Source organism: Engystomops pustulosus, chromosome 7 (genome assembly GCF_040894005.1).
Source record: "Engystomops pustulosus chromosome 7, aEngPut4.maternal, whole genome shotgun sequence".
In the NCBI taxonomy this organism is placed as follows: domain Eukaryota; kingdom Metazoa; phylum Chordata; class Amphibia; order Anura; family Leptodactylidae; genus Engystomops; species Engystomops pustulosus.
Genome location: NC_092417.1, coordinates 99,680,551 through 99,741,498, shown reverse-complemented (window position 1 = coordinate 99,741,498; position 60,948 = coordinate 99,680,551). Strand labels below are relative to the sequence as shown.

The following is a 60,948-nucleotide window of genomic DNA, read 5'->3' as shown; positions in this document are numbered from 1 at the left end:
TCTCTAGAGCTTTGAAACTGTAACTATGTGATATCTTTTTACTTATATTGTTGTGGGAGGGGGCCCCGCATTGGCTAACGAGCTGGGGGGCCCCATCCTAAATGAGGTGCTCCATAGCACTGGGACCCTTAATCTGGCCCTGCCCGTGCCATAGGTTCGCCACCACTGCCATAGTGCAATGAAAAAACGTACCAAAAACGCCCAAAAAGTGTTCAAAGATTTTCCTATTGTGCCACGAGGTGGCGACATCCTTAGAGAGCCATCATTTGAACACGGAGTTCACCAACCCCACCTGGTGGCCAGAGATTGTATGACGCACAAAGTATCTTGCATGGCACTCACGCATGCGTATAGGCAACTCCTCCGTGCTCGTTCTTGAGCTTTAGTAACTTACGTGCTCGCCGCCCGCGGGTGTGAGCCGGAACTATGTCCCGCCGGGCCCTGAGGAGGCTACGAGGAGAACAGAGGGGACAAGAGGAACCCGGAGGCCCTGATGAGATAGAGGAAGAAGAGGAACCTCTACAGCCCGAGCCACGGAACCGGAAAATCAAGGGGAACCGCAAACTATTGGAGGAACGGGGCCTGAGCAACCCATTCCAGCTGGTGTGTACCGCCCTCTAGAGGCAGCTGTGGGGAGCAGCGCCTGGCAGGAGTGATGTGTCCATAGCTGTGTCCTGCCTGTAGCAGTGCTCGCTGTCACACCGCGCCTGTACTACATGTATAGCTGTCAGTGCCGGGAGATGGGCACACTGATCTCCAGGGCCACATTCACTGCTAGACTAATATTATTATTATGACCCACAAGTAACCCAGAGCCCATGGCCAGCGGAAACCAGACTTTACCTGGAAATTGATGTCATTATGATGAGTAAAGGAAATCTACAATCAAAATTCATCAACCAGGGACAGTTACTCATAGATCTGTGGTAATCTTCTCATATTTATTACCCACGGCCTCTTCCTCCTAATATCTACCTTTTATAATTACTGTATTCTGTTGAGCCTGAGGGGCTACCCTAGCCCCCATGTCATCTGACTTTAAAGAGAACCTACCACCACGATTCTACCTATAAAGGTAGATCGGGTGGTAGGTGGATGTAAGGGACGTGAGGATAGCTCTTTTTAGAGCTAATCCTCACCTCCCCGCTAACTTTTGGTACACTTTATTGAACTAATATGTAAATTTCGTTATGTGGCTACTGGGGCGTGGAGTAGCCAGGCATGAGGCTACACAGCGCGGCTACTCCACGCCCCAGTAGCCACATTACTCCTCCTACCCTGTTGGCGCGCAGCTCCTCGTAGCTGCGCGCCCTCGTCCATCATGATGAGGTTCTGCGCAAGCGCAAAAAGCAGGCCGGTGGCTGAGCAGCCCCAGCTCCGAGGCCGGAGCTACTGCGCATGCGCAGTAGCTGGCTTGTCGGACGAGGGCGCACAGCTACGAGGAGCTGCGCACCGCACGCAACAGGGTAGGAGGAGTAATGTGGCTACTGGGGCGTGGAGTAGCCGCGCTGTGTAGCCTCGTGCCGGCTACTCCACGCTCCAGTAGCCGCATAACGAAATTTACATATTAGTTCAATAAAGTGTACCAAAAGTTAGCGGGGACTTGAGGATTAGCTCTAAAAAGAGCTCTCCTCACGTCCCTTACATCCACCTACCACCCGATCTACCTTTATAGGTAGAATCGTGGTGGTAGGTTCCCTTTAAAGACTGTCAGGGCGCTTTCACATGATGCGTTGAGTCCCGTTTTTGATGCGTTTTTGACGCATTCCAAATGATTCAGCCCTGATCACATTCTGAGGTTACATTGCGTTTTAGCAGATGCAGTGGAAATGCAATGTAACCTTAGCATGTGATCAAGGCATCAAAAAATTCGATGCAACGCATCATGTGAATGCACCCTGACATTGTCTCATCCAGGTCTGTGGAGTCGGTAAGCCTAACTTCCAACTCTTCAATTTCCCTAACTTCAAATCCAGCTCCATCAAAATGGTCACCAACTCCACAGCCCTGTTTTCTTGGTACCCCAGCAGTGCTTGAGATAAATGTGGCCATTACTTCCCAGTGCCTCATTCCTCTGATCTGTTGCAGAGAAGCTTCACTACTGAGCATGTACATAAAGTGCAACACAATAGGCCACATTAGGCCTGGCATGGCATGAGCCTGCACCCTGCTGACAGTCCAATGAGCTCCTCCATAACTGATGGCCGTGTTCAATGGTGCAGTGAGTGCAGCTGTGAAATAATCACTGCTCCAGGGTCCTCTCTTGCCACTTAACTGTGTCCTGACACTGGTTGTATGCGTTGGGGCAAGTATATAGAGCAGGAGAGGACCCTAGAGTGGTAAGTACTTGTCAGCTGTATGGTACTGCTCCCTGGTTCTCTACCTTTCCTAGCGCAGCTCTGCTCTTGGTCCTGATGCCGGCACATACAACCACTGTGGGACACAGAGCAAATCTGAACATGGAAGAGAGAATAAGCTGCAGTGTTGTGCAGCGATATTGTTAGGCTGCTCTGAAGGTGGAGACTGTCTGGTATTGTTGGTCTGCTAAACTGGCCTAAACGCTTAGATCAGGAATAGAACAGACCTTTAAAGGAAATTTCATAAATTTTAAAATGCATTATGTGTTTGTGAAGTAAAAGTTGGTCCATTTTAACACAACTCTGACTCCACCAAAATACTTTTTCTGCACTTCTCTAACAGACTACCACCATTTTCTCGGTGGTAGACTGTCCTATAACACACCCTCATTACCTGCAGGGGATGACTGAGCCTTTTTTAGTTTCCTCCGGGACCTCCGTCAGAGCTAGAAAATAAGGTTATGACAATATTTAAATGAGCCGAAGGCGCTCAGGGTTGCATCGGCCGAGCGCCTCCTGGCTTCTCTGATGCCTAATTTATGCATGCCATCCGCTTCATGGTTTTGCACCCCCTCCCAGCCCTCTCTGTGGCCAGACAGCCGGGTGACGTCACCGGCTAATACAAATGTTGACTGATCACATGGCCGTGACTTAAGTAAAGGTCCTTTAGCTTACTAGTGGCCACAGTGTGTTGTGCTGTGCGTCAGCCGGTTGTCACCAGAGAGTGCTGGGAGGGGTGTTATGCTTATTATAAGCAATACCAGTGAAGATATATAGGACGACAGTATACTCTAACAAGTAATACTCATAACCACTTCAAATTGGAATGTATAATGCAGACTTTATTAATCAATATGGCCATCAAAAAGACATTAAAAACATAGAATAAAATCCACAGGAACAAGAGTGTGGCGATGGTCAACAATATCTAAATACATAACAAGCATTACCAAATGCACACAAATAAGTGAGGACACAGTATACTCAATTTTGGTTGTAATCCAGCACATTACCCACCCGGGTGTTGCATAGTACCAAAATTGCCAGCCTATAGGTAATGACCACCGCCATAGCACCCACAAGCATTTGGTAATGCTTGTTATGTATTTAGATATTGTTGACCATCGCCACACTCTTGTTCCTGTGGATTTTATTCTATGTTTTTAATGTCTTTTTGATGGCCATATTGATTAATAAAGTCTGCATTATACATTCCAATTTGAAGTGGTTATGAGTATTACTTGTTAGAGTATACTGTGGTCCTATATATCTTCATTGGTATTGCATGTTTTTGTATCGATAGTAGGAGTAGTTACCTAGTATTGGGTTTTCCTTTTGGTATTCATTCTATGCTTATAATAAGACATGAGAGGACGGCTGTACCTTCCAGCAGCACATAGGCAGAGGCTGCTGCACAGCAGAACACACTGTGGCCAATAGTAGGCTAAAGGACCTTTACTGACGTCACAGCCAGCGTTTCAGCTGGTGACGTCTCCTGGCTGTCTGACCGCAGAGAAGGGTACATAACCATGAAGCGGAGGACATGCATAAAGTAGATATCGGAGGATTACTGGCTATTTTTATAACCTTATTTACTGGTTCTGATGGAGGCCCCCTGGAGGAAGCTAAAAGAGGCTCGGCCATCCCCTGCAGGTGACCGTGGTGCGTTATAGGACAGTCTATCACCAAGAAAATGGCGCTAGATGTCCTGTAAAACCCGATTACAAAGGGCTTTGTTAGCTCCTCAGGCTCATTAGAATAATTATAAAACTTGATTTTAAAGGGAAGGAGTCCTCGGATAACAAATCTAAGATTACCACAGTCACAGTGCCTGAATTTATGAATTAGTGTCCCTGGTTTATTAAGATTGGTTTTTAGGCTAGATTTCCTTTAAAGCCAGTGCTGTACTGGCGTTCTGTATGATAACATATACTTTGGGAAGTATGCAGATATGTTTTCCTAAGTGTTAAATGGTAAACAATGCCTCCTTTTGCTACCTTGATAGGCAATCCCACATCATGTTATTAGATGTCTTGTATGTCATACTTGGCGTTAAGGGGGCTGCCTTAGTAGGCATTGTTTACCATTTAACTAGTAATATAAAGTCCAGCTCGCCTCCAACCGGTGTAGCGTGCCTGATATGGCGTGGATCACCCCTCTCCAAGGGCCATGGCAAACTGTGCAAAAAGATTCTGAATCCAACCGTGTCGGAGGCGACTCATACTCCTTTGATTGTGACAAACTCTGTGACTTCTTTCTAACAGATCACTGAGCCTGATGAAGACCTCCACAGTGATCCAGACACTGGCCAGATGGCTCAGTCCAGACTCACAGATGAAGAGGAGACCAATGGGCAAGATAAACCTGAAAATGAACCCATTGACACAGTTTTAACTAAGGTTTGGGTTACATTACATTGTATTACATGTGTATGACTTGTATGACTGGTTTTCATTACAACATAGATATTCTTTTTAGACCACTTCTAGCAACAAATCAAAGAAGAAGAAAAAGAAAAAAAAAGCAAAGAAGTCTGCCGATGGTCAGGTAAGATGTCCACTCAGGATAATGGTGGAGATTATATTTAGATTATATAGATTTGATAATTAATGTGCTCTCCACAGGTTCATAAAAGTGACCACCTGTAGGATGTCCTAGTAATAAATTGACAGGGCAAATGTTAAAGGAATTAGTCACTATCACAAAACCTGGTAAAGTTACTGTACAGCCACTGGGATGCAGGACTCCGACTTACTGTGATGTCCCTTGTCCTGCTGCCTTCTGGCTGGGATGGTATTACATGCTGGCATTACTGTATGCACACCCCACTCTGTAATAGGTGCTCCCAGATTATTGTTTGGTGCAGTGTGAGGATGTCCTTGGCACACCTCTCCAACCATTGCTATGGGAGTGGGTATAATGGGTGAGGGGCACGCAGCAATGTTTGCAGTGCCACCTCCATCCACCGGAAGGCAGAAGGACATGTCTCGGGGAGTTCGGAGTCCGGCTGCCAGTGGGTCATGTGACTGTCCTGGCAGCTTTATTTAAACTATACAAGGGTAAGTACTATATTGTACTTTCCCTGGTAAAGATGACCAACCCTTTAACACTCCTCTGCAGCTGATAGCCTACCGCTTAGTAAACCAACTGCAGCTAAAAGCAATGACTGTTCTCATACAAGGATCAGTATCTAGAAGTTAGGGAAAGCCATTTTATCTTTTTCAAAATACCGGTTTAATTTTTTTTTTTTCAGAAAGTACAAACTGAGAAGTATGTTGGATTTATCACTTAAATATGTTAAAGGGCTATTCCCACAAAGACAAGTTTTTTATTTTGTTTTTTTTTTGCACATGTACTCAGCACATCAAAATAACAAATTCTCTAATTCACTGTTATTAACTAAAATGCAGCATTTTACAGATATAAGTCCAACCTGTCTCTATCAGTCCTGCTTTACACAATTTTAGTTGCCCCTAGATCCGACCCTGTAACTTCAGACTTGGTGTCGGGCCCCATCTTGTGTGCGATCGTGCAGATGAAATTTCTGTGTCATGTGCCTGTAGATTGTGAGGAGAGACAAGCTGCAAACTAAAAGCTACAAGGAGATAAGTGATCTGGGAAAAGGGGAATGCAGATCTGTAATAGGCATCTAATGGATCTCATCGCTGATCTGTCTCATCTCTTTATGTGTCAGTGTGTTAGTACAATGTCAGAAGTCAGATGAAAGTGCATATACACCTTGTAACCTGATAATGTAACCACATTGTCTCCCCACAGAACTAGATGGGTCATAATGTGTCTGCTTAGAGAGTCCCTGCCCACACCCTGGGATTTTGCACTGAGCACCATAGAGAGTGAAAGGAGCTATAACAGCAATAACACTGAGTAACATTGTAAAGTAAGGGGATAAAATGATCTTTGTCTTCACATCACTAGGGGATTGAGATGTGAGAATGGAAAACTCCTTTAAGTGCTATGAAAAAGCTTGCAATTTTGTATTTGTATGTTGCTATTAGCAGAGCATAACTTGTCACCCTTTTGTTTTGCAGCTTGATGGCTCTGTAGAAGGTGGTGATGAGCTGGGAGACATTGACAGTATTTTAGAGAGAATAGAAAGCACCAATGGCCATGTGCATCAGATACAGAACAGCAGCAACGCAGACAACCGGGCTCTGCTTTATGTAGAGCACAGGTACATTACAGATTTTTCTAATAGTGATCACATTATCCAGGGTACTTTAACATCTATGTGGGCAATAATATATACTCAGGAGAAGCAGAAAAAGTGGGCATGGAGAAGGTCAAAGGGGAGCGTGGCTGGTGGCAGTGCATTGGGCTGGCGGTGGTCGTTCTTGCCTCCGTCTGCACACTACTTAAAGCTTTCATCTGCTCAGGCCTGAATGGGAGCAGGTTAAATCATAGTCGGCTACTGAATAAATCAGGGGACTGGAGCCTCATGATATATGCGGCAAATAATCATACTGTGGGGAAATCATACACTGGCGCACCATGCACCAATATTTGATAAATAACCCCCGAACTGCATATTAAAAAGAAATTTATACTCGCAAATGTGATAAAAGTCGTTTGAAAGGAAGAGATATATCTGCTGGAATATTGTACCTCCAGTATCTTCCTCCACTCTGCACTCGCATCCATATCAGGAAATATTGTAGGGTTTTTTACTGTGCTGCTATCATTTGAACTGAATTTTTTTCTATCTGTAGGAACCTGAACCCAGAGACCGAACTGAAGAAATTTTTTGGCTCTCGAGCAGTCATGGGAGATCAGAGGTGGGTTTTGGAAATGTATTGTCTTTTCTTAAAGCAAATCAGCCAGTTTAAAAACATTAAAAAAAACAGTATACATAACATTCCTTTTATACACTTGATACGCCATCCCTTTTTCGGCCTTTATGTAATGCACTTATTTTGGAACGTTTGTTAAATACTGTGTTTCTTGCTGCCATTTGTGTTAAGTGATCCAGCTATACATCCATGTAACATCAGGATCCTATAATGCTTGTGGTACTATGCACCCATCCGGACTGTTGTGGGTGGCGGGGCTCAGTTTGTCTCTGAGGAAGAGAGGGTGGGATAGGAATTTGTGTTTTTGTAAAAAAAAAATTAATTTATTATTCCTGAAATGATATTGGTCTTCACATTGCAGACCACGACAGAGGCAACGGCTACAGCATAGAAGCACATGGCTTACATCTCCAAAGAACACATGGCCAAGATACAGTAAGACAGGTGAGTGATACTAAAGATAAAATGGCAATAAACTGGAGGGTATTTAACCTCCTGTCGGATGTCCCTATATTGAACAAGCCCTGTTGTTTGGCTTTGTCTCCCACTTCACTCTATTTATTGTATTGTGTCCTCCTTAGGAATTTCTATGCGTCTTCTAGAGACCAAGCGCGGGGTACAGTATTTCACATTCGAACACCAGCGAGATTATCAGCAGGTTCAGTTTAAGTTTCTGGATGCTGTAGAGTCAATGGATCCAAACAATATTGTGGTAAGAGATGGTCCTTCTCACAATAGTTTTTGTTTTTTCACTGTTACATTTCCAAGTGTTATATTTCTGCTACAATTCGGGGAACTCTCCTTATGGACACTTTACCGGGCCTATTCACTAGCCTCTCAGTCAGGTTAACCAGTTCCCTTTTCTGCACTAATGAGATGCAAAGGCATTGAAACAGTGCTGTCTACAGTTGGTTTGGCTTTAATCCCAAAATGGATCATTAGGCTTTCATGTTAAGAGGGCTGCCTTACAAGTTAGTCTAGAGGCAATGTATTCCTTATCCTATCCTAGAAAATGTGTTAGCATATTTCTCAGAATTATTTTACTGGAGTATCAATGATATCTCCATCCGTTTGCGATCTAGGTGTTCAGGAGTAATGGGTCACAGGAGCAAAGTCTCCTCCTGGCAGCTATGAGACGACCAAAAACGTATTCCCAGGCACTACGGACATAATGCACAACATAAAACACATATCCAAATAATAACGCACATAAAATGTGTGTATTTGATGTGGATGTTCATGCAGGTTTTCCACATGACAATTGGTAATGTGTGCAGCCTAATATATTCTGCCATCACTCACTCTCAGTAGGGCTCTTTCACAAGAACACAGATATAACATTTAACCATGCATGTTACTCTGTGTCATTTGAATCTCATTGGTGAATAGCTACAGTGCAAACTACAAATCTGCCTTGGCCCATTGAATGGAGAAGGTGGAGCCCACCACATACTTTACCTTCTGCCTTACTCTCTTTATGATTTTGAAAAGGGAATGACTTTGCATCATTAGGAAAACTCTTTTTCAGATTAATTGCAGGGAATTAAGAGGTTATATGAAATAGTTTTTACTATTAGGCCCTGGTGGTTGAAAATAAAAACAAAGAACTAATACTTGCCTCAATCCTACCCTCTCGTCCAACGTGGCCCTTCCTGTCACTGGTAGCCTGTGTTAGCATACAGAGGATTACAAGGTGACACTGAGCCTCTGTATATCAATAGATGTGGGCTAGAGGCAATGGCAGAAGAAAGTATAGGTTCTTAATTGCTTTTACACCACCTGGATCCAGTGGTAAATACAAAAAAATCTTTGATCCTAAAAAAACCCAAGGAGCCCAAATCCTATTGTGATCATCCTAGCAAGTTGGCTGTATTTCTGCAGTATGACACCTCTAATCTATAGCGTGTTGTGGTTGATGAATCCATTTTATTTTTTTTTTCCCAATAACTCCGCAGTTACTCCTTCAGATGAACCCATATCATGTAGACTCCTTGCTGCAGCTCAGTGATGTATGCCGTTTACAGGAGGACCAGGAAATGGCCAGAGACTTGATTGGTAAATATCTTATCTTTAAAAGAAATCCTTTATCAAAATCCATCATAATAAACCATATACTCATAGATCCAGCCACTCTGTTTGTGGTAATGTAATTATATTTGTTAATGAGCTAGAAGTGCTCTTTGGGATGTTAGCAGAGTCAGCGCTGCAGCTTCACATACTGTTACACTGTTCAGGAGCACTTCCCCCTCACACTGTGTGCTAAAACTGAAGGGGCTCTAATAACATTCCAGGAACCTTTCTGGCTCATTCACATAATAAAATTTGATTTTAAAAGGAAGGAGGCCAAACATTACCAAGAGTCTGGATCTATGAGTAAGTGTGTTTTATCATGAAAAATTCTTAATTTTGTCTGTAATTTTTATGACTGGAGATCCCTCAAGTCACAATTTTGTCTTTATTTGCAGAGAGGGCCATCTACAGTCTGGAGTGTGCATTTCATCCAGTTTTTAGTCTTACCAGCGGTACCTGCAGGCTTGATTACTGCCGACAGGAAAACAGGTGTGATACCTCTGCTGCCTTCTCATATTTTATAGGAGGCAATTTCCCTTTTTAATTAAGTGGCTTTACCTGCTAATATGAAAATGAAAATCTGTATAGTAACTTATAATGTATCATTTTGGTGACTCTCTGCAAGGTACTTCATCTATCTTTACATTTATTTCCCTAAACCTCTGCACCAGATTTATCAATTCTAAATGTTAAAACCGAAGTGGGGGGGATTTATCAGAAGAGAGCAGAACTAATCTTGTTGCCCATGGCAACCAATCAGAGATCAACTTTAATTTTCCACAGCTGTTTATAACATTAAAGCTGAGCTCTGAATGATTTCCATGGGCAACTAGATCAGTTTTACCACCTTTTAATAAATCTCCCCCCATGAATGCAAGTGATTGTATATCTTTTTCTTTTTGTAGAGGGTTTTTCTTGGCTCTTTTCAAGCACATCATGTTCCTGGAGAAGAGAGGTTGCCTAAGGACCGCACTGGAATTCTGTAAACTAGTCCTCAGGTGAGTGAGAATATCTTACATGTTTAGTATCTCGCTTGCATAATTTAACCACCCGTTTCTAATTTAGTATATTCCTTCCCAACTTCCAGAAACTTTTTTAGTTTTTTTTGTTGATGGCATTGTATGAGGACTTAGGTTTTGTGGGGCAAATTGTAGTTCCTTATGGCATTACTGAATATGTCATGTAACATATAAGAAGTCTGAAAGAAAAATTCAGGATGACTTGGATTTTGATTAAAAAAGACAAAAAGCATTTTCAACTTTCTTACAGGTTTAGTTTTAATGACGTGCACATTTAAAAAGTTAAATAATACGTTTCTCAAAACAAATATTTTCTTTATATTACCATAACCTGGCAGCCATAACTTTTTTAATATTTTTTTTTCTGAAGCCTTGTAAGGTATAACTTTGTTTGGAAGACATTAGCAATTTGAGCATCTTGTTTTCCCTTTTTACCACTGCAGCATTGACTATTTTGAGATATGTTTTTTTATATTTTACTGGATGTGGCACATCAGACACCAGGTTTTTAATTTTTTTTTTTTATGTGGGAGAGGAAATGTTATATTTTTGTAATATTTTTTTACTGATCGCTCATACATTCCTGTTTAATTGAAGTTATATGATTATAGGCCAAGGAGCCTTTAATAGGCTTCCAGCTGCAACTAATCAATGCCTCCCCTGTGATGCCATGCAGCCAATGGTTTAAATGTCCAGATCACTGTTGACCGCGGTATCTAAGAGTTAAATGGCTGCAATCAATGCCTGCACAAAATATAGTTTTTAAGCAACCGACACCCGCAATGTATAGACAGAGCTCTGGATCCCTTTCTATACCCCTGCTCAACACTGTGACTCAATCAGGGGTCCAGGATGCTAAGATTTGGAGATGCATTTCTGCATTGTGAAGACCACACTAGAGTGTAACATTGGAGGAAGAATTCTGTTGGAGTTGACAGCATTGACACCTCACATATTTTCTGGCATTATGTTTTGCAGTCTTGATCCAGAGAATGATCCTCTATGTATGCTGTTACTAGTTGACTATCTGGCATTGCGTGCACGGGAATATCTATTTCTTATCCGGATATTTGACGAGTGGGAGGTACGTCAGCCATGTGTAAAAAAAAAAAAAAAAATTACCTGTTTAACCTCTAGCAGTCACATTAAAGGTCTCCCACGGCTACGATATTTTTTACCCCTTACCAACGGGTGCGGGTACATGGAGAGGGCTCTCCATAGCTGGTAAGTCTTTGCTGTTATCCCCGCGATCGCCACCGGCGGCTTCAAAAAGATGGCATTCCATGGTTGCTGGACTATGGGCCACTTGATAACGACATAGTCTGTGCGCAGCTAGCATGTGCGGATGTGGTGTTGGATTAAGAAGAAGACTTGTGGGGGCGTCAGAAAGGAGAGAGTTTATTATTTTATATACCTTGGTATAAGCCGAATGGTGCTTTTTAAGCACACAAATTTGTGCTGAAAAACCCGGCTTATACTTGAGTATATAAGGTAAGTTGGTGGTTGGCTCCATGCTTATGGTTGTCTTCTGTTGAAGCTACAATGTCCCATAAGTGTTGTTTATTTTCTAGTCCTGGAGTCATGTTTGACTGTAGTGGTTCCCAAGCTTTTGGAAGCTCCACTAACTATAGTGAACTAGTAATATCAAGTAGAATCACTGAATCTTTTCTCAAGTGTAAATTATTTGTTTTACTGCCAGTTTAATCTTAAAAGGGTTGTCTGGGCTTTTTACAAATTTTATGTTAGGTTTGTCAAAATTGTATTCTCTTCCTACTCCCCGCCTGTTACTGTCACCCTTTGTTTAGAGAGGCACGCTGTGGTGGGGACTGGGGTGCAGTGAAGAACTGGAAAGGAGTATAGGGTTTTTGTTTTTTTTTTTGTATAGCCCCCACAAGCCTTATATACATTTCTAAACAGCCCTAAACAGACAACAACTTTAATGTACCGTACATTTATTATATTTGTAATAACTTATTTTTTTCCATTTTCAGGCCCATCGGAATTTATCTCAACTGCCCAACTTTGCATTTTCTGTGCCATTGGCTCTATTCCACTACAGCCAGCAGGAAGAGGTGACAGAGCAGGAGCAAGTAACAACAGATGACAGAGCTTCACACCTCCTTCAGCAGGCTCTTATAATGTTCCCCGGAGGTATGTGCTCCATACATTACAAAGATGCCATTATATTCTCCCCTACAGTCTTGTGTAACACCAAATGCTTTCTTTCCATATTTGCTTGAAAACATTGAAACCATTTAACATCCCACAGCTCTGTTATATTTCTTGATTTTATCATAATGTTTTAGTTGATTTACTGTAAGTCATAGGAGGAGACTAGGATGGGGGTTCTCTGTAAGGCCTGCCTTCCCCTGCTTACTTGCTCTTTCCTACATAAAGCTGGTTCTTTTTTTTTTTTTAACAGTATTGTAGCTTGATCAAGACATCAGAACGGACATAGAAGTAGTGCAGGGGCAGTGTAGAGAGCAGTTCAGGCTGGAAGCAGGCTCAAGGTCAGCAGGTCTGTGCCCGCCCCTCAGGTCAGTGCCTGAGCAGCTAGAGCACCATAGTCCCCCCACCCCTGCTCAGGACTACTGTCACTGTATGGGTGTAACATTAATCAGGATATGGAGGTAATAATTATTATATAGCAAAAAATTAGTCACCGTATGGCGGTAGTGTTCCTCACCGTATGGCGGTAGTGTTCCTCACCGTATGGCGGTAGTGTGCCTCACCGTATGGCGGTAGTGTGCCTCACCGTATGACGGTAGTGTGCCTCACCATATGGCGGTAGTGTGCCTCACCGTATGGCGGTAGTGTGCCTCACCGTATGGCGGTAGTGTGCCTCACCGAATTTGCTCCTGCCTAGTGATATTATCGGTTATGTTGGTTTCTATGGTGGTCTGTTTATTATCAGTGATATTTATCTTGTTGTACTGGTAATGGTCATCATACTACAGTATTATATGTACCTTTTAGAGTGGTAATGTTGGTAATATTAGGTTAAATAGTCGTGTTGGCACTTTGTGATAATTACATGGACTTAGCTTTGCAGTTTGGGCACTTGGACTCTAAAAGATTCGCCACCACTGGTTTAGGGAATAGCCTTTGAACACTTGGTATTCCTCAGAATGGAGTTAAAGGGCCTGTACAGTGGTGGGGTAGAGTGGCACAGTGTAGGAAAAAACAACCTACGTCTGCAGTACACCGCACTTGGCAAGTGATCTTCCAGACTTCCAGCTTTTTATCCAAACTGCTGGAAAAATACATAAGTAAAATCCATGTCAGCCATATTTTGACATCTTTTCAGCTGTCTTCTATTGTAACCGGAATACTCTGCATACTTTTTTTTTTTTTTTTTTGCTATGTGATATTATTATTATTATTATTATTATTATTATTATTATTATTATTATTTATTTATTTTTTCATAGTTCTTATTCCACTTCTTGATGCATGTGGGGTTCAGCCAGACTCTGCTGTAGCTTCACACCCATTTTTTGGAGCTGTTGCACAATTAAGGTAAGTAGGGGTACATTCATGCTCTCATTTAATGTGTGCTGCTCTCCTCTGCAGGGGGATTTATATACTAATTTGGATCAATAATCACCTGCATCCCCATTACTCAAGCACAACTTTGTATTATTATAATTACCAGGTTCTATATTTTGCTTGGATTCATCTATTTCATTTAGTAGCTGGGGTATTTTTTAACTGTTTACATTCCTTCTTTCACACCTATCACGCCCCCTGATTTTAGCAGGGAACACAAATCTGCAACGTTTGCATTCCCTCTCCGATTAAATTTGTTGTTTGGTTTACTTAAATAGTTTTGTAATGTGTGTGTAGGTGTTATACCTTATGAGCTGCCATCCCTTTCCATTAGATAAAAGGAAATGGAGGCTCAAAGGGACAGAAGATAACTATCCATGACCAATCTACCTTCCAGTACCTTAAGCTTGTATTTATGAATACTGTTAAGGTCTTGGACAATGTGATCACATGACTCTCCATCTGCGGTCAGGAATGGCAGATCAATTTACATTTCAGGAAATCTGTGCAGAACATTTAATAGATGTATTGGTGGATTGTCTAATATTCTACCCCTAGGCTAATCAGTTTATAATAAAAAAAAATTGTGCAGAATTTAAAGCATGTCTCTAGATATTTTTTTGACTTTATAATCCCTATTAAATCTGAAGTGCCCTTCCATTATCCAAACTCCACTTTAACCACTCATACTCCATCAGACCTGTTGCAGTGGACATTTTAGCCAAGTAAAGTTCTTTATGCAATCTTGTACATTTATATCTGCATTCTCCACAGTCAGCCTGCTGCCCTTTCCCAGCTGACCTCCCTGTATATCGGAAGATGTCATGGTGTCTGGAAGGATCCTTCCGTCATGTCCTGGTTCGAGCAGAATGTTCGGAAAGTTTTGCACATGGTTGCCCAAAGTGATCCCTTAGTGAAGGAATGTGAGCTCAGGTGAGAGCATTACAGCTTTGCTAAATTGTGGGTGGTTTTGCTAAGAAAAATGTGGTTACCCATGTTCTTGAATGGAAGGGAGAGGGAGGTTTTCTATATAAAGCTGTATCCTAGCTGAGTTCGCAGAAACTATTAGCTGAGGTGCCAAAACTATTGCCCAGTCATTAACGTGACAAGCTGTCCCTCTACAGGACCACCCTAGAAACAAAACAGGAATGATGATGGTTTCATCTGTAAGTGTTCATATTTTTATGAAATGATGAGGTGACCAGCCTGAAATGGAACAGTTTGTAAGAGAATTAAGTTGTAGCTTCACTGCTGGTATCTTGAGAATATTGATAAAGCCGCAGAGCTGGAGTCCTGCCATACATATTCCGGGATTGTGCATTATTTTTTGGCAGTAACTGTCCGCTATAAAACCATATTATATTTTCTCTGCAGAATAGACCACAGGGACTCCCAATGATATTGAAGTCATATGAATTCTCTTTGTGAATCTTGTCATTATATCAGAACATCTTTAATGGTTACTGCCGTGTTCCCTGGCTGCCCGTAAACAATGCCTCTAGATGCCCAGTTACCAAAGTATTTAGGAAGTTGTAGTATAGTTACTAGCTGTAAGATTTATTAACTACTGCAACAAAGGCCTATTGATAACATGAAAGCATTATCTGTTGTTAGAAATATCTGGATCATCCTGTACTTGTGAGTTGTATGAACATTTCTTTTCCATCCCCAGGAGAAAGACCCGGTATCAGAGTGCCCCCAGGAACATACATCGTCATGTTATCTTGTCCGAGATCAAGGGAGCAAATGCTGCATTGCCTCTGGTAAGTATCCAGTCTCTCTGTATGCGATCTGAAGGGGAGGAGGGGGACATTCTCATGATTTTAATACTATTACGTATCTACTGGGATAAGTGCATAATGTTTAAAATTGTGGGTCCGGAGCTGGAAAAATGTCATTGCAAACATGTGGCTGTCTTCTCTTATAGTGGGAAGAAATACTAAGAATCTGCAGATGACTTATCCCTGGGCTGCTTTCTCAGTAATTACATATCAATGTTGAGTAAATAACACAGTTATATAAAGGAACCATGAAAAGCTTCATTTTTGTTATATTTTCCCTTTTATGTGGACATTAGAAGTTTCCACTATTACTTCAGTCTTCTCTAGTTCACTTCTAGAGCTCCTGCACATTTTAGACACACAATTCACCTACTTTACATTACAATTATCAGTTTCCCAAATGCTAATAAAAATAATTAGGCCCAGCTCACACTTCTAAGAAAACCAACTCGTCAAATTATATCACTTCTATTTAAAAAAAAAATATGTACCCTTACGTACTACATAAACTTGCAAAATAAAATGATACTATATTAATTGTATAACTACAAAAAGAGGATCAAGCAATGCAGATGGTGCAGCAAAATACTAGACACAAACACTCATTGGCTCCATCGTGGCCCCATCCTGAATATCCCTTATAGTTTACTGCAAGTTAAAAATATAAATCAACAAAGCTCTCATTTTGTGGTAACAAGCAAACTGTAATTTTCATATAAATCACAATAGTTAAAGGAGAATCCAGGGGTACCACCTTGGAGATATGGTAGGGGTTACCAAGAAAAAGAGGTCGCCTTCGTCATTTGTTATAATCTTTTTCGTGACTGAAGCTAACACAGGATGTTGCCTATACATGCCATATGTGCCATGGAAAATTTAATGATAAATGCCCTATTACAACATTGGAGTCTACCTCAGCTGAAGGACTACTTGAAGAGTAAGGAGCCTAGTGACGTATCTATGTACAAGGAATGGTCCAAAAATATTGATCACCTATCCATTGATGTAAGGATACAACACCGACCTATCAGCTGTCTTCAGACCATGGCATAGGAAGCAAACTACATTGTTTGTTTGGAGATTGTCAATATTCCAGTATTGGCTATCTTGTGAGTCGTGAAAGTGAACAAAACATTCTCTGTAAATATTGAAACCTCATTCAAAACATTTGTTTTTTTGTTTTTTTTGTTAATTTGTGGTTTTCTATAGGATGTAACATCGCAGCCTGTGCTCAGCTTTGATCCGTTACCTCCTCTGGACTCTGTGGTGTCTTATACAAGGCCTGAGAGGTAAGTCTAGTGGTCCGTACCACATCCTACCATGAGGATCGTGAGGTTTTATTTTTTTTTTCTCTTTTTCAGGACAAATCGACCAACAAATGAAGGGACCTTATCTCTGTTCTTTAGATCACTTTTGCCAAATTTTAATTTGCAGGTGAGTTAAAAATAAAAGTTACCTTTAGAGTCTGATTTATGCTGCTGTTTGTTGCTTATTGCTATTGACATTTAGGAGGTTACTGGTTTCAAAATAATTTTTTCTCCATACATTCAAAAGTGAATAAAATCTCACCATAAGCTAAAGGCCCACTAAAATATAAGTATTTTTAAAAGTGAATCTAAGCTTGCTTAAAATAAGCCCTTGTGTGTCCAAATTAAAAAAAAAAAAAAAAGATACCATACATATGTATATATATTATATAAGTATATTATGTATAGCCTTAAGAATGTGACAATGCAAATCTGCTTTGAATGGTGCACCTTCCTTTCAAGGCCATTGCATGTGCCCATACAGTAGGTTACAATCACATATTCATATTCTTCATCTCATTGTCATTTAGGGGTTACAATGAACCAGTAATACTTATGAAAAAATGTGACACTTTCACTACTGTGTAGAAGAAAGTAGATGTGGTACGTGTGGTACTGTACCGTCCTGAAGCCGGGAGAAAGATAGGACATGTCCTGTCTTTCCCCGGAATACGACGCCGTGCTCCATATATCGCTATGGAGAGGTGCGCTGCTAACCCCCTCCTCCTCTCCCCGGCGCCGCCATGTGCCCGCCATGATACGGTACGGGGGCACACATTGTGTGAATGTAGCCTTGGTTGCATTAGTACAGCATGATTTCTGTATGTATTCATGTCACACACCTATGGTTAGCATTATCAGCCAACAATACACAAGGTGCCTTGTTTCTCTCATTAGATTCCTTAGGGTTTTTCTTCTCTTGCTGTTCTATGATTATCACTTGTATGGATCCTTTCTGCAGAAAGGTAACTGGTACGCTCATGTGATAATAGTGAAGGCGAGTTGTATTCTGTTATTTTAGTGTGTATAGAATAGGGTAAAATAGGCACTGGAATAAGTGAGGCCACAAGCAGTACAGAGTATGTCGGAGGTGATCTTATCTTATGCGTAAGGAAGGGACCAATGTGTAACCTGACCTGATATTTATTCATCCTTAATTGGTAGTAGCTTCAACAGACTTTACATGTATAAGAAGTACAAGTGCCTACAAGAAACTTTGACATATCTTATCACAGGAAAGATCACTCACTTTGGTTCTCATCATCCTTCCTTCCTTCCTAGTTGGCTTCTTCTCTCTGAAGTGTCTACTGAATTTAGTCTTGCTAGCAAGATAGACAGCTTACCGAGATGTCAGATTTCTTGTAGCTCTATGGAGAGGGGAGGGGGGGGGGACAGGCAGGGAGTGTCCGCAACCAGCTGCTGTTAGAAAATGAAAATGACAAGTGATGTAGTAACTCAAAACACTGTTACTCTTCATGTACACACACTGGACTACTGCTTTCTACAAAGTTTTGTTGAAGGTAACGTACACTTTCAGCATCATGAGCTTGTTCTTTTTACAGGGTGAGGCTGCTGTTGAGGGAGAAGATGCTGGCGCTGCCCGGGACTTGAATCGAGGTGTGAATCGACTCATGGCAGCAATGAGAGACATGCTGGCTAATATCCAGTTTCAAGAACCTCCGCGGGAAGACAATCCCGATGGGGAAGGAGATGAAGAGTGGGACTAGTATTGGGAACAGCTCACTCGCCAATCCTTCCCCTATCCTCACCACACTTTTTACACAGACTGTACAGTGCAATAAATAGAAATGTGTGACATAACACCGGTTTCGGGGTATGATAATGCTACATATGATGGTTCCATCCCAAATCAATTGCAATTCATGGATGGGAATTATCACGGCTTGTACTGGTGTACTTCTCCCTCCCCTTATGCCTCTAAGTGGGCATGGGGAGACGATGTGTGGGCCGTGCAGTTCCTGGTGCAGGCTGTAGTGTAATTGTACACGATGCAGGACATGGAATTACTCCAGGCGTTTGTGCACCGAAAATACTGAGAGGCTGGAGGCTCTTTAATGTATCCCACATGACCTGTGGGGTGGGATTAACAGCAAGCTTGATAAATCCCCCCCCCCATGTATCCTATACAATTTTCAAAAATCATGTGTCTTCAGTCATTGAGAACATGTGAGTGTCCTGCAATTCTCAATCTCAAGTATGGAGCAAAGAGCAGATATATCCAGATTGGTAATACATCTCATGTGAAGTGCATCATTCCCTTCAGAATTAGACCAGTCACATGGGAAACATGAAATGAAATTGGTTCCAGCCATGAACTACTTTGACCTCACTTGGGACCTGTGATTGATATTATCGTTTTATTGCTGATTTTTTTTCCCCAGGACTGGGGAGTGATGCCTCTTTGCTGGACAGCCCTAGTCTCTGCCCGTAGAGAGGAATAATTTGCACATTTCTCTTTGGCATGCTTTTGAAAACCTAAAGATTTCACTTTTTAACTGATGGGGAAATCTAAGTACTTCAGTAACCCCAACCAAAATTTATATATAACATTCCAGTGTTCCCATTTTATTACCAAAGATGAAGCCTTGGAAAAGTAAATTCCCTTCCAGGAAAAAAAAAATACTTACAATATAACCTCAAAACAAATTGATCCCCTATTGTAAAAGGGACAGGCCTGGTTCTGTTTCCTTTGCAGGCCTTGAGCAGGTTTCAGGCAAAAAGGTGAGACTGCACTACTGTGCTTTTAAAAAAAAAACTCACAGGTCAATCTGTCCACGAGTGGTAAAATCCCCAGGTGGGAGATGTTCCTGGTCGGCTCTATCCCTACCTGTGAACATCCTTATAGTCCGCTTGCTGTGAAACCTGCACACCGTGCGACCAATGTCTCTCGTGGCCTCCAATGACGACTTTCATCTGTGACCAGAAGTAATTCTCCGAGTCCGCGGAGCATCCCTGGGATTAGAGACGCCATTGGGAGCCTCACCTGTAGGGTGGATTGGATCTCCGTAAAGGTAGTCTGTCAGAATGATTGGGGTCTCTGTGTATACTTTATATGTTTCTTTGCAATGGGCTGATCCAGGCAACCATGGCTGATGAGGCAGATCTGGCATCTGCCTTTCTCTGTAAGTGGATATCGGTGGTTATTTGCACTATTGATTATGCTGTGAGCACAAGATTTAGTATCCTTATTTCCTAGACCAGGGGTCTAAGGGGAAAGGCAAGCAGGATAAGGGGGAAAAGGCAGAGAAATCTGAAAAGAATAAAGCCGCAAAGAAAAGTAACGTGCTTCCGTTCAGTGCCTTGCTCGTATAAAAAAAAATAAGTTAAAAGAAAGGCTCTTTTATGGATGAGTTAAAATCCTTCATAGAAGAGAAAGTGGTTTATTCTGTAGCAGCTGCTACCATTAAAAACCCTCCATGTAAAAACCAAGACTTGATTTAGAATTGTCAGTCTTTGAAGACGAGGACAATGACGGAGACACCGTCTTGTTCAGTTGTGACTTAGGACCTAGACTGCTCTCAGAACTCTACTAGAACCCCAGACTCAAGACACATCTTCCAGATGGAAGACCTGGATAATTTACTTAAAAGGAACCTGTCATCAGAAATTGGACCAATAAACCACTGCCAGTATGTTGTCAAGCAGCTGAACAGCTTCTAGATCATGTTTCCTTCATGACCCAGTGAAGTTAGATGTATAAAGTCAGACAGGTGGAGAGTGTAACATTGAAGTCAAGCCCTCCCTGCCTCTGAAACCTCCTACCATGTGATTGAAATCATGTGCCGGACAGGAGATGTGTTGAATGATGTCCCTGGATACAAGACCGTCAATTATAGTGAAGGGTGTTCTTATTCAGGAAAAGCTTGACTTCAATGTTAAACTCTCCGCTTCCTTGACTTCATAAAACCAATTTACATCTAACTTCAAAGTTGATTTTCTTGATGATGGCACCACAATGGACCATGAAAAAAAATATCATCTAGAAACTTCTCAGCTGCTTGACAACAAGCAGTTTTTTTACACCAATTTCTGATGACCGGTGCCTTTTAAAGCTATCGGACAAACTCTAGAGAAGAGTTGGGAAGATGAGTTGTTTGGTGGACTGAAGGCAAAGCTCCAACGTGTCTTTCCCTTAAACAAAAAAAGGCTTTACAAACTATGTAAATGAGCCCGAGGGGCTCCAGGCACAATTAATGTCTATGGAGCCTGGAGCCCTTAGACTTTTTTGCATAATTTTTTTTTTTGTAAAAACCAGGGCATAAGAAGCTAAAAGAATAGCATATTCTACCAGAGGGGACACACACCAGTATGTCAGTGTGCTTAGTTTACAATCCTTGATCCTGGTGTAGATGAACTTATCTCAGAGGAATGGAGGGACCCTGAAAAAAGGATACTATCAAGCAGTTGATTTTCGAGCCTGATGCATCTAGGTATTGGTACTTATGTCTGAAGGTTGATGTGCAAGTCACAAAAGTGGTCAAGAAAAGCGACCTACCTTTCAAGGATGCCATGCAATCGGACTCTTCTAAAAAAAAAAAAAAAAAAAAAAAAAAAAGTGGGAAACTTTCAAGCTAGGACTTAAATCCAACCTAACAGCTACATCAGTAGCAAGGACCCCTTTATTCTGGTTAGTTGAGGTGGATGCATACATCAGAGAGCGAACTCCCAGAGAAACCATCCTGGAAAACTTTCAGCTACTAAAATCATCCACAGCCTTTATTGCGGACCTCTGCTGCTAAAGGTATACGTTTCTTCACTAAAGGAGCCCAGACAAATTCATCTTGGAGGGCGCTTTGGCTCAAGCAGTGTGGCGGTGAAATCCGCTTGAAAATCAAGCTGTGCAACATTCTCTTCGGACCAGAACTCCACCCCATATTATAAAGGGCCTCTGATAAGTAGGGCTTTCCAGAAAATAAGCCTGTGCCGAGGAAACCTTTCTTTCATCCATTCAAAATTACCAAGGATTCATTTAAAGGCAAACGGAAGCAGGGTTGCTGGACATATCCAAAAGGAGGTTAAAGGGTTCCTCTTCTGAACCCCTTCCTATCCAATCAGAAGCAAGAAACAATGACCTCCTGCTTCCCATCTTTTAATATGGTAGGGAGTAGCCTCTCTATTGCAGTGTGGGGTCATTCCAGTTCCACAGGTCCAAGAAAAACTAGGATATCTACTCCTCGCTATTCCTGGTAAAGAAACCAAATGCGTCAAACCATCTCCATCATCAATTTTAAACAACAACAATTTCTCAACAAGTTTATCACCTACAAACAGTTTTGAATGCAATCTGTAAGATCTGCTACACAACGCATTCACAGAGGCCTACATGTGCGCTATAAACCTTAAGGACGCTTATTACCACGTTCCCATGCACTCATTATCAGTTCCTATGATTTTCTGTCCTGTCCAAAGGGGGTCTTACTGTACACTTTTAGTTCTGTGCACTCCACTTCAGAATATCCTCAGCCTTAAGAACCTTTACCAAGGTTATGGTGGAGGTTGCGGCTTTTCTCAGACCAAAAGATGTCCTGATAGTTACCTATCTAAACGACTTGCTTAATATAGGCAAAGACAAACATAACTTAGAATCCTCAAGGACATTACCCTAGAGAACTTTTTAAACTTGGGCAAGATAGTAAATTCACAGAAATCAGACTTGACTCCCTCTACACTCAAATTCTTAGGGGTCCTTCTAAATTTAACTTGCCAAATGTCCTCCCTTCAATAGGAAAAAGAGATCCACATCAGGACCCAGATACAACTCTTCAGGAGAAAATCAGCCACCATGGCCTGAGGAGTCATGAAGACTCTAGGATTAATAACAAAATGTATTCCATCGGTGTCCTGGAGCCAGAGTCATACTCTAGTCTTCCAATAATGGATCCTGCAATCGTGGAACAAAAGACCCTGTGGCCTAAACAAAAAGATTGTTATTCACACAGCAGTGAAAAAGTGAGGGGTGTATAAATCAACCATACATCATGATCCAGACAGATGCAAGCGAGCCAGGTTGGGTAGCAGTCTTTCCTCATCACCCTGACCAGGGATCCTGGTCAGAAAATGTGTCCCGAAAAACCATACACTACAGTGAGGTCCGGCCAGTCTGGGAAGCCCTACACTCAAACACCACTTACCTAGCCCATCAACACCTCCTAATTTTGTCCGACAACACTACGACAGTGTCTTATCTAAAAAAAAAGGTGGGCACAAGATTTACTAGTGGGCACTCCTTTACTAGTGCCTCTGTCACCGAAAATATTCTCTTGGGCCGAAGAGAATGTCCTCTCCATATCAGATACCCACTTAAAAGGCATTGAGAACAAAGAAGTGGACTTCCTTAGCAGGAGGGAAGTACACCCCAACAAATGGTGCCTAAGTTGGGAAACTTTCCACCATCTGACGTTGCTTTGGGGTTTATTTTTATTATTTATAGGGTTCGCCACCAAAGCGAACGCAATGTGTCAACATTACTTCTCTCTGCAAACATGAGAGGCAAGAAAATGCCTGTATGCCTTCTTGTACCCTTCTTGTATATGCCTTCCCCCTTATTCCCTTAGCCGCAAGAGTTCTGTAAAAGATATATCAGGACAAGGCAAAAGTAATCCTGGTCTGCCCAAATTGACCAAAGAAGAGCTGGTATCCGCTCTTGAAAGCAATGTCTCTCCAAGATCTGAAAATCTTTCCAGTATGAAAGAGACTTCTGTTCCAGGGCCCAATCCAACATCCAGATCCAGGAAGACTGCAGTTGTCGGCTTGGATCCTGAGTTTGAATATCTAAGCTCCCGGCGACTTTCCTTGATTTTTCCTGGCTAACACGGTATGTCAACAATTTTCTCAACATACCAAAACCCTGAAGGCAGGTAGAAAACCGGGTACATTTGCAATTTACCACAAAATTTGGAAAAAGTTTACCTCTTTTTGTTAAGACAATCTACCATTACAGGCTAACCCTAATATTTTGCAGGTCCATGAATTCCTGCAGGTGGGATTAGAATCTACCAGCATTCTAAAAGCTCAGGTTTATGCTCTCAACACCTTCGACTGTCCCCCTATCGAACACAAGTGGGTTAAGAGGTTAATTTCAGCTGCCACCAGAATTAAACCTCAGCTCCGCAAGAAGGTCCCTGGGATCTCACTCTCGTACTAAATGCCTAAATGCCTTCACTAAGGAGCCAATCAAACCGATTGGAAAAACTAAATATCAGGAACTCAACCTTGAAAACTACCCTGTTGATAGCCATTACCTCGGCCAGAAGATTTGTCATGCTACAGGCTATCTCAATAAATGAACCTTATTTGTGTATTCTCAATAACCGGATAATACTTACCTTTGAACCAAATTTTGTCATTAAGGTGGTCTCTAACCTCCATAGAGATCAGGAGATCACGTTGCTGTCTTTTTTCTAGAACCCATAATGTGACAAACGGATAAACGGAAATGGCACTTGCTGGATGTAAGGCACAAAGTTATAAAATACCATAACCTTCTTATTCAATTTCAAGGCAAAAATAAGGGGAGAAAAGCATCAAAAGCAATCGCTTGGTGGCCTCTTGCTATGCACTACAAGGGATATCAATTCCTTCTAATCTAAAAGCTTATTCCATTTGTGCTTTATCCGCATTTTGGACTGAAAGAAGATGGGCATTGTTTGAGAAGATCTGTAAAGCCACTACATGGTCATTCACAAAACATTATCAACTACATTTACCTATGTCAAGAGACTTGTCCTTTGGCAGAAAGGTTCTGCAAGCGGTCATCTCTCCCTGAATACGAGACCGTTTATATTGTAAATCTCCAGGTGGGGCCATTATAGGGACAAAGTGGAAAGTGTTATTATATTGTATGTGACTTACATACTAAAATAAAAATCTTGTTGCATCTTCCCCAGTGTAGTTATTTGGCAGTCACTGGTGGGAGGATGTGGGAGGAGTCTTTTAACCTCTCTTCTTCCTCTCCCTGCAGAGGTCAAGGGGCATCCTCCAGGTGGGGCTGTCATGGAGGACCAATGTAAACAGAATTACCGGTGAGTACTTCACCATTTTCCATTTGCAGAGCTGTATGAGGGCTTATCTGCGGGTCAAATTGTAATTCCTAGAGCCTGTATGTAATATCCAAAGCAATGTACTGGGAAGTTGGATAAAAATTACCAGTACAATTGGCGAAAAAATTGTCAGGTAATTTTAATCATCAGGGAGCAGCAATTGGTTGCCATGACAGCCTCGGGTCTTCAGAAGACCTGAGGCCGTCTCGTTTGAACCCATTCATTACAATGTGTGATTTGCACATTTTAATGGATGAGGTGGAAAATCCCCAGTATGGCAGTATATGGTAGGATCGATCAGACAACCCAGGGTTAAAGTACCCTAAGGGGTCTGAAAAACAGTAAAAGTAAAAATTAAAAAAAGTTTAAAAAAAATGATAATAAAAAAACATAAAAATTCTAATCACCCCCTTTCCCTAGAACTGATATAAATAAACAGTAAAAGTCATAAACACATTAGGTATCTGAAAATGCCCGATCTATCAAAATATAATAACTGTTTTTAATAAAGGCATTTTATTGCATGAAATAAGTATCTGATCCCTTAAAAATGAGAAAAATGTCTTGCTCTCAAAGCTGCTAGTTTTCCTTTAACTCCCTCAATGACATGTGATGTAATGGTACATCACACATCGGCTGCCCGTGAGCCCTCTCCATACTCGAAGGTAGTTTGCTGCAATATGCTAGCACCGATCTTGGCTGTTTGCACTGCCATCGCTGCCAGCATCGGGGAGCAGTGATCTGGTCACATGACAGCCTAGGGTCATACGCAGACCTGAAGCTGTCTGTATTTAACCCTTTTTACAATTTGATTTGCACATTGTAATGAATGATGAGGAAAAATCCCCATATACTGTCATACAGTAGTCTGGCAGTATATGGTAGGATCAATCAGACAACCTAGGGTTAAAGTACCCTAGGGAGTCTGAAAAACAAAAATAAAAAAAAAAATTAATTAAAAAAAATAAAAATTTGTTCTAATTACTCCCTTTCTTTAGAACTGATCTAAATATTAACAGTAAAAATCATAACAGTAAAAATTGCTGCATCCTAAAATGTCTAATCTTTTAAAATATAATAACTTCATCGAAGGTCACAAAACAAAATGACACTACCCACAGCTAAAGTATGGAGAAAGTGATTAGCGCCAGATGATGCAAAATGAAGAGGTTTTTTTTCGTACAGGAGGTTTTCATTTTTGTAAATGTATGAAAAATATTATGAAACCTATATAAATTTGGTATCCCCGTACTGACCCAAAGAATGAAGACAGTGAAAGCTGTAAAATCCAAGTCCACAAGAAAATGGCTCAAATGCGTTTTTCACCAATTTCCCTGCATTTTGTATTTTTTTCCTGCTGCCCAGTACACGGCATGGAATCTTAAATACTGTCACTATGAATTGCAATGTTCTGCAGAAAACAAGCCTTCACACGGAAAAATAAAAAGTTATAGATTTTTGAAGGTGGGGAACAAAAAAAAATGCAAAAACAAAAAAAGGGCCAGGTCGTTAAGGGGTTAAGAAGCTTTTCCTACACTGAACTCTGCATGTTAATCACACCTGTTTATCTTATTTCCCGTATAGAAGACACCTGTCCTCACAATCTGTCACACTTCACCCTCCATCATGGCCAGGACCAAAGAGCAAAGGAAACCAGGGATAAACTTTTTGCACTCCTAGGACTCATTGGTGTTTTTTTTCAGTAAATTTTCACTGAAAGATTGGTTTTCTCTTCCTGCCTTCACTGATTTTTTTCACTGATATCTTACTGAACCAATGGGCTTTTTCTCACTTTGGGTGTTTTCCACTCATCACTGGTCAATTTAGAACCTGTTTTGTATGTGTTCGCTGACCACATTGAATCAGTGGAAAAAGTGTGAAAAAAGTCCATTGAGTTCAGTAAGACATCAGTGAGGAATCACTGAAGCCAGGAACAAAAATAAAACCAATCTGCATGTGTCCATAAGCCAAAACGTGTTGAGTGAAAAATCACTGATGTGAAAAAATGTGAAACCTCCCTTACAAGATTTGTGGGAGAAAAAAAAATTAATTTAACATCCCACAACTTTCTCCATAAGCCCCATAAGCACAGCTGAATTTTTCATTCTGGTAAACATCTTTCAGAATACTAAATATTTAATCGCTATACTTTCTTATTGACGCATTCCCACCATTCATGGTACAGTGCAGCATTTTCAGCTCCATACAAAATCCACCTATGTGAATCATTTTGTGTGACCTTGATGTCAGATAATGACTACTATTCAGGGCCGGATTGTAGGCGGGGCTCCTGGGGCTCGAGCCAGATTGGACCCCCTCCAGCGATCGCACCCCAACCCCCCCACCCCCTGTGCGATTGGCGGCTGTATGTAGATGTATTACTGGAGAGTTAGTGGCTGGATGTAGATGTATTACTGAATGTTTGGCGGCTGTATAATCAATGTATTACTAGGGTGAGACGGCTGTGTTACTGGGGGCTTGGCGGCTGTATACGGATGCAGCACTGGTCGGAAAGTAGACAACAAATATACTCCCTCTAATCTTCATTAACACACTTACAAAGCAGTGATATCCTTCTCCACTTAATCAACCAAATGCACTGTGCATCTAAAAAATAGTTACAAGTTATTCACATGAGCCTTTAAATATTATTTCTGGTTAAATTTCCAACCATGAAACCACATGTGCCCTCATTGGCCATCTGCCATTGCATGCCAATTAAAGATGTGCAGGTAGGAGACGGCTGGCGATTTCCTGTTTTGATTGGGTCTCATTTGTGTGGTGAAAGGATAAAAATTTTGAATATGAATTGGTCCCATAAATTACCCCATTATAGAAACTACACCCCTCAACGTATGTGAAACAACTTTTATGAAGTTTGTTAACCCTTTAATTGTTTTACAGGGGTTAAAACAAAATCAGATGCAATTTTGAAAGTGAAATTTTTTTGGCTAAATGAATGTGTTTTTCCAAAAATTTACAAATTCTCAGTGGATAAAATAGCAAAACGCTCCACAAAATTTGATACCCAATCTCTGCCACGTATAACAATACCCCATATGTGGTGGTAACCTGCTGTATGGGCACACGCCATATGCATTGTCACTTTTTATTGGCTATACAATCTTTATTTTTTTGGCAATTTGGACATATAAGGGCTTATTTTTTGCGACCTGAGATGCACTTTACAAATACTTCATTTTAGTGGGTCATTAGTTTATTGATGATATTTTATTAACTCTTGAATTTATGGGTGAAACGAAAATTGTCAATTTTGGTTTACTTTCTTTTCTTTTTTTGGGGGGGTCGTACACAGTTCACTAAAAATACTATATTATCTTTATTCTATAGGTCACTACGATGGTGATACTTCATTTATATAGTTTTTCATTTTTTTTTACAATTTTACTGGATAAAAACTAATATAGAGGAAATCTCATTTGTTTTAGCATTGCCATATTTTCAGAGACATAACTTTAATATTTTTTGGTTGACAGAGCTAGTTTAGGGCTTATTTTTTACGTGTTGTGTTGTTCTTTTCAATGGTACCCTTTTGGCGCACATATCTTTTTTTGATCACTTTTTAGAACATTTTTGTGTAGAGATTTTATGAAAAATGTACATTTTTGGTGTGTTTTTTGGGTTTTGTTTTTACGGCGTTCACCGAGCGGGTCCAATAATGTTTCTGAGTTATTGTACGGATTGCTACGGACGCTACAATACCAAATATGTGGGTTTTTTTGGCGATTTTGTGTGTGTTTTTTCACTTTATTGCATGCGTATAGGGAATATTTGTGTTTAGGGGACATTAACTTTATTTAATAAAATCATTTTTTAATAAAAAGAATTAATGTAATGTTTTTAACATTTTTTATTAACTTTTACAGGTTAGCTTGAACAAGCGATCCACTGATCGCTTGTTCAAGCTCTTTTTCACATTACACAGTGTAATACAGATGTATTACACTGTGTAATGTAACATGCTCAGTGTGTTACAGGCGGGTCCGATTCTTCTCAAATGCCCCTTGCACGCCGCGGTCAGCGGGTGTTAGAGGCAGGTGTCGGCTATAATATATAGCTGACACCCGCAGCTTCTGGCGCCAGCTCCGTTCAGGAGCCAGTGCCAGAAGCATGACGTTATAGTACTGCATTTTGCGGGAACGCACCTCCCGCGATGCAGTACTATTACGTCAAATGTCGGGAAGGGGTTAAAGACAGAGACTTGTTTCGACACAAAAAATGAAGGAACTTCTAAAACAGCTTGTGCAAGCTAATGTTAACCTCCAACAGGCCCATGCCACACAGCAAGAGGCAAATGCCTTATAGCGACAGGTGCCTGAAGAACCCATGAAAGCCCAGTGAGAGATCCAAATCTTGTTAATGCCTGGAAAAATGTTTGTCATTAACGGTGTACCCTAAGAACCAGGCGTTGAATTAGTGTATCCTCACTTTATGGTATACAATGACTTATTGTATAGGGTGAAAAAACCACAAATGATGTAATAGAGCAGCTTGTTGTATTGAGAGAAACGTTTTATGGCTGGGTATTTTATAAAGCGGTTGATGTATTTTGTCAGTCCTGCCCTGAGTATCAAATTAACACTCCTCCGCCGCATTTTCGCAACCCACTCATTCCCCTTCCAATTACTGAAATTCCTTTTTAGTGTATTGCTATGGATCTTGTGGGTCCACTTCCTAAATCTTCCAGGGGTCACCAACACATCTTGGTGGTCCTAGACTATGCAACCGCTATCCAGAAGCTATACCGCTCAGGAATACAGCATCTAAAAGAGCTGTTCAAAATGTTCACCAGAACTGGTATCGCTAAAGAAATACTGACTGACCAGGGCACACCTTTCAAAATGTTAATTTCCATAGCGTCCCCCTTGACGGCCCCAACTGGAGGATGACCCTTGACCTCTGTAGGGACAGGAAGCAGAGAGGTTAAATACCCCACCCCGGCATCCGTACACCAGTGGCTTCCTGTCCCTACACAGGGCAGGGAGTAGAGAGAAGTCTCTCCTCATCCCCAGTAGTTGGGACAGTGAGGGGGGACCATAAGTGGCGCAGGGAATTGTCTCTTACCCCAGGCAGTCTCGGCCTCGATCGGACTCCGGTCCTTTCCTCTGCCACAAACAGAGACGCCATTTCCTCCGGCTCTGCCCGCAGCTCCGTGATGCTAAGGACACCCGGAGCATGTCCAGCACGGAAGTCTCGTGGGCTGGCCGCCGTCCGACTCTGGTGACGACTTCCGCCGGAAATGACGGGGCCGGATGTGACGCCACAATGGCGCGACCCGGAAACAGGAGCGTGGAGCGGTGAGATTTAAAAAGCGAGGTATTCACGTTGATCTGAGGTCTAATAGTTGCATGCTAGCCCTGACTCAAGTGACTCCGAGATCGGACACTATTCTAGGCATTTCCCAGCCATCAAAGGTCGGTTACATGCTGTATGTTTGCCTCATATGTGTCATATACGATCTAGGTATATATACATGTGTATATTTCACTTAGGAGCTTGTGCAGTGTATCCCTTATTCAAGATACTTCAAGGTACTCCTTCACTTATACTCCACATTGTTAAATGTCAGAGTCTATCACACATTTCTGTTAAATGTTTAGGCTTGCTGATATCAGTGTTCCCACGATTGGGAATATGGAGACACATGGCATGGAGGCTTCGAGTCTGGATCTCATATCCTTGAACCCTGTAAGTAGGGTTATTTAGGGATAGGGTGGTGGGTCACCCACATATCCCCATATTATCACATAAGGTGTCCGGTTAAGGACTAATTACTTCTCCTTCTCCTTGGTAGGATCCCAGGGAAAAGGAGAAGGATAAAGGGAGAGCTAAGGACAAAGATCAGTCAGGCACAAGGAAAGCCGCTTCCAAAAAGTGCAGTATGTGCTTAGAAAAACTCCCTACGGACTACAAAAAAACAGTCTGTAAAACCTGTGTGGATAACCTACTCAGAGAAGAGAGAGCCTCATTCGTGGATGAAATGCGTAGTTTTATCAGGGACGAAGTTAAAACATCAGTTGCATCATCCATAACAGCTTTTATACCTCAAGAACCTCCACATAAAAGACAAAGGGTTATAGAATCCATGTCGGACTCCGCATCAGACTCAGAAGGGACCAAGGAATCTGTTGATATGGAGCCAGGGCCCTCAAATTCAGCAAGTAAAATGGAGTCTAGATATCTACTAGCATCCGAAGATCTAGAACCACTTTTAAGGGCTATGAGGGATACCCTCAAAATTGAAGAAATAGAAGAGAAAAAATCTATTCAAGATGAGTTATTCGGACTTCTTAAAGTTAAAAAGAGGCGAGTGTTTCCAATAAATAACACCCTCAAGGAATTAATACTGGAAGAATGGAGAGAGCCTGAGAGCAGAATTTCCATATCTAGAGATTTTAAAAACCGTCTCTCTTTTGACAAAGCGGAAACCAAGATTTGGAACTCTACACCTAAAGTTGACATCCAGGTCACCAAAATGACCAAAAAGACGGACCTTCCATTCGAAGACGCAATCCAGCTAAGGGATCCCCTGGATCGGAAGGCGGACAGCCTTCTAAAAAAGACATGGGAGTGTGCCATGTTAAATTTAAAATCTAATATTGCCATGACATCCATGGCGCTCTTTCACTGGATAACCATATTGGAAGGTCATGTTAGAGACGGTACTCCAAGAGAGATGTTATTGAGTACGTTTTCCACATTAAGAGCAGCTACAGCCTTCATCGCAGATGCCTCAGCGGAAGGACTAAGAGTAAGCGCCAAAGAAGGTGCACTGTCTAATTCAGTCAGAAGATCACTTTGGCTTCGCCAATGGACTGGTGATTTCAGATCGAAGTCAAAGCTATGTGGTATTCCATTCGAAGGGGAATATCTATTCGGTTCCGCACTTGACACGCTTTTGGAAAAAGCGGCGGACAGAAAGAAAGGGTTTCCGGAATCCAGAAATAACCCAAGGAAACAGCCCTTTCGGGACTCCAAGGATAGGAAACAGCCCTTCAGAGGAAAAGGCAAACAGGGCAGATGGAGCTACCCTAAAGGAGGGAGAGGAAGAGACTTCCTACTCAGTGCCAGCAACTCCGCCCAAGCGTACAGAAAACAATGACGCCAGGGTGGGGGGAAGACTATTGAAGTTCCATTCACAGTGGGCTCAAATTACATCAAATCCCTGGATACTAAGTATTCTTCAAGAAGGTTACCACATAGAGTTAACCTCTCTTCCTCCCAAAAAATTTGTTCTGACAGAGCAACCCTCAGAGAACCTCTCAGCCTTACTATGGTCGGAGATACAAAAACTAATTCAGTTGGACGTCATCATCCCGGTAGCTCAGAAACAATTAAAAGAAGGACACTACTCTCCCCTCTTCTTAATAAAAAAACCAAGTGGCACTTTCAAAATGATTTGCAATCTGAAGAATCTGAACAGGTCCGTACATTATCGAACATTCAAGATGGAAACAGTGAGCTCGGCAGCCGTCCTGATACAACCAGGAGCATTTATGTGTACGATAGATCTAATAGATGCGTACTACCATGTGCCAATACATTTAAAATCTCAAAAATTCCTCAGATTCGCAGTACGATCGCCTTGGAGAGAGGAAGTCCACTATCAGTACAAGGTGCTGCCTTTTGGGATTTCTTCGGCTCCAAGGACATTCACAAAAATTATGGTCGAAGTGATAGCTTTCCTGAGGCGGAAAGGGATATTAGTCATCCCCTACCTGGACAACTTGTTAGTGGTGGGCAGTTCAAGACAAGAGCTAATACATCACCGAGATGTCACAATGACGATCCTACGACAGTTGGGATGGATGATAAACTTGGAGAAGTCCAGACTAACCCCAAGTACAAAAGTTGTCTTTATAGGAACATTATTGGACTCGATCCAGCAGATGTCCTTCTTACCGCCAGAAAAAGTAACAAGACTGGTACAACAGATTATAATATTTCAGGAAAGAAATCATTGCACAGTAAGGGAAGCCATGAGGATCCTGGGAATTATGACATCTTCCATACAGAGTGTACAGTGGAGCCAAAGTCACACCAGATCCCTTCAAAGTTGGATATTGGCCTCCTGGGACAAAAATCCCCAACACCTGAATCAAAAGATTCAGATTTCGGAAGTGGTCAAGCAATCCCTGGAGTGGTGGAAAAACACTTCGAACCTGGAAAGAGGAGTATCATGGCATCCCTGGCCAGTAATAAATATCCGGACGGATGCAAGTCTGTCAGGTTGGGGAGCAGACGTAGCAGGTCTTCCCATTCAGGGTCTATGGCCATCGTCAATCAGATCCCGTTCCTCGAACTTCCTCGAACTGAGAGCTGTTTTAGAGATTTCAAGAGCCAGCACTCTAAACTTGAAGGAGAAACATATAAGAATTTATTCGGACAATACCACCACGGTGGCTTGTCTTCATCATCAAGCGGGTACCAGGAACTCCGATTTCCTCAGTCTCTCAGACAAGATATTTGCATGGGCAGAAACCAACATCCGCTCCCTCTCAGCCACCCATCTAAAGGGAGAAAAGAATCTGATAGCGGACTATCTCAGTCGTCAGGTCATAGACCACAACGAGTGGTGTTTAAACGAGAACATCTTTACACGTCTCACACAAAGATGGGGACAACCAGTAATAGATCTCTTTGCCTCCAGCAAAAATACAAAGGTTCCTCATTTCTTCTCTCTAGAACCAAATACTCCGTTTTGCCAAAGGGATGCCTTCAGTCAGTCCTGGAACGGACCTCTGATGTATGCCTTTCCTCCCATACCTCTCATACCGAGAGTTGTTCAGAAGATCAGAGAAGACCAAGCAAAAGTTATTCTCATTGTTCCCTGGTGGCCAAAGAGGAACTGGTTTCCGTGGCTAGGGAAGATGGCATTGGAAGAACCTGTCATGCTGGAACCTCTAAACAATCTTCTGTTCCAGGGTCCAGTTTACCATTCAAACCCACAGGCCCTCCAGCTCTCGGCATGGATCCTCAAAGGATGTTGCTGATATCCAAAGGACTATCAAATAAGGTAATTTCCACACTTAAAGCAAGCCGCAAACCAGTTACTCACAAAATCTATGCAAGGATATGGGGAAGATTTGTATCCTTTTGTGGCAGGACTCCTCCTAACCAATTATCCCCTAATATTTCACAGGTGCTAGACTTCCTGCAAGCAGGATTTGACAAGGGCCTTAAGACGAGTTCTTTAAAAGTCCAGATTTCAGCCCTCAGCGCCTTTTTCGACGCCCCACTAGCAGAAAACAGGTGGATCCAAAGGTTTGTCAAAGCTACTGCTAGGCTAAGACCACATATAAAACAAAATATCCCAAATTGGGATCTTTCATTAGTACTAGATTACCTCACAAGAATACCGTTTGAACCTCTAGAAACGGTTAAGCTTAGAGAACTAACGCTAAAACTTACATTTCTCATAGCCATAACAACAGCTAGGCGTTTGGGGGAAATCCAAAGTTTGTCGATTAAAGAACCCTATCTTAAATTGTGTGAGGATAAGATCGTGCAAATGTTTGATAAAACCTTCACACCCAAGGTAGCCTGATCTTTTCATCGTAACCAAGAGATAATTCTACCTTCCTTCTGTCAGAACCCAAAACATGCCAAAGAATGGGAGTGGCATACACTGGACGTCAGAAGATACCTTCTACATTATCTTGAAGTTACCAAGTCCTGGAGGAAAGACGACAACATTCTCCTACAATTTAAAGGAAGAAACAAAGGCAGGAAAGCTTCAAAAGCATTCATCGCCAGGTGGATCAGAACTGTCATCAAAGAAGCTTATGATGCCAACAACTTGGACATTCCAGGGACTATTAGGGCCCACTCAACCAGAGGAGTGGCAGCCTCCTGGGCGGAGAAACGTGGTGCCTCACTAGAGGACATATGTAGAGCAGCTACCTGGTCTACTCACCTAACTTTTGCCAAACACTATAGGCTAGATGTTCAGAGTGCTAGAGACCAGTCCTTCGGAAGGAAGGTCTTACAAGCTGTTGTCCCCCCCAATTGTTTATCTGGTACATCTACAGTTGGGGCCGTCATGGGGGACGCTATGGAAAAGGAGAATTATTCTCACCGTTAATTCGGTTTCCATTAGTCCACCATGATGGCCCATATATATTTCCCACCCTGTATTTTGAAAAGTTTTAAGTTGCCTATTTGTTCTATGTGCAATAATAACATACAATAAATGGGTTGCATCCAAGGCCGGTGTAGTTATTTGGTAGCCACTGGTGTACGGATGCCGGGGTGGGGTATTTAACCTCTCTGTTTCCTGTCCCTACAGAGGTCAAGGGTCATCCTCCAGTTGGGGCCGTCATGGTGGACTAATGGAAACCGAATTAACGGTGAGAATAATTCTCCTTTTTTACAAAGTCTACTGCATCAGGTTTTATAATGGCAATTTGCATATACTCCAGAATGTGATAAAGAGTGATCATCTTAACAGCAATCAATTGCAAAGTCAATATTTGTGTAGAAAATGAACTATTTCCCCCAAAACACATTTCAACTTCATTGCAGGCCTGCCTTAAAAGGAGCAGCTAACATTGTTTCAGTGATTTGCTCCAGTAACACAGGTGTGGGTGTTAATCATGACAGATTGATCTCCAGTCCTGTCCTCAACAAGTAAGAATCATACCACTGGACACTTTAAAAGGAGGCTGTTGCTTGGCATCATTGTTTCTCTTCTGTTAACCATGGTTATCTCCAAAGAAACATGTGCAGTCATCATTGCACTGCACAAAACTGGCCTAACAGGGAAGAGTATCACAGCTAGAAAGATTGCAACTCAGTCAACAATCTATCACATCCTCAAGGAATTCAAGGAGAGAGGTTCCATTGTTGCCAAAAAGGCAGGGCGCCCAAGAGGGACCAGCAAGCGCCAGGACCGTCTCTTAAAAGTGTTTCGGCTTCGGGATCAGGCTACGAGCAGTGCAGAGCTTGCTCAGGAATGGCGGCAGGCAGGTGTGAGTGCATCTGCACGCACTGTGAGGCGGAGTCTCTTGGAGCAAGGCGTGGTGTCAAGGAGGGCAGCAAAGGAGCCACTTCTTGCCAGAAAAACATCAGGCACAGACTGATATTCTGAAAAAGGTACAGGGAGTGGACTGCTGAGGACTGGGGTAAAGTCATTTTCTCTGATGAATTCCCTTTCAGATTGTTTGGAACATCTGGAAAACAGCTTGTTCGGAGAAGACAAGGTGAGCGATACCACCAGTCTTGTCTTATGCCAACTGTAAAGCATCCTGAAACCATGTGTGGGGTTGCTTCTCAGCCAAGGGAATCGGCTCTCTCACAGTCTTGCCTAAAAACACATCCATGAATAAAGAATGGTACCAGAATGTCCTCCAAGAACAACTTCTCCCAACTGTCCAAGAGCAGTTTGGTGATCAACAATGCCATTTCCAGCATGATGGAGCACCTTGCCGAAAAGCAAAGGTGATAACTAAATGGCTCAGGGAACAAAACATAGAGATTTTGGGTCCATGGCCTGGAAACTCCCCAGATCTTAATCCCATTGAGAACTTGTGGTTAATAGTCAAGAGACAAACAAAAACCAATAAAATGTGACAAAATGCAAGCATTGATTGTGCAAGAATGGACTGCTATCAGTCAGAATTTGGTAGAGAAGTTGATTGAGAGCATGCCGGGGAGAATTGCAGAGGTGCTGAAGAAGAAGGGTCAACACTGCAAATATTGACTTGCTGCATTATCTCATTCTAACTGTCAATAAAAGCTTTGGTTACTCATAATATGATTGCACTTGTATTTCTGTATGTGATAAAAACATCTGACAAACCAGAGGGCAACAGATCATGTGAAAATATAATATTTGTGTTATTCTCAAAACTTTTGGCCATGACTGTATAAGGGAGGCTCCACAAGCCTCTACAGGGTTCTCACCCTTTGAATTCCTTTAAGGAAGACCTGTAAGAGTGCTCTTGGACATTGTTAAAAAGACTTGGGAGCAGGAACACATGCCAAATAGAAGTGTTGTTAAGCATATAGCTCAGATGCAGGACCGCATAGAAGTAGTAATGCCAATTGTTAAAGAGCATTTGCAGCGAGCTTAAGAGGCTCAATCAAGAGAATCAATAGATCTGCTAGGGTCAGAACTTTCCAACCAGGTAAAAGGGGGTTGGTTCTTGTGCCCACAGTAGAAAGTAAATTTTTGGCAAAGTGCAAGGATCCTATGAGACTGTTGAAAAGGTTAATGAGGTTAATTATAAGGTATATCAACCAGGGAAAAGAAAACCCTACCAGATATACCATGTTAACGTAATTAAACCCTGGAAAGATTGTGAAGTCCTTTGTGCCACAAAACAGCCTTAACAGTTGCCCAGCAACATATTAGCTAATGTCTATGTTACTGAAACTTTATCTGCAGCTCAGAAACAAGAGGTCAGGGAGCTGCTGCAGAGGAACAGGGAAACTTTCTCTGAGTTGTCTGGACGTACTAACCTGATAAAGCATGATATTGTGACTCAGCCAGGAGAAAAGGTTAAACTAAGCCCATATCGTGTTCCCGAAGCCCAGTAGAAAATGTTGGACTTTGGGGTTATTGAAAAATCACAAAGTGTTTGGTCTAGCCCAATCGTTCTCATTCCCAAACCTGATGGTATTATTAACCCCTTAATGACAGCCGAATTGGCTTTTTACAGCTGTCATTAAGTGTACTTCTGATGCAACGACTTTCTACGGCTTATGATTTAGGGACATCGGGTCCTGCAAGTGCCGATGTCGGGCTGTGATCTCACAGCCCAGACCCGGCACTAACACCCGGGATCGGAAAAACTGGGTATTTAACCCGTTACACGCTGCTGTCAAGCATGACCGTGGCGTGTAAGTGTCCCCACCGTGGATCGGACCCCTCGGGTGCTTTCCGGGGGATATGATCCCTCCTGCCGCAGCCCTGGGTTCCGGCGAGTGACCTGAGGCTGCCTACTTCTGTCTCCACCGGGTTCCGCCTCCTGGCAGGACCCGGCTGTATGTAACTGAGCATGCTCAGCATGCTCAGATACTTACACTATACACTGCAATACAAGCGGATGATCGCTTGTTCAAGCCAAGAAGTAGAAAATGTAAAAAAGTTTTTAAAAAAAAGATGAAGTCATTTTATAATATAATTAAATAAATAAAATAAAAGTCCCATAATCTCCCCAGTTCCACATAAAATGCAAATAAAGTATATAAAACACAAAAACACGTACATATTTGGTATTACCGCGTCCGTATCAATCTGTACAATAAATCTAAATCTATATTGAACACGCTCGGTGAACGACGTGAAAAAAAACTCAAAAAACTTCCAGTAATATACAATTTTTCATCAAACATCATCACAAAAAATGTTCTAAAAAGTGATCCAAAAAACTTACGTTCCCTAATACTGAGAACAACTCTTCTCGCAAAAAATAATCCCTCAACCAGATCTGACAACAGAAAAATACAGAAGTTATGGCCCTAATAAGTTGTCAATAGTAAAAACAAGGCGATTTTCTCCAATATTGGTTTTGCTCAGGAAAATTGAGCAATGATAAGAAAAACTATATAAGTGAGGTATCACCACAATCTTAGTGAACCAGCGGATAAAGATCAAATATTATTTTTACGTTACGGTGAGCAGGGGGAAAAAAATGCTAAAAATCCAAAATAAAAATTGATGATTTTGTTTGTGTCCCCCTTGAAATAGTTAATAAAATCTCATGAATAAGCTATAAACCCCCCCAAATTATATCTACATTGTATCTCATCCCGTAAAAAATAAGCCCTCATGTGTTCGCATTAACAAAAAAAAAAATGTATAGGTCGTACAATGTGACAATACAAATCTGCTGTGAATGGCGCCTCGTTCTATACTCGGCCATGTGCCCGTACAGAAGTTTACCACCACATATGGGGTATCAGTACACTCGGGAGGAATTGGGCATCAAACGTTGCAGTGCGTTTCATCATTTAATTTATTCTGAATCTGTCAGTATTGGCCTAAGTGAAACTACCATATATACTTGCGTATAAGCCGAGTTTTTCAGCACAAAAAATGTGCTGAAAAACGTCACCACGGCTTATACATGAGTCTATTAAAAAAATGTTCCACGTGGCTCCCCGATGTCGGCGCATCCCGTCTTCTTTCTTCTGTCTTCTGTCATGGACTCGGCCATGTTATCTTCCGCCCGGCGCATACTATGACGTCAGCAGTGGCTGCGTCAAAATATGTGCCTGCTGGAAGAAAACATGGTTGCGTCCATGACAGAAGAAAGAAGAGGAGCTGCGGGGAAGAAAGAAGACGGAACATGCCGACACCAGGGAGCCGCACCAACATCGGAGGGTGAGTATATAAGTTTATTTTTTTAAGTGCTGGGGGGGCTGGCTGTATATTACATGGGGACTGGCTGTATACTACATGGGGGCTGGCTGTGTACTACATGGGGGCAGGCTGGCTGTATATTACAGGGGTGCTGGATGGTTGTATACTACTGGGGGCAGGCTGGGTGTATACTACTGGGGGCAGGCTGGCTGTATACTACTGGGGGCAGGCTGGCTGTATACTACTGGGGGCTGGCTGTATACTCCTAGGGCCTGGTTGGCTGTATACTACTGGGGGCTGGCTGGCTGCATACTACTAGGAGCTGGCTGGCTGTATACTACATGGGGGCTGGCTGACTGTATACTACTAGGAGCTGGCTGGCTGTATACTACATGGGGGCAGGCTGGCTGTATACTACATGGGGGCTGGATGGTTGTATACTACTGGGGGCAGGCTGGCTGTATACTACTGGAGGCTGGCTGGCTGTATACTACTGGGGGCAGGCTGGCTGTATACTACTAGGAGCTGGCTGTATACTACATGGGGCTGGCTGTATACTACTAGGGGGTGGCGGTATACTACTGGGGGCTGGCTGGCTGTATGCTACATGGGGGCTGGCTGTATGCTACATGGGGGCTGGCTGGCTGTATACTACATGGGGGCTGGCTGCATACTACTAGCAGGTGGCTGTATACTACATGGGGCTGGCTATCTGTATACTACAGGGGCTGGCTGTATACTACATGGGGGCAGGCTGGCTGTATACTACATGGGGGCTGGCTGCATACTACTAGCGGGTGGCTGTATACTACTGGGGGCTGGCTGTATACTACATGGGGCTGGCTGTATACTACATGGGGCTGGCTGTATACTACATGGGGCTGGCTATCTGTATACTACAGGGGGTGGCTGTGTACTACATGGGGGCAGGCTGGCTGTATACTACTGGGAGCTGGCTGACTATAAACTACTGAGGGCTTGCTGGTTATATACTGGGAGGGGGGGGGGGCTATGACCAATGCATTTCCCACCCTCGGCTTATGCTCAAGTCAATAGTTTTCCACAGTTTTTGGTGGTAAAATTAGGGGTCTCCGCTTATACTCAGGTCGGCTTATACTCGAGTATATACGTATTTTCCAAAAAAATTCTATAGCTTCTAAATCGCAGGTCCATATTGTTTTAACCCACTTGAAACACTTAAAGGGCTAATAGACTTTTGGGATTGAGCTGGAGTTCAAGGAGTAAATTGCTGCAAACTGCCAGATATTTTTCAAAAGGTGTCAGTTTTACCTGTCATCTAATCCGGATCTTCGAGTCAATTATAGTATGTAGGGAAGGGCGGACAGGCCATAGGACCCACTGGGGAAATCCTGGTGGGACGATTAGTCAGAGGTCGGTGGAAGAATAAAAAAGGCTTTCCAACACTCCCCATAGCTCTGCTGATGCAATCAGGCCGACACTGACAGCTCCCTGCATGCCGGCGTCGCACAGACGTCAGCAAGAGGATGATGTCATAGTCTGTGAACCGCCGGCGTGCACGGAGTGGTCACTGCTAGCCGGACTGAATCAGGTAGCGGAGCTGAGTTGGAAAGGTGAGTACATCGTTATTTGTTTGTGCTGGCAGGCTGTATACAGGGGGAAGACTGGCTGTATACAGGAGGGGCTGGCTATATGCTGGGGATGGCTGTATACTGTGGGGGCTGGCGGACTATACACGGGGGGGGGGGCTGGCTGTATAATGGGGAGGGGCTGGCTGGCTATATACTGGAGGAATGGCTAATGTACTGGGGGGGTTGGCTGGCTATATACAGGGGCTGGCTGTATACTGGGTGGCTGGCTATATATTGGAGGGCAGGCTGGCTATATACTAGGGCTGGCTGTATACTGGGGGGGCTGGTTGGCTGTATACTGGGGGGCGGTTGGTGGCTTTATATTTCGGGGGCTGGCTGGCTATATATGGGGGAATGACTGGCTATATTCATAGGGCAGGATGGCTGTATACTGGGGGGAGGCTGGCTATATTGATTTAGACCATCTATAATCCATTGGGTAGAGGGGGACCCAGTCTACATATAGTTAATCCATGGGGTTGAGGAAGGCTGCATATAATTAATCCATGGGGAGGTTGCTTATAATTAATCCATTGGGGGAGGGTGGCTGCATATAATCCATGGGGGGGGGGGGGGGTGAGAGGTGCTGCATATAATCAATTTATGGGGGCTACATGTAATCCAGGGGGATTACACTGACATACTGATGTGCCACCCACCTCTGCCAGTTGGTATTATAACATAATCAAACATTACAAAATTATATGAGAAACATCGGACACTAGGAAAAATATTGTTAACCATAAACAGATATAAACTTTAGGAAGATAAAATATTTATAAAAAATTAGGTATGTATAATGTATAATTTTCCTGCGTCTTTTTGGATTGATGCGGTCACAGTTTTTATGGAAATAGTGGATATTACTGTCATCCGAGCTTGATAGGAATAAAGCTCACAAGTCTCTCCATGTTTTGCTTTAGGGACATCCAATGACATGGATCTGCTATATTTGCCAATTTGATAAAAGAACCCTTTGTAACATGGCCTAAAAATACCACAACTGATGTTTCACATGTGTGAGAAGATATCATTGTGCTATAACCCTAGGACCACAACAAAGACGGCTAGGAGATGGGAGCAGTTAGTAACTAGAGGATACCCCAGGCTGTTTCTCTACTTGCCAAATACAGCAACACACTGATTAACACTCTAAATCTTGTGACCATTCGGACTTTTATTCAAAAAAACAGTAATTCATATTAAAAGTTGCTGTCTGGGCCATGACTCTACATTAATGTCTATTAAACATGTATGAAAATATCCAACAGAAAAACTTGATTGCTCATAGCAACTGATCATAATGCAGTTTATAATTCATTTAAAAGGAGCACTGTATACAATAGAATTCAATAGAATAGAATGAGATGCTGAATGTAACATCCGTTATATAGGGGGAACTTCATATATACCATATATACTCGAGTAAAAGCCTAGTTTTTCAGCACAAAATTTGTGCTCAAAAACCCTAACTCGGCTTATACTCGAGTTAACTAAAAAGATAAAGTCAAAACTCGCCTTTCTGACATCACCCGTAGGTCCTCTTCTGTCTGCAATGCTCCAGTGCCGCCTCAGGTACTTCGGATCCTCTTCAGGTTCTTCCGCTCCTCTTCGGGTCCCCCGTGATGCCTGCGGCTTACAAACAATGACGTCAGCTAGTGGCTGACGTTATTTTGTGTGCCGGCCGAGCACGGAGACTCAAAGAGGAGCTGAAAATGAGCGGAAGAATCTGAAGAGGACCGAAGGACCCGAGGCGGCGCCGGAGCATCGGAGACAGAAGAGGACCTACATATGGTGAGTTTTCTTGATGCATGTAAGGTGACTCTGGCTAAATGGATTCAACTCTACATAAGATCAATGTCTTCTTGTATCCTCTGGCAGGTCGGGGACTTAAGGAACCTCCTTAACCCCTTCACTCTCCGTGAAGGATATATACGCCACGGAGCTATGAAGGGTGTATGAAGAGGGCTCACGGGCTGAGCCCTCTTCATACAGAGATGGGCTTTGCTGCATATCGCTGCAAAGACCCATTGCTATCACCCACGGTCGGTGCTTGCACCGATCGCGGGTGTTAACCTGTTGTTTGCCGCCGGCATGGGCGCCGCCATCATATCTCCAATCGTCGCTCCCCCGAACGTCATCGGGGGCGGCGATCGGTTGCCATGACAGCCTCGGGTCTTCGTTTGGCCCGAGGCTGAATGGCTTTTGCCTATTCATTACAATGAGCCTGCGGCTCATTGTAATGTATAGTAAGCAGAAATGCCATATACTGTGATACAGTTGTATTGCAGTATATGGTAGGAACGATTGGACCATCTAGGGTTAATTTACCCTAGAGGGTCTAAGAAATAGTGAAAAAAAAAGTGAAAAAAATGTGAAAAATTTATAAAATATGAAAAGTCAAATCACCCCCCTTTCCCTAGAACTGATATAAAATATAATAAACAGTAAAAATCACGAACACATTAGATATCACTGCGTCCCAAAATGGCGGGAAATGGCGCCCAAATGTCAGAAATTTACACCTTTTACACCTTTTTACATGACATAAAAAATGTAATGAAAAGTGATCAAAATGTCGCACAGTCCTCAAAATGGTAGCAATGAAAATGTTGGCTCATTTCAGAAAAAATGACACCTCCCCCAGCTCCGTACACCAAAGTATGAAAAAGTTATTAGCGTCAGAAGATGGGGAAATTTATTTTCTTTTTTGTACACATTCGTTTAATTTTTTAAAATGTATTAAAACACAATAAAACCTGTATAAATTTGACATCACTGCGATCGTACCGAACCAAAGAATAAAGTACAGGTGTTATTTGGAGCACAGAATGAAAGTCATAAAAGCTGAGCCCACAAGAACGTGACGTTTTTTTTCAATTTTTCCACATTTGGAATTTTTTTCCGGCTTCGAACTACATGGCAGGGAATAATATAACATCACAGGAAAGTAAAATTTGTTACGCACAAACTAAGCCCTCACACAACTCTGTACACGGAAAAATGAAAAAGTTATGGATTTTTGAAGATGAAGAGCGAGAAATGAGCGAAAATGACCTGCGTTCTTAAGGGGTTAATTATGCAGGACAGCAAGTTGTCTTGGAGCACCAGCTCATTGTGATTGCTCACAATAGCCTGGCAGAATTGCAGTGTTATTCTGATAGCTTTCATTCTGATTAGAATATAGATTCTTTTCTTGAGGAGTCCATGATTTCTGAAGTCAGTTGTCTCCTACATGGCACAGCAACCCCAGGAAGAGTCAACCCTCTAACTTTAAGACTTGAGCATTTGCTCATGGATCCACATCTGTCTTCCATCATTCCTAGGCTGTTCAGATGAGTCTTAACTCTTGCCCTGGGGTAAGATAAAGAGTTAATGAAACCATGGTTCTTTGATGTGTCTAGATCTGTCTGATGGAAAGGATCACAGATGTGTATTCTCTTTTTATTAATGAGAACACCCAGGCCTCTTATGTTTTTGGCCAACTTGAAGAGAAGTAACTAAATTTTCTTGCTGGTAGTGCATCTGGCCTGGCATCATAATGGCCTGGTTTTCAGTTTAATGGCCTGTCCCTACCACCCGCCCAGTTATCTAGAGTGAAGCTTCTTGTCCTGAGAGACACAAATAGTATCTTATTCAGTTTTTGATCCATCTGGCCATCTGCTGGTCTTTGCTATTTTTCAGAGCACAGTGTGGGGTTTGCAAGGAGCTGAAAACCTCTGTCGGCTAATTATGGATCAGTTAGTCACAGATATGAGTAGTAGTCATTGACGGCTCTCAGGATGCGTTAACATGTGGCACTTGCATTGCGTTTAGAAACAAAATGCAAATGCCCTGGTGCTGGGTTCAGCCCAATCACATCTGTGTTTCCAGTGAAACACATGCAATAGGCAACAAGCACCCAGTTACTAGTAACGCAGATGAGGTCGGGCCAAGCCCTGCCCCTCTAGGTTTGCATTGCTTTTTTAAATGCAACACAAACGCTACTTGTCAGCGCACCTTTGGTATCCATAGTGCTAGTGACCCAGGTCTGATTTGTTCAATAACAAAATTACAAATACTGGCTTGCAATTTTTTTTGCCATAAACTGTTTGCATCTTATGCCAGACCACCTAATTCCACATACCAGTGTCCCCACACAGAATAAGACTAAATTCACACGGCCTTTGGGGGACATATATACAACCACATCGTATATACGTCCCCCACAGGCCGTCAAGGGGTGCAGGGAGCCGTACGGAGCAGTACAGTGCAGCAAACTGTGGCACCATACCGTTCCGTACCCAGGGAAAAGATAGGATATCTTGCATCTTCTCCTCTCCCGTGTGCCGACGTGTGCCCACCATGCTACGGCACAGTGGGCACACGTGTGTGAATGCACCCTTATATCGCCTTTTCCCCCTAGGTGTTCCCCACTAAAAGGTAACTAACAGAAGTGACATCGCAACAGATATATCGTCAGCATCAGCCATTGAGATAAATCTGTGGCAGTAAAAGACTATAGGAGTGTAAGAGGAATAACTGTCAATTCAAGATTTTATGCTTTCCAACAGTTTGGGTATATCTGCTCCAATGTGTAAACTTGAGCTATACAGTCTATTGATAGAGATAATCAGTAGAATTCCGAGTCCCCATTCCATCCTTCACATGACAATCATCTGAGCAAAAAAAAAGTCATTAATTGCAGGAGACATGGGATAAAGGCTGGAATAGTGTGAGAGGGACAAAAAGGGTTCTATTTTTTGAAGTGAAGCATTAAATTTTTATTATCTTTGATTTTAAGTCCAAATTTGTTGATAATAAATTTCTCAAAATATTTATGGGTGAGGGTGAGGCATAGTGTGGCAGTGAGCCAGTGAGCGTATGAGCTCAAGAGCTGAGCCTTCTTCATACACACTAGGTGGGAGATTTATCATCAAGCTTCTGAGGTAAAACTGTTCTAGTTGCCCATGGAAACCAATCGGAGCACAGCTTTAATTTTATAAATAGCTGTGGGAGAATGAAAGCTGTGATCTGATTGGTTGCCATAGGCAACTAGAACAGTTCTGCTCTATGAGGCTTATGATAAATCTCCTATATGTTTGAAAATTGTCATTATGGATAGGCATGCCCACAAGCTCTGGGAGTGAGGTGCAGTGACCAGGGTCAGATCATTTTTTGGCGCTCTTGGATTTTGCAGCCGCACTCAAGCCTCTTAAGATGCAGGAGTGCAGTGATGACATCACTCTGAGTACAATTAACTAGGGCGGAATCCTGCCTAGTGTATTACTAAGTGGATCCAGCTCAATTACTAAGGGGAACCTTGCCTAATTAATTACTAATAGTGGATCCTTTCCTAATGGATGAATAAGGGGGGACCCTACCTATTATATGATTCCATGTATGTTAGGATGCCAATATGTTGCTATGACAGCCAGGAGCCTGTGTCAGACTACCAAGCTTGTCATTTAGCACAATCTTTAACAGTGTGCCGTTGTTGGGACCAATCAGACCACCTAGGGCAGTGATTGCGAACCTTTTAGCGACTGAGTGCCCAAACTGCAACCCCAAACCCCCCTTATTTATCGCGATATGCCAACCAAAGATTAAAGCAGTTAACTATTGCTCCCTGTTCTTCAACAAAGTTCTATCATATTGGCCTCCTGATGACACCAACACAGTAGAAAGAAGGAGGGAAAATGTGCATAATTATAGCTTCTTTCCAGTGTCCCTCTGTACACAGAGAAACGTGGGGCCAGCAGGTGGTCCTCCAAAATAATTTGGCCCTGTCTACATATTCTGCCTCTTCCTACAGTCCCAATTAACCAAGTAACCAAGTAAATACCACTTTAAAATATCACTGAACGCAGCATCTGCTTGGAACTGCAGGAAGATTCTTTGAGTCCTGTCTTGTGGTCTTGGGTGGATGGCCCGGGTGCCCACAGAAAGAGCTTGGAGTGCCGCTTCTGGCACGCGTGCCATAGGTTCGCCACCACTGACCTAGGGGGTCTAAAAATACAGTATAAAGATTTTTTTAGAAATTAATTTAAAAAAAATTTATAAAAAGCCTAAAAGTTTAAATCACCCCTTTTCTTAAAACTGATATAAAAATAAATAAAAAAAACATGTTAGGTATCCGAATGTCCAAAAATGCCTTTTATATCAAAATATAAAAATGGATATTCCTGCCATTAAACCTAGTATTGAAAACAACACTCAAGCATTGAAATCACAACTTTTTTTTTACCATTTTGCAACCCATAAAAATTTTAAGAAAAAAGTGATTAACAGGTTGTGCAGTCCCCAAAATGGTAGCAATGAAAACGTTATCCTACAACAAAATGACACTATAAACCATTCAGGACACGGAAGTATGAAAAAGTTATTGGCTTCAGAATATGGCAAAAGAAATCATTTAATTTTTGTACAAAAGATTAACATTTTTTTCAATCTACCTAAACATAATAATACCCGCGATTGAGTTATTGGCGGCAAAGGTGGGGGAAGACACATACATAGGGGAAAAGAAGGGGGCTCCTTGGGATGGATATTGCAGCATTTGTTGGGACCCACATCGTTATTGGTAATGTTAGAGGCTCATAGATTTAACTTGTATCCGGGCAACCTCCCGACTTTGCTTGGGCCTGGTCTCCAGACAGGCCAAGTGTATCAAGGCAGCATGCCACTGACACCTGTGCTTCCATGTAGCTCTCTAGACAATGACCTCCTGTTCATCTGTCTTAGGAAGAATTCTCCTTGCATTACAATAGTAACATTACATCTGATTAGTCAACATAATTAATATACCTTCTCAGGCAGAGAATTACCCTGGAGGCCCCCAGTGAGTTGACCAGGCTCATTGAGAAAACCATATTGCAAAGAGAGGGATTTGATTTCGCAACACTAGACCGTATGTTGGAAGGGTTTTGCAGGACAAAAGGGGTTAACACGCATTTCTCAAATGTATAACAATGGCTCCTTAAAGTCGTTCCAGCAGTATATAGCCATATTCTTGACTTTTTTTGTAATCTTTTATTAATGACATGTATACAGGTAAGAGACAGGAACACAGACCCTCATATATTTGCTGAATTATAACCACACATGTTGAGTAAAAAAAACCCGGTATAATATACATATTGAATATAAAACATGTACATTATATCAGCGTTAAATAATACATATGGGCATGACTTGGGTATGTGTAAATACAATCAAGTTCCACCTGCCACCATGCCTTTTTTCTTTTTATTCTGTAGGGGGGATATTGGAGCGGAGCCCAGTGCCCCCCCCCCCCAGGGTCTGCCATAGGGCCTCCAAAATTATAATATTGAAGAGTGGGGGAGAGGAAAGAAGGAGCAAATATGAGAAAAGAAAAAAAAAGAAGGGGTGTGTGAAGGAAACCGTGACTTTTCGGAGCCCTGAAGGATACACAAGGTCACTTAGTTATCCTCTTTAGACACTCTCAAGCTCTGAGAGGCACAGAACGCACAAGCTCTGAGAGGCGCAGGGAGTGATTTCAAGTTGTCCACATAACTAGCGGATATGGCACAACGTTAAATCACAGCTATAACATCCCTTTCACAAGCCTCAGTGAAACAGAATGTTATCAACCCTGAGCTGCCACCAGTTCTCCTTTAATAAAAGCCCGGTTTGTAACAGGATTATTTAGGGTGAGGAACCATCCCGGTAGCATGTATATGAGCAAAGCACAGGCGTTTGGGTTCGGTATCGAGATAATAGAGCAAAGCAGGTTAAATATTATATTTCATTGCCTTAAGGGCATACTAGACAATTCAGTACACACAGTAGATATATATAGTAAACAGAGTACAAAATACAAGGTAGCACTACAAGTCTCAGCAGTTCAGTGAGTTAGTTACCTTGTGTGTGGGGCTAATGGGGATGGATAGTCCACACTTTAAGATCCTCCTTGCGCTTTGTGATGGTAAGGTTTCCCCCAGGTGAAAGACGATGTGGCCTTATAGGTGCCTGATTATATAAGGTACAGAGATACCACTGCCCACCCAACAGGAGGGGTCATGGGTCCCACCCACCTGGTATCACGTCCCAAACCCTGGAGAAGCCATAGTTTCTCAAAGGGAAGTCGTAGGGTCATGGATCTGGTATCATTGGATCCGGGTGAATCCTTGGATCACATTGATACCAAACTACTCAGAGATATTTATATTCCTGGACCCAAGGGTGCTAGAGCCCCAGGAATTGGACAACCGTGATGTCCTGAAGATAACCAATCCAAAAATGTTCGGGCTGAGATGGACCATAACTCCATAACTGTCCCTATTCAACCAATTGGTTTAAGAGTTTTTATGGCTCTTTTGAAAATTGGGGGGAAAATCAGCTGAAGCCTATGGAGACAGCACGACTTTGAAGTTCGGCACCCTCCCGAGCCAGATAACACTCGGCTACCTCCGTTGGGCTAATTATGCGGAGGCTGCGGAGAATTTGATTAGGATAAAGACCCTCTCCCAAATTTATCACAGGGTGGGCAACCAGTCCTGGGGAAGAAAGAGGGGTTACATCCCCTGGCCAGAGCACCTGGAAAAATCCATGGCTACCAGGTCTTATAAAACCTGGCTTGTGTATTATGGATAGACGAAATAAGGTCTAATAAATGGGAATTGGGAGATTGATGCATACTAGATCATGTATAAAGGTATGTGCCCTAGACTCGACTGCAAAGCTGATTATTGACTATCCCTGAAAGAAGCAGCAGTAAAGTCAACTCATGTTCTAAAAAATTAATAAATTGAGACAGATATGATCAATAACCAGTAGGGGGGGTGGGGGTTACTATCTACCACCTGCAGAAATGTGAATGCTCCGCACAGCCAGTGCCTATTATTCTGTTATAGTCATATGGAGCTCTGGAAGTTATACATAGAATGAATCACTGATAATTTGTCTGATGAATATAAGAACAGACAAGAGAGAAAAAAAGAGGATGGCACCCTGGAAAGTAAATCCAATACAAGCTTCCAGTAAGAACTAAAATAGCCGCTCACCTTTTGGAAAGAAGAGATGCATGTACAGGTTGAGTGACTGCATGCCGAGTGGCCAGTCCCTGGTGTATGAGAAAATGCGTAACACATAGGATGGATCTATCACCAAATTTAAAATGGCAAAAGAGCAATTACTAAATAGCAAAAAAAATCTTCTAAAAAAATTCTTCTGATCAGCATGTATTAAATAAAATCTCCAAATTAGATTGATTACGTAATATTACCATTAAAATGTTATGTTTACATGCTAAATGTGGCTGATAAAAATAACTCAGGGCTATTTGGAGTCTAAATAAGGAATGCTTATAAATGGTTTTTCATATGCTTGTGAAAAAAAATTCTGCATAAAATTAATTTTATACCAGAAAACAAACATTCATTTGTACAAGAAAGGGACACATTGGGTCCTTGTCAGTTTTCTGTCGGACTTTGCATGCTCTTTCTAGTGCAAACTGTTTGCACAGGTATTTTTTTTTTAACTTTTTTTATTGCAGAGTCAGAATATCAGGCATGAGTACATTGTCATTGTACACCAAAGTTAACATGCAAAGTCTGACAGAATTGTGTTGCACGCCCTGTGTTAAAGGTGTCCCAAACAAGATGGTGCTCTCTGTTAGGGCAGTGCAGGGACACCAGATTCATGCAGAATGGGCACCAGAAATCCTGAATCTTGTGCCACCTGCACACTATACAAGCGGTTTGCACTGTTCTTAATAATGTGGCTCATTGGAGGGAATGTATCAATATTTCACTGGATCCGCAATTGTAGAACTACATAACAATAGTTTTTGGCCTTCTTTTATTTGGTCTAAATTGTGTCACAATGTGGCACAATGTTTTCTTTTTGTTTGGTGCACTGACTATTTTGTGCCTGGGTATGCCCCTTAGTCGGATTAGTTGGAAAAGTGTAAAAAATAAGGACTAAAAGCCTTAATACAAGTGCTGCAAGACAAAGACTCCAAGTCTGGCATAAGTGGATTAATACATCTCCCCTATTTTGTGTATTCTGGTTCTCCAGTTTGGGTATGTATTGTTTGGATTAAATGAAGTAGGGGTGGCGGCAACTCCACATTTTGTCCCCCCTCGTTGGGGAGAGTTTTAGCCAAAAAGTCATTGAGAATGTTAAAACCCTTGTGTATCCAGAGGCACCAAAAAACCTTACACACTGCAAATTTACTGCCCTTAAATGGCTGAACTCTCACACCAATATCATGGTAAAACTGTCCGACAAGGGTGGTAATGTGGTCTTTATAACCAAGGACTATTACTTCGGGGAAGCCAGGCGTCAGTTAAGGGACAAATTCACCTACACCCCTTTAGGCCAGAACCCCATGTTGAAGTTCCAGACACGATTAAGAAGTTTCCTTAGTATGTTGTTCTCCATACACCACCTATCTGAAGGCACAACAGAGAAATTGTTTCCTACAAACCCAAATCACCTGTGCTAGTACTTCTTACTTCACAAAACCCGCTCCAATCCCCCAGGTCACCCGATTGTGGCGGGCATTGGCTACATTTTTGAACCTTAATCACAACATATTGGGGAAAATATTGGAAGGGTTAGTAATACTATATACTGGAGCATATGACATTAAATAGTATAATAAGTGACAGCCAGCATGGGTTTACTAAGAATAGAAGTTTTCAGACTAACCTAATCTGCTTTTATGAAGAGGTGAACAGATGCCTGGATGGAGGAGCTGCTGTGGATATTATGTTCTTGGACTTTGCAAAGGCATTTGACACTGTCCCTCATAGATCCCTGATGGGTAAAATAAGGTCTATTGGTTTGGCAGAAATCATTTGCAATTGTATTGAGAACAAGCTGAAGGATCGTATCCAGAGAGTTGTGGGTAATGATTCCTACTCGGAATGGTCACCAGTTATGAGTGGTGTACCTCAGGGTTCTGTGCTTGGCCCACTACTATTTAATATATTTATTAATGATATAGAGGTAGGAATTAATAGAACTGTGTCTATTTTTGCAGATGACACCAAGCTGTGTAGTGTAATACAGTCTATTTGGGATGTTCATAGGCTGCAGGGTGACTTGGACAAACTGAATGTTTGGTCATCCACGTGGCAAATGAGGTTTAATGTGGATAAATGTAAGGTTATGCACCTGGGGGCTAATAATCCAAAGGCAAAATATGTCCTTGGGGGAGTAAATCTGGGTGAGTCGCTTGAGAAGGACCTGTAGCTACTAGTAGATCATAAATTGAATAACAGCATGCAATGTCAATCAGCTGCCTCTAAAGCTAGTAAGATCTTGTCATGTATCAAAAGTGGCATGGACTCTCGTGATAGGGATGTAATATTACCACTGTACACGGCATTGGTTCGGCCTCACCTGGAATATGCTGTCCAGTTCTGGGCACCGGTCCATAAAAAGGATGCCCTGGAGCTGCAGAGGGTTCAACGTAGAGCAACAAAAATGATAAAGGCTATGGAGGGTCTTAGTTATGAGGAAAGATTAAAGCAATTAGATTTATTTAGTGTGGAAAAGAGATGACTACGAGGGGACATGATTAATTTATATAAATATATGAATGGTCCATACAAAAAATATGTTGGCAAGTTGTTTCAGATTAAATCAAATCAAAAGACGAGGGGGCACTGTCTCCGTCTGGAGAAATGAAGGTTTAATCACCAGAGGCGACAGGCCTTTTTTACTATGAGAACTGTCAATCTGTGGAATAGCCTGCCTCAGGCGCTGTTCACAGCAGGGACAGCAGAGAGCTGCAGAGAGCTTTTTACACCTAAATAACATTGAAGGTTATGTTATATACTGTTTCCCCTTAATCCCTTCCTCATACAATCCCTTCCCTTCCTTGGTTGAACTTGATGGACAAGTGTCTTTTTTCAAACATATAAACTATGATAAATTAAAATCCAGAATGAGAGATCGGGGTTACCCTATATCCAGGGGCGGACTGGGAATTTAAAATGGCCCCTGGAAAAAAATATAAAAGTGGCCCCATTTTATGGGCGGAGTCAAAACAAGTGGGTGTGGTCAGATAATGTGGGTGGAGTTATAACTGACAAATTGTTGGTAGATGGCCTTAATGCAAAACAAGAACATCTTTTGCTTGTAAGTGAATCTAATGTGCAAAGAATGTGACCTGTCGATCGGTAAATGATGCAAACACACGACCCGGTAAGCCTTAAATACCTTTCCCCTGTGCCATACATGTACAATTCAGAGAAAGAATATATTGATACTGCCTCCTATGTACAGGAATAATGCTACAATAACACATTTAGAATAATACATTCAATCCTGCCTTCTATATACAAAATAAAACTACTACAATACCTTCTCCCATATACAAGCCAACTACTTTAATACTGCCCCCTATGTACAGGAATATAACTACTATAATACTGTCCCCTATGTACAGGAATATAACTACTATAATACTGCCCCCTATGTGCAAGTATATAACTACTATAATACTGGCCCCTATGTACAAGAATATAACTACTATAATACTGCCCCCTATGTACAAGAATATAACTACTATAATACTGCCCCCTATGTACAAGAATATAACTACTATAATACTGCCCCCTATGTACAAGAATATAACTACTATAATACTGCCCCTATGTACAAGAATAACTACTATAATACTGCCCCCTATGTACAAGAATATAACTACTATAATACTGCCCCCTATGTACAAGAATATAACTACTATAATACTGCCCCCTATGTACAAGAATATAACTACTATAATACTGCCCCCTATGTACAAGAATATAACTACTATAATACTGCCCCCTATGTACAAGAATATAACTACTATAATACTGCCCCCTATGTACAAGAATATAACTACTATAATACTGCCCCCTATGTACAAGAATATAACTACTATAATACTGCCCCCCATGTACAGGAATATAACTACTATAATACTGCCCCCTATGTGCAAGTATATAACTACTATAATACTGGCCCCTATGTACAAGAATATAACTAATATAATACTGCCCCCTATGTACAAGAATATAACTACTATAATACTGCCCCCTATGTACAAGAATATAACTACTATAATACTGCCCCCTATGTACAGGAATATAACTACTATAATACTGCGCCGTATGTACATGAATATAACTACTATAATACTGGCCCCTATGTACAAGAATATAACTAATATAATACTGCCCCCTATGTACAAGAATATAACTACTATAATACTGCCCCCTATGTACAAGAATATAACTACTATAATACTGCCCCCTATGTACAGGAATATAACTACTATAATACAACATATATAAACAGAAGCGAACATGAAAAAAAAATCAGTATTTATCATATACAGCTACAGAAAACACATGAGATCCTCACCTTTTGCATCCAGTGACATCAGGTGACATCTCCTCGTATTGTACTCGTTCCTCATCTATTAGTTCCACCATCACCTTGTCTCTTCCTCCAGGTACACAGCTTTCCTGCAGAGTTTACCACACAGGCGTCTTATGTTCTGCACTTTCCCATTGTCCCTTCTTCTGCTACCACCAATACTGTGCCCCAAATACTGTAATAGAGCCCCCTGAAATATTAGTCCCACACAAATAGTGCCCCATAATGTAACATACTGTAATGGTAAGGATAATTTATTTCTTCTTTCTCTCCTTTAACCCCCTTAACCGCCCCACCACGCCACCCCAGTATGGATAGAGCTCCTACTATGACCCAGGCATAAAAATAATGGCCCCAGCCTACCCCAGACATATAATTAATGTCCCCTGCCTGCCCCATATATACAATAATGCCCCCCTTCCACCCCAGACATATAATTAATGTCCCCTGCCATTCCCAGATATAGAATAATGCCCCCTAGACATATAATTTATGCCCACTGCCAGCCCCATATATACTAATATACTATAACCCCCTCCCACCCCAGACATATAATTTATGCACACTGCCAGCCCCATATATACTAATATACTATAATCCCCACCCCAGACATATAATTCATGCACACTGCCAGCCCCATATATACTAATATACTATAACCCCCCCCCACCCCAGACATATAATTTATGCCCCCTGCCATTCCCAGATATAGAATAATGCCCCCCCCCACCCCAGACATATAATTTATGCCCCCTGCCATTCCCAGATATAGAATAATGCCCCCCCCACCCCATACATATAATTAATGCTCCCTGCCATTCCCAGATATAGAATAATGCCCCCCCCCCACCCCAGACATATAATTTATGCCCCCTGCCATTCCCAGATATAGAATAATGCCCCCCCACCCCAGACATATAATTTATGCCCCCTGCCATTCCCAGATATAGAATAATGCCCCCCCACCCCAGACATATAATTAATGCTCCCTGCCATTCCCAGATATAGAATAATGCCCCCCCACCCCAGACATATAATTAATGCTCCCTGCCATTCCCAGATATAGAATAATGCCCCCCCCCACCCCAGACATATAATTAATGCTCCCTGCCATTCCCAGATATAGAATAATGCCCCCCCACCCCAGACATATAATTAATGCTCCCTGCCATTCCCAGATATAGAATAATGCCCCCCCACCCCAGACATATAATTAATGCTCCCTGCCATTCCCAGATATAGAATAATGCCCCCCCCCACCCCAGACATATAATTAATGCTCCCTGCCATTCCCAGATATAGAATAATGCCCCCCCACCCCAGACATATAATTAATGCTCCCTGCCATTCCCAGATATAGAATAATGCCCCCCCCCCACCCCAGACATATAATTAATGCTCCCTGCCATTCCCAGATATAGAATAATGCCCCCCCACCCCAGACATATAATTTATGCCCCCTGCCATTCCCAGATATAGAATAATGCCCCCCTACCCCAGACATATAATTTATGCCCCCTGCCATTCCCAGATATAGAATAATGCCCCCCCACCCCAGACATATAATTAATTCTCCCTGCCATTCCCAGATATAGAATAATGCCCCCCCACCCCAGACATATAATTAATGCTCCCTGCCATTCCCAGATATAGAATAATGCCCCCCCACCCCAGACATATAATTAATGCTCCCTGCCATTCCCAGATATAGAATAATGCCCCCCCACCCCAGACATATAATTAATGCTCCCTGCCATTCCCAGATATAGAATAATGCCCCCCCCCCACCCCAGACATATAATTTATGCCCCCTGCCATTCCCAGATATATGCCCCCCCACCCCAGACATATAATTAATGCTCCCTGCCATTCCCAGATATAGAATAATGCCCCCCCCCCACCCCAGACATATAATTAATGCTCCCTGCCATTCCCAGATATAGAATAATGCCCCCCCACCCCAGACATATAATTAATGCTCCCTGCCATTCCCAGATATAGAATAATGCCCCCCCACCCCAGACATATAATTAATGCTCCCTGCCATTCCCAGATATAGAATAATGCCCCCCCCCCCACCCCAGACATATAATTAATGCTCCCTGCCATTCCCAGATATAGAATAATGCCCCCCCACCCCAGACATATAATTAATGCTCCCTGCCATTCCCAGATATAGAATAATGCCCCCCCACCCCAGACATATAATTAATGCTCCCTGCCATTCCCAGATATAGAATAATGCCCCCCCCCCCACCCCAGACATATAATTAATGCTCCCTGCCATTCCCAGATATAGAATAATGCCCCCCCACCCCAGACATATAATTTATGCCCCCTGCCATTCCCAGATATAGAATAATGCCCCCCTACCCCAGACATATAATTTATGCCCCCTGCCATTCCCAGATATAGAATAATGCCCCCCTACCCCAGACATATAATTTATGCCCCCTGCCATTCCCAGATATAGAATAATGCCCCCCCACCCCAGACATATAATTAATTCTCCCTGCCATTCCCAGATATAGAATAATGCCCCCCCACCCCAGACATATAATTAATGCTCCCTGCCATTCCCAGATATAGAATAATGCCCCCCCACCCCAGACATATAATTAATGCTCCCTGCCATTCCCAGATATAGAATAATGCCCCCCCACCCCAGACATATAATTAATGCTCCCTGCCATTCCCAGATATAGAATAATGCCCCCCCCCACCCCAGACATATAATTTATGCCCCCTGCCATTCCCAGATATATGCCCCCCCACCCCAGACATATAATTAATGCTCCCTGCCATTCCCAGATATAGAATAATGCCCCCCCCCCCACCCCAGACATATAATTAATGCTCCCTGCCATTCCCAGATATAGAATAATGCCCCCCCACCCCAGACATATAATTAATGCTCCCTGCCATTCCCAGATATAGAATAATGCCCCCCCACCCCAGACATATAATTAATGCTCCCTGCCATTCCCAGATATAGAATAATGCCCCCCCCCACCCCAGACATATAATTAATGCTCCCTGCCATTCCCAGATATAGAATAATGCCCCCCCACCCCAGACATATAATTAATGCTCCCTGCCATTCCCAGATATAGAATAATGCCCCCCCACCCCAGACATATAATTAATGCTCCCTGCCATTCCCAGATATAGAATAATGCCCCCCCCCCACCCCAGACATATAATTAATGCTCCCTGCCATTCCCAGATATAGAATAATGCCCCCCCACCCCAGACATATAATTTATGCCCCCTGCCATTCCCAGATATAGAATAATGCCCCCCTACCCCAGACATATAATTTATGCCCCCTGCCATTCCCAGATATAGAATAATGCCCCCCCACCCCAGACATATAATTAATTCTCCCTGCCATTCCCAGATATAGAATAATGCCCCCCCACCCCAGACATATAATTAATGCTCCCTGCCATTCCCAGATATAGAATAATGCCCCCCCACCCCAGACATATAATTAATGCTCCCTGCCATTCCCAGATATAGAATAATGCCCCCCCACCCCAGACATATAATTAATGCTCCCTGCCATTCCCAGATATAGAATAATGCCCCCCCCCCACCCCAGACATATAATTTATGCCCCCTGCCATTCCCAGATATATGCCCCCCCCCACCCCAGACATATAATGAATGCTCCCTGCCATTCCCAGATATAGAATAATGCCCCCCCACCCCAAACATATAATTTATGCCCCCTGCCTGCCCCATATATACAATAATGCCCCCCCCACCCCAGACATATAATTAATGCTCCCTGCCATTCCCAGATATAGAATAATGCCCCCCCCAAGACATATAATTTATGCCCCCTGCCAGCCCCATATATACAATAATCCACCCCCCACCCCAGACATATAATTAATGACCCCTGCCATTCCCAGATATATAATTAATGTCCCCCGTTCTGTAATAAAAAAAAACAAAAACATAATACTCACCTCTTTGGCGCAGGTGTCTTCCTGTCCTCGGTCTTCAGCAGCTTGGTGTAAAGGCGCGGGATAGTGACGTCACTGCTCTGCGCCTCCACACCAAGCCGCGGAGATACAGGAGGCCGGACATCTGACAGCTGGTAAGTGTCAGCCTCCCCTACGCTACACAGGTCGCGCAATGACGTCAGTTGCGCGACCTGTGTAGCTGAGTGTATACACAGAAGCAGCGGTGCTGCGCTGCGTCTGTGTAATAATCAATAGTACCTGCATCGTACGATGCAGGTACTATAGATTATGTTAAAAGTTTTAGGTAGTGCGGACCGGCCCCGCACCAGCTCCGGACCGGCCCCAGACCGGCCCAGGACCGACCGGCCCAACGGGAAAATTCCCGGTGGGTACAATGGCCAGTCCGCCCCTGCCTATATCCTTACTTAATAATGCTTTGGATAAAGCATTGAAAGTATCAAGGGATGATCTTCTTGGAGCTAGGAGGGGGCGGTGCCAGAACAGAGAAAGGAAAGAAAAACGCTTTGTTTATAGTGCCTGTGAAATGGCGACTAGGACAGCCATCAACAAAAACTGGCACATTCTAAAACAGGATCCCCAATCAGGATCCTTACAGCCAACAGACCAATAATAGCATTTAGGAGATGTACAACTGCGGTTGGTCCGCAGTATATATTCATCCCCTTGAGGTACCAGGTTTCATAGAGAAATCCCAAAGGGTAATTAAAGATGCAGATTGTGCCGCTACTGTAATTTTAATAGGCAGGCACATTTTATTAGTTATGGCGGAGTTACCCAGCTGGTGAATGCTTTTATAACATGTAGGTCCACCTTCATTGTGTATGTGGTATTTTTTCCCTGCCAAAGGTACTATTTTAGCAAAACTTATTAGAAACTATATTAGAAACGTGTTCACCCGTTTTAAGGAGCATAGGAGGTCCATCACCACAGGGGTTGGTTGTCCCCATCTCATTGAACTCGTTAGACATCACAATGGGGATGCAAAGATGTTAAGATTTGCGGGCATAGAGAATGTGGAATGGAAGGAGGTGATCGCTCCCTCAATTTACTGCGCCGGGAAAGTAGATGCATCATGAGATTCGGGGCCATGGGAAAATTAGGTCTGAATGACCGCAATGAATTAAATGTGCTCCTTTAGAAATCATGGAATAAGTATTATGTACCAATAAGCATCCAGCAATGTAGGGGTCTCTCTTTATTTTTGGTTTTAACAATGTACGTTTTACAACATGCGTTTTTTTCCATTGACTTGCATCTCATGCTATATAGCGCATTCAGCACATAACATTGGAAACCGTAAAGATGTTTTATGGGTGTGTTTTAACATTGCTTGTTGTTACCATGGCAACGCGTACCTGTGCTCCCTTTTATAACCGGTGGGATGCACGCATGCGTTGTCACTGCCTTGAGAAAGCGCCAAACGTGGCGCGACATGGCCCTTTGGCTTTGCGGTTCTGCGTGCCTCCCTGTGTACACATCATACGAATAAAGAAAGTATGTTCACTTGTACTGGTGAATGCCACTTCGTTTACTTTCTCTATTTGGGTTACATGTTGTAGACTGCTCTATTCCATGCAAAGGAATAATACTAGAGATGAGCGAGCACTAAAATGCTCGGGTACTCGTTATTCGAGACGAACTTTTCCCGATGCTCGAGTGCTCGTCTCGAATAACGAGCCCCATTGAAGTCAATGGGAGACTCAAGCATTTTTCAAGGGGACCAAGGCTCTGCACAGGGAAGCTTGGCCAAACACCTGGGAACCTCAGAAAAGGATGGAAACACCATGGAAATGGACAGGAAACAGCAGGGGCAGCATGCATGGATGCCTCTGAGGCTGCTTAATCGCACCATTATGCCAAAATTATGGGCAACAGCATGGCCATGACAGAGTGACCGAATGAGGCTAGATAGCATCTAAAACATGCAATAATTGACCCTGACACTATAGGGGACGGCATGGAGAGGCAGCGGCAGCAGTGGCAGGCTAGAGAGTGTCATGGCGACATACCCTAAATGGACTCAGGCTTCACCAAAGGAGGTAAGCAAGAAGCGCTGAAATGATTTCCTATGTGAACAAAAGGTTGACGGTATATTTAGTCGATAACACAGCATGGTGGCGACATAGTGACCAAGTTCCATAACGTATCTGGTGAAACACCCGAAAAATGAGCCTGACACAGCTCTTTTGATAAGGGGACGACATGTGGAGGCAGCCATGGAGACGACTTCCATGATTAAGAGCGACAGTATGGGGCATTCATATTGCACTGCTATGATTGCAACTTCAGGTCTCCAGCATGGCGGCGACAGATGGGCCGAGTTCCACTATGTATCTGGTGAAACGCCTGAAAATTCTGCTTGACACAGCTCGTTTGATAAGGGGATGATGTGCTGCATATCCTCTCGTGCTCCAGTGTCTGGGGTATAGAGAGTTGAAAGTTGCGCATGGAGATATTGGTGGACGCTGTGGAGGATCGTGGAGGCAAAATGGACAGGAAACAGCAATGGCAGCATGCATGGATGCCTCTGAGGCTGCCTAATCTTGGGATGGAGCTGGCGGTCCGCTGCCAGGCGAGCCTGTCTCTCGGCTCCTCCCCACCCAAAATGGGCCTGGGGGCCAGAAGCGTTTACTTTGAAAAAATTATAATTTTCTAAGCAGGCCGGGTCGTTTGAATATTTCAC

At 42.5% G+C, this 60,948-nt stretch overlaps 1 protein-coding gene across 1 annotated transcript; it reads left to right on the top strand.

Annotated features, from left to right (window-relative positions):
* Positions 1-426: 426 nt before the first annotated feature.
* On the top strand, positions 427-18,712 carry TCF25 (TCF25 ribosome quality control complex subunit). Its single transcript, XM_072117410.1, has 18 exons — positions 427-603; positions 4,622-4,756; positions 4,836-4,904; positions 6,407-6,549; positions 7,085-7,150; positions 7,527-7,609; positions 7,747-7,877; positions 9,121-9,220; positions 9,631-9,724; positions 10,141-10,233; positions 11,233-11,338; positions 12,246-12,405; positions 13,686-13,773; positions 14,578-14,736; positions 15,476-15,566; positions 16,794-16,873; positions 16,946-17,018; positions 18,454-18,712. Exons 1-18 carry the CDS (start codon positions 427-429, stop codon positions 18,616-18,618), a joined length of 2,013 nt encoding a protein of 670 aa, XP_071973511.1. The 3' UTR covers positions 18,619-18,712.
* Positions 18,713-60,948: the final 42,236 nt, after the last annotated feature.

Bases quoted from the DNA above. Each gene is read 5' to 3' on its own strand.
- TCF25 (XM_072117410.1), top strand. From the start codon at position 427: ATGTCCCGCCGGGCCCTGAGGAGGCTACGAGGAGAACAGAGGGGACAA. The intron at 7,610-7,746 runs GTGAGTGATACT...TGTCCTCCTTAG, and splicing joins GCCAAGATACAGTAAGACAG to GAATTTCTATGCGTCTTCTA. The intron at 17,019-18,453 runs GTGAGTTAAAAA...TTCTTTTTACAG, and splicing joins TGCCAAATTTTAATTTGCAG to GGTGAGGCTGCTGTTGAGGG.